Genomic DNA, 72,089 nt, shown 5'->3' with positions numbered 1-72,089 from the left:
TGACACAGTGAAGACCCCCAGTGTACATCTATGATCATCCATCCACTTGGCAAGATTCCTGTTGAAGAGTGTCAGTGAGGGGCTCTGCCTAACATGGAGTGGGATTCTGTTCCAGGGTGTAGGGAGCCTCAGGGTTATGTATCTGTCCCTCCAGCACATCCTATTTCATTATGTGTTGAGGTTGACATCTCTCACTCTCACAGCTCCAATGGCTTTGGGTTTTCTGGGGTGGAGCATGTCCATTACTCCTGTGTTGGACATGGCCTTGTACAACAGGCATACAACACCTCTGTGTAGGCAGTATGTGACTGCATTCAGCTGGGGTGTCTACAGCCAGGCAGCATATGACATATATTTGAGACCCTTTATCCTCTTGGTGAGGTACCTTTGAGGTCTTTCTAACTGCTGCAGGTGTCAGGTAAGGTACATCCCAAATGAGGCATTGTACTAGATTATGGGTCTGATAAGAGAACAGTATAGGGGCACAATGACCTCTGTTGACGTAGATGTGAATCCTTTCATGATACGGTGTCCAATATAGACAGTCTTCCTAGCCACATTGGCAATGTGAGTGTCACATAACAGGTTACTGTCCACATGTGTCCCTAGGTCCCTGATTACTCCTTCCATACATAATGGTTTACCACCTATGTGGTAATTTGTGAGTACATTGTTTGGTATTTGGTGGGACATTCATACTGTCCAGTGTCTTCAGGATGGCTGGGTGGGGTTCCTGTGTGTGAGAGTGTGGTCTGTAGCATGCTACAGACTGTACAGCAGTTTTGCCTATGGTTAGTTGCACATGGGTGGTCTCCGATGCTTCGTGCATTGTCAGTTACCTGGGCATATGGGTGTCTGTGCTGAATATGGATACTCCCCCTCCTTTCATGTTTTGGTCCAGGTTTTGGGGCCATAACGCATGATATGAGGTATAACCTGGTAGTGCTGGTGTGCTGTCAGGAGGCTTGCTGCAGGTTTCTGTCACTGCATGGACATCAATGTTCTCCATACTGGGAGGGCCTCGAGCATGCATATTGAGGTTTACACATCTGGCATTGGTCAGCATTACCCTTATGTTTCTTTCCACTTATGTTTTCTAGGGTGGTGGGTTAGTCTTTTCAGCCTTGCCTATGAAAGGCTCTTTGGAGGTGGCAAAAGCCTTATCCAATATCCAGATGCACAGGGGTAACAGGTGCAAGCCATCCCTGGAACAGCAGCATGGCTTGTCAAGCATGACATCCCAAGCAGACAGACATTGGATGCCCTTGGAATGACACCAGTAATTGTGCTACTTGTTAAAGCTGATCATTCTGTGTTTGTACTGTGGCATCATTCTTGGTGAGGGTAGGATGCTGCAAATGGTCAGTGTCATACCGGCCTGGACTACATGTTCGGAGAGCTCATCTATGTCTCTTTTCATGTAGTCCAGGGAGGTACATCTCAGGTCATTCAAGCCAGCATGGACAATGACTGCATCATATTTCTACTTGCTTTGGGGTGACCTGCGTACTTGTGTTATGTGGCGTATTGTAGCAGCCTACAGGCAGTTTACTGTACCCTTTCACTTGTTCAGTCTGGTGAGCGGGACAGCAGTGTGTCTGTCTATGGAGTCACCTATTACAACTGTATCAGGCATGTTGTTTCTCCTTCTGGCCTGTGACTGTTTGGCACACCAGCTTTGTGTACTATGTGTTGCATGCGCTATGTTTGGAGGTTGTGGTTGCTTGGGTGTCTGCTTTGGAGGCCTCTGTTGGTGTGGTGTGTTTGTAATTAGGGCCTCCAGGAATGTTTTTCTGTGTTTATGTCTTTGGTTTGCAGTTGTGATAGGTCTATGTGGGACTGCGTTTGTAGTGTGTGTGGTTACCTTCTCCTCCTGACTAGTTTTGACAGTACTGAGTTGAGGGAGCTCAGCCTCCGGTTTGGATAAATGGTTGCATCTCTCACATATATTTGTATTTCTTGGGGGGTGTTCAGGGTTGTCTGTGTACTTGGGGCAGGTGTAACATTGCCTCAAGATTCACAGATTCAACTTGTTGTAGCTGGCCTTAGTGGATTGTATGTGTGGACATATTTTATTGCCATACTACTGATCAGTGATTACTTCCCTTTTTATGTTTGCTCTATCATGTAGTAGCTTCCTCATTCTCTTGCATGGTTTGGTAATGGCTGGAGTCCACCATGCCAGATGCCTGCATGTATGGCATTGTGTCTTGGTTTTATTTGGGATTGCATAATCCAAGCATTCCTGGCAGTGTTCATGGAATGCCTGTATAACAGGTTCTGAGGTGTGGCCCATATTTTGCACCTGCACAGGGCCTTTAATGGATTCCACATCAGTTTGGAGGAGTGCAACTTTTGCTTTACACATGTTTTTCACTGTGGTTTTCTGGCCAGGGACTGTGGTCAGGATGTGTATATCCAGTGTGATTACTCTATGGTCTGGTCTTACCAGTGAGGGATACACTTCTCCTCTTGCCATCCAGTACCCATGTTGCTGATTATCACATCCAGTATGCTTACCCCTCTTGTGGGAGTGGTACATTGTTCCTGGGCATTTTGGTTTATGGATTCTAGGAACTTTTGTCCTACAGTGTTGGAGCTAGTATAATGCTCCCAGTCTATGTCTGGGTATTTTCAGTCACATAATATGATGTGGTTTGGAGAGCTTGATATATTCATGTATTCCAACACAGGCCAGGTGCAGTTCCTGGTGTTGGGACAGTAGTCTGTAGCAGGCTATAAACTGGGAGGCAGTTTTAACCACTGTTACTTGACCATGGCTAGTCCATGCTGCTTCTTGTTGTGGTACCAACATGGGGGTGTGGTTATCCTTGACAATTATTGCTAGTCACCCTCCCTTTGTAGCTTGTTCCATGTTTTGAGGCTGTACAGCACAGTATGAGGTGTAACCTGATAGTGTTAGGGTGCTGTTGTGAGCCTTGACCCAGTTTTCTGTTACAGGACAGATATCAACATTCTCCATACTGGGGGAGTTTAGACTGCATGCATCTTGCTGTTTAGACTTCTAGCATTGGGTAGCATTACATCTAGGTTCTTATCCCTTGTGATACCTATGGAGGTGGGTTTGTGTTTTGAGCCTTACCTATTCAGGGCACGGTGTGGGTAACAACAGCCTTTGCCAGTATCCATAAGGCCTGGACTGATAGGTGCATGCCACCGCTAGCAGGTGGAGCATCATGTCATGCTCAGCATTTCATCCCAGGCTGGCACACATTGGATCTCCTTTGACTAACTGCAATACTTCAGCCATTTACTGCAATTGATCATCTCATCGTCATATTGTGGCATCATGCTTGGTGAGGGTAGGATATTAGTCAGGGTCATCAAGTGTGCATATACTACATGTTGTTACATTGCTTAACACATGGCATTCATGCCTCAGGTGGTGCTGCAGGGCTGCCTCTGTCGGATGCACATACTACACTCCCTGTACATGTTTGAGAGCAGGTTATGTCATTTTAGGCATCCCTGTTATTATATGAATGAGTCAGGGAGGGGTATCATTCCCAGGGTTCCCACTGAGCCAGTGTATGTGCTATGCATTGCCTCTTTGCCAAGGCCAGGGCATACTGGGCACACCTCCTTCTGCCTACTGGGGCAGGCTCAGGTTGTTCCTCCTCCAAGTCACGCTCTGCCTGTAATGGCCTTGGCAATGGTGGGGGGCTGTTTGGCCTGGCCCTATGCTGGTCCTGCTGCAGCTGTTTTCGCAAGATCATATTATGTAGCATAGCACATACCATGACAATTTGGGTACATGTAGTTGGTGAGTACTGCAAGGCTCCACCAGATGTGTCCAGACACCGGAACCATGACTTGAGCAGCCCAAACACACGCTCTATTACATTACGTGTTTGTGCGTGTGCCTCATTATGGCATTGCTGTTCAGGTGTGTGTGCGTTTCTGATGGATGTCATCAGCCATGGCTCCAGTGCATAACCTGCATCTCCCACAAGGTGTCCATGTGGGATGTCCCCATTGGCAAATGTCTGGTACAGCTGCGTCAAATGCCAGATATGGGAATCATGGTAGCTCCCAGGGCAGCCGGAACACACATTCATTATTATGCCCTGGGCATCACACATGACCTGGCAGTTGATGGAGGGGAAGCCCTTGCGGTTAATGTAGGCCCTACCCCGCTCACCGGCTGGTGCTTTGATGCATATGTGCGTGCAGTCTATTGCACCCACTACCTCAGGGTATTCTGCTATTTGCTGGAAGAGACGCATATTGCTGGCCAATACCTCTCGGGCATTGGGGAAATATACATGATCACCGACATGTGTTGACATGGCATCCAGCAACTTGTGCAGTACCCTGGAGGCTGATGCCTGTGATATCCCCATCATATCACCAGTTGGTCTCTGGAAGGTACCTGTTGCTAGTATTCTTAGGCCAACACATACCTTGGTTTCCACTGGGATGGGTTCCCCTCTGCTGGTTCTGTGTGTGAGGCGTGGCCTGCACAGCTCGACAATTTGCTGCAGAAGGTCTCTGTCCACTCTATAGCGCTCTACTATCTCCAGCTCATGTAACCCATGGTAGGTGACCCTGGGCCTGTACACTCTTCTCCGTCTCCTCACTGTGGGTTGTCTGGCACCATTTGCATTGTCACCACCCTCAGCAAGTAGCCTATGTCTCCTTATGACAGCTATGGCAGCCCCTAGCATTTCTGCTGTGAGTTCAGCTTTTTCAGTTTTCACTTCTAATAGCTTACTCCTGTCTTGCAGTGTCTCTTGACAGAAACATCCTGCACTGCTGTTTGCAGAGTTTTAAGTGCTTGGCTGAGCTACTATTCTGCCTGTGTAATTGCCTGCTTCAAATTGTTTTCACCTGCTAGCTCCAGCAGTATTCCTTGCTAGCTTCCTACTAATTCTGTTGCTTCCTTTTTCCTTTCTGTTTCCTCAGGGGGGAGCAATGCGCATACCAGCAGAAACACGCTCACTGTGGCTTACACGCGTGCACACAGGCTTACACGGTTCAGAATCTGCTTATTCAGGTTAAAATGCACGCACACCAGCGCAAACAGTCTTACAAGTCTGCCAACAGGCTCCCACATGCTCAGTCTGCCTTACACGCACGCACACTGCCCTACTCACACTTCATGGCATGCACACATGCGCATGCACGCCCAGCAAGAAACTTTGGTGTAAGCAACAGTGTACATCATCCATTTCTTGACTTTCCCATGCTTATCTTGCGGCACTCCTCTTTCCCTGATCTGTGTGTAAGTAACAGTGTACACCTTCCATTTCTTGACTTTCCCATGCTTATCTAGCGGCACTCCTCTTTCCCTGATCTGTGTATAAGTAACAGTGTACACCTTCCATTTCTTGACTTTCCCATGCTTATCTTGTGGCACTCCTCTTTCCCTGATCTGTGTATAAGTAACAGTGTACACCTTCCATTTCTTGACTTTCCCATGCTTATCTTGCAGGACTCCTCTTTCCCTGATCTGTGTATAAGTAACAGTGTACACCTTCCATTTCTTGACTTTCCCATGCTTATCTTGCGGCACTCCTCTTTCCCTGATCTGTGTATAAGTAACAGTGTACACCTTCCATTTCTTGACTTTCCCATGCTTATCTTGCGGCACTCCTCTTTCCCTGATCTGTGTATAAGTAACAGTGTACACCTTCCATTTCTTGACTTTCCCATGCTTATCTTGCGGCACTCCTCTTTCCCTGATCTGTGTATAAGTAACAGTGTACACCTTCCATTTCTTGACTTTCCCATGCTTATCTTGTGGCACTCCTCTTTCCCTGATCTGTGTATAAGTAACAGTGTACACCTTCCATTTCTTGACTTTCCCATGCTTATCTTGCGGCACTCCTCTTTCCCTGATCTGTGTATAAGTAACAGTGTACACCTTCCATTTCTTGACTTTCCCATGCTTATCTTGTGGCACTCCTCTTTCCCTGATCTGTGTATAAGTAACAGTGTACACCTTCCATTTCTTGACTTTCCCATGCTTATCTTAAAGCACTCCTCTTTCCCTGATCTGTGTATAAGTAACAGTGTACACCTTCCATTTCTTGACTTTCCCATGCTTATCTTGTGGCACTCCTCTTTCCCTGATCTGTGTATAAGTAACAGTGTACACCTTCCATTTCTTGACTTTCCCATGCTTATCTTGTGGCACTCCTCTTTCCCTGATCTGTGTATAAGTAACAGTGTACACCTTCCATTTCTTGACTTTCCCATGCTTATCTTGTGGCACTCCTCTTTCCCTGATCTGTGTATAAGTAACAGTGTACACCTTCCATTTCTTGACTTTCCCATGCTTATCTTGCGGCACTCCTCTTTCCCTGATCTGTGTATAAGTAACAGTGTACACCTTCCATTTCTTGACTTTCCCATGCTTATCTTGTGGCACTCCTCTTTCCCTGATCTGTGTATAAGTAACAGTGTACACCTTCCATTTCTTGACTTTCCCATGCTTATCTTGTGGCACTCCTCTTTCCCTGATCTGTGTATAAGTAACAGTGTACACCTTCCATTTCTTGACTTTCCCATGCTTATCTTGTGGCACTCCTCTTTCCCTGATCTGTGTATAAGTAACAGTGTACACCTTCCATTTCTTGACTTTCCCATGCTTATCTTGTGGCACTCCTCTTTCCCTGATCTGTGTATAAGTAACAGTGTACACCTTCCATTTCTTGACTTTCCCATGCTTATCTTGTGGCACTCCTCTTTCCCTGATCTGTGTATAAGTAACAGTGTACACCTTCCATTTCTTGACTTTCCCATGCTTATCTTGTGGCACTCCTCTTTCCCTGATCTGTGTATAAGTAACAGTGTACACCTTCCATTTCTTGACTTTCCCATGCTTATCTTGTGGCACTCCTCTTTCCCTGATCTGTGTATAAGTAACAGTGTACACCTTCCATTTCTTGACTTTCCCATGCTTATCTTGTGGCACTCCTCTTTCCCTGATCTGTGTATAAGTAACAGTGTACACCTTCCATTTCTTGACTTTCCCATGCTTATCTTGCGGCACTCCTCTTTCCCTGATCTGTGTATAAGTAACAGTGTACACCTTCCATTTCTTGACTTTCCCATGCTTATCTTGTGGCACTCCTCTTTCCCTGATCTGTGTATAAGTAACAGTGTACACCTTCCATTTCTTGACTTTCCCATGCTTATCTTGCGGCACTCCTCTTTCCCTGATCTGTGTATAAGTAACAGTGTACACCTTCCATTTCTTGACTTTCCCATGCTTATCTTGTGGCACTCCTCTTTCCCTGATCTGTGTATAAGTAACAGTGTACACCTTCCATTTCTTGACTTTCCCATGCTTATCTTGTGGCACTCCTCTTTCCCTGATCTGTGTATAAGTAACAGTGTACACCTTCCATTTCTTGACTTTCCCATGCTTATCTTGTGTGGCACTCCTCTTTCCCTGATCTGTGTATAAGTAACAGTGTACACCTTCCATTTCTTGACTTTCCCATGCTTATCTTGCGGCACTCCTCTTTCCCTGATCTGTGTATAAGTAACTGTGTACACCTTCCATTTCGTGACTTTCCCATGCTTATCTTGTGGCACTCCTCTTTCCATGATATGCGTCTGACATCTGTCATGTAACACTGACCTCCAATGAACTGCATTTCTTTCTACCATTCCCCCCTGTGATGTCACCTATCTCCTACTCTAGTCCTCCCCCTTATGTATCCCTTACACTACTCAGAATGTGCTCATTTGCTATGTGACAGTGGAATTCAGTATCCTAACACTCATTTACATCAGATTGCCTACTAATGCTTAGTTACATGTCTTAGACTCAGCTTCCCCCCTTAGCAACCACTAAACGGTGGCCATGTTGTTTTTGGTCTGCTGGTCCCTGTATTGTAAATCCATGTATTGCATAAAACCCACATTTGTGGGTTTATAACCTTCATTTTTATGTTTTATACAGTGCAGCCCATTTCAGCGGGGCTGCGCTGCGTTTAAACATCAGCGATTGCGGAAAAAAAAATATTATTTCTTATATTTGCATCGGGGTACCTTGACAATGGCCACATATTTGGCCATTGGCATGCTGCCTGACACATATGCACCCTTTATTTGGAGCTGGCATGGCTCCATTGTGTTTTTTTGCAGAAACATACTCAGTTGTCAACTGAGTACATTTCTGCAGCTAAAACGGCTCTTACACGGGCTGCTTTGGGCTTCCTGGATCGCTAATCTACCTCATTTGCATGCCTTTCGGCTGCAAGTGAGGTGATTAGCATATCCACTCCCACTCCGTGTAAGAGAAGTTTTAGCTGGTCTCTTACACAGGATTTAGGGCTGTTCCTGGATCGCGAAGGCTGCATGGAGTCTTACACTACTCTTAGACTCCGTGCATGCCTTCATGAATCCTGCCCCTTATCTATGATGAAGAATACAAATTTATGGAATGTACTATAACTGGCCGCATATTTACTCAAAGCATTTGCTAAATTCTTCTTCTTAATGTCATAAATACATTCTTTTATTCTATCTTTTAACTTCTTGGATATTTTCCCCACTTAAAAAGCCGTGTAGGAGGTACACTTTTCCAGATATACAACCCCATTCATTTCACAATTAAATTTCTCAGGACATGCTATAATTTGTTTCATAATGGGAGGCACTTACATACAGTCAATCATTTACAAATGTACAGTATTTACATCTACCTCACTTACTGATTCTTTGACCTTTTGATGACACCTGTTCCATCTGTGGGACTCTTTTTGGGCAGTTTTTAATATTTCTACCCTAACTAAATACTATTGTTGGACCTTCTCTGATCTTGTCCTTTAGAGCCCATGTAAATACAACATTCCAGGTCTTCCTCAACACTTCCATAAACTTATAAGGATTAATATCAAATAGCAAAACTAGTATCCATGAAGAACAATAACACACTGGTGAAGCAAGGCAAACGGGTTCAACAGAAGCACACCAGACGTAGAGATTCCTTAACGCAAATTTATTTTAGTACAGGTTAAGACAGCGTTTTCGCTACTCAAAAATGGTAGCTTCTTCAGAGTGAATGAGTAAAAAAATAAAACACACTTTATAAAAAGCAGCGGAGTGTTTGTTGATTACATCACTTCCTAGCTGCATTCAGTTTAATTTTAAAGCGCTAGTGTCACCACAAAGCTCAGACATGCGCTCTACTAATTTAAAAACAACATCTCAAGTTGAAAGCACACTAAAAAATTGCAAGTACTTGTAAATACTTGGCTCGAAAAAGTCAGTGTATTGCGCCAAGTATTTAACCAAGTTGGTAAGTGCCATTACAATAGAAATATGTTAGATTCAACTGATGCAGGACACATATTGTATAAAAATTAGTTGAATGAATCAAACTACAAGTATGTATTTTGCTCAAGCGAACTAAACAACTTGAGCTAAGTAAACCCATACAAATGAGTTTACATATTAATGAAGTACATGTAGGAGGCATAGACCCTAATAGGTATAGAACATAGATTTCCTCCAATAAAGGTGGAATATATCATTTAAAAAAATGTGAATAGTCAAAGTACACAATTCTTGGGAAACAAATTAAAATGCAATATTGTAGACAATACATTGTACAAGCAAATAATGATCTCTACAGTATAGGTGTACTAAAGGAGTAGGACAAATAAGCCAGCATAAGAATAGGATGACATAAAATACCTAATAATCCACCGGTACATTACCTTAAATAGGATCTATATTTAAGGTGGGCTGCTATGTTGCAGCTATCATTAAGTCCGGGTGCGTTAAACGCATCCAGCTTGAGCTGCCATAACAATTCACGATTTTCTAAAACAATAGAAGTAGGCCCCCCTCTGATGGAATCAACGATGTGGTCAATACCCATAAATGAAAATGAGTGACCTGGGCAACTTACTAAATGTTTAGCTAGAGCGTTCTCACAATTCAGTTTTTTAATAGCGTAATTATGCTGGTAGATACGGTCTTTAAATCTTCTATCAGTCTTGCCGACATAATATGCTGCACAGCAAGAGCAGAACGCTACATAGACTATAGATTTGGTGTTGCAAGTAATCCTATGGAAAATATCAAATTTCTTCCCCTTGATAGAAAAGGAACTGCCAGTCCTTATACAATGGCATTGATTGCAAACGCCACATGTGAAAGACCCTTTTGCTCTACTCTGCATGTCCTGACTAGGGGCTGCGCTGCGTTTAAACATCAGCGATTGCAGAAAAAAAAAATTATTTCTTATATTTGCATCGGGGTACCTTGACAATGGCCACATATTTGGCCATTGGCATGCTGACTGACACATATGCACCCTTTATTTGGAGCTGGCATGGCTCCATTGTGTTTTTTTGCAGAAACATACTCAGTTGTCAACTGAGTACATTTCTGCAGCTAAAACGGCTCTTACACGGGCTGCTTTGGGCTTCCTGGATCGCTAATCTACCTCATTTGCATGCCTTTCGGCTGCAAGTGAGGTGATTAGCATATCCACTCCCACTCCGTGTAAGAGACGTTTTAGCTGGTCTCTTACACGGGATTTAGGGCTGTTCCTAGATCGCGAAGGCTGCATGGAGTCTTACACTACTCTTAGACTCCGTGCAAGCCTTCATGAATCCTGCCCCTTATCTATGATGAAGAATACAAATTTATGGAATGTACTATAACTGGCCGCATATTTACTCAAAGCATTTGCTAAATTCTTCTTCTTAATGTCATAAATACATTCTTTTATTCTATCTTTTAACTTCTTGGATATTTTCCCCACTTAAAAAGCCGTGTAGGAGGTACACTTTTCCAGATATACAACCCCATTCATTTCACAATTAAATTTCTCAGGACATGCTATAATTTGTTTCATAATGGGAGGCACTTACATACAGTCAATCATTTACAAATGTACAGTATTTACATCTACCTCACTTACTGATTCTTTGACCTTTTGATGACACCTGTTCCATCTGTGGGACTCTTTTTGGGCAGTTTTTAATATTTCTACCCTAACTAAATACTATTGTTGGACCTTCTCTGATCTTGTCCTTTAGATCCCATGTAAATACAACATTCCAGGTCTTCCTCAACACTTCCATAAACTTATAAGGATTAATATCAAATAGCAAAACTAGGGATGCTTTTATATCCCAGCTTGTGTAGCCATGGAGTCATGTCTGTTCATTCCCTAACGTCTTTGCAATGGCGCAGATCCACATCCCATCCCATCAGTTACCTCTCTCTTGGCAGTTTCCAAGATGTCTTATGGATATTATCATTTTCTCTCTCTGAATATGGTTGGCACAAAATCCATTTGTTTAGTGAATCAGTTATCTTCACTAATAAGTCGTGATATCTATACTAATTGCTCTTAACAATAGCTAATTTCTGAGGTGTGGCGGGACAACTGTTATAATGTATGTGTTTGAAAATGTGTCCTTTATGTATAAATTAGATCTAAACTGACCTTTACACGCATCCTTTCCTAAAGTTATATCCAAATAATTAATTTCATTAAAAAAATTGTTAAGTAAATTTTAAAAAATCAGTAGTATTTTTTAAGTAATTAATAAAGGTATTCAATTTGGCCACATTTCCTTTCCAGGAGATTAAAATATCATCCAAGAACCTGAAATAAGCACGTACACAGAAAATATTTAAAAATCAGTAGTATTTTTAAGTAATTAGTAAAAGTATTCAATCTGGCCACGGTGGTGCAGTGGTTAGCATTGTCGCTTCACAGCAAGAGGTTCTCCCGTTCGATTCTCAGCTGGAGCGCCTTCTGTGTGGAGTCTGCATGTCCTCCCCACAGTTGAGTGATGCTAAAGACATGAAGGTAGGTGTGAGTGTGAATGGGCGTGCCTTCTTTGAAGGTTGGGCGTCGGGCTGGCAACTCAACACCGTAAAAATCCACTGCCAATCATAAGTGGAGCAGAGTTCCGCTGTGGCGACTCCTAACCGGGGAAAGCTGAAAGACAGCATTCACTTTGGCCATATTTTCTTTCCACAATATTAAAATATCATCCATGAACCTAAAATAAGCATGTACACAGAAAATATTCAGAGGAAAACCATATGTCCTTTCCCAAGCAGCTAGAACCACATTACTGTACAAGAGGGTTGCATGCCACCCCATAGCCATACCAGCTATTTGGTGAAAGTATCTCCTTCAAAGTAAGTAAATGTGGTTTTAAGTACCAGTTCTAATATACATCCCAAAACATTACTTGATTATAAAAATCATCACACATGTGATCATCTTGTAAAACCCCTCAAATCCCACCCGATGTGATATAACAGGAAGTAAATTAACTACTTCCATTGTTACAAAAATTAAATCCTCACAGAATTCCACTGATTTTAAACACTTTAAAATATTCCAAGAATCATGCAAGCTTTATGTTTAACCAGATAAAATTTATTTAGTTCTCTTTTTAATATGCATTGCTAACGCATGTCCTAGTTTCCCATGAAAATGATAAAGGGGTGAAAGCTATTTCTTATATTGCAAGTTTATATTACAATAAAACCATGGAAGACTACACATCTGATGGGTTCTGTGGCTTTGGTTTTGTTTTATTTTATTTATTTTTTAGTTTAAGTGTTGGAAATGTGCTTGATTTTTGCTACAGTTTACACCCTCCCAGCACACAGTGTTACTGTACTCATGTTTTATTTAAAACAATTCTTTTGAAACTATAATAAACAGTTGCTACAGTTTATACCTTGTCTGCAAGGACAGCTACAGTGCTCAAGTTTTAGTTAAAAACTACATGTAACAAACAGTTGCTGTTCTTTAGACAACACACAGAGCTCTATTCCAGTCAGGTTTGACTGCAAATGCAATACTGGCTTTCAAAAGTCAATATCGTATTAAAGAAAGAATGCAATCAGCTGATTGCATGCCCCCAGCACTTTGCAACACTCTTTCACCCTGGCCTAGTTGTATTATAATTAAGGACATTATTTATTTATTTTTAGTGAGCTGGGATATGGGATCTGAATTGCTTAGACATAGTAAGACCCTGTTAAGTTTAATTCTGATGGCTACCAAAAAAGCAATGACTAGAAAATGGAAATCAAACTCTAAACCAAATAAACTCGAATTAGCGATAAAAGAACGGAAAGTGGAATCTTTAGAAAAGGGTAGGAGCAAACTACCTAAAAAAGTGGAAATTTTGGAAGCAGTACATGCAGAATACTGTTTTGGAGAAACACTGAAGTTTAAGGAAAAGCAGGAACGGAGCAATTTATGTAATATTAAATTGATAACAATTGTATAGAAGAATCTATGTGATAATTAAAGTTTGTAACTGTGAACATGTTAATATGGTTTGTTTTCTTTTATCTAAATAGATATTCACCTGTGTCTTAAGTGATAATTCAATAAAGGTGTTTAAAAATGCATTCAGGCATTTGGTTTTGCAAAGCTATCTGGAAGTCCTAAAAGGAAACATTGCAACTAGCTTAAAGCATGTATCTTGAGCAGGTAACTTTAAATAGTTACCACACCATGCATTTATTGCACCTTTAAGTAAAATTACAATGATTGTTCTTAAACCAAACTACCTACAGACTAATTCCTTCGTCTGTCCCACAGTGTGCATCCTGCCACCCTCCCCAGGCACTTCACCTCCATCACCTGTTGCTTCCTCATCTGCTCTGCCATTACTGCTCAGGTTTCTGTACCATCCACTAGTGCTGCTCGCAGCTTGGTTTTGTGCACCTTTCTTTTCAGATTCTTTGGCATTCTTACCCCTGGCACTTTGCCAGTTGGCTGCAGCCCCTCTGATGCTAGCTGTTAACTCCTCAGTTTGACTTCCCTTCTCCTCAGTCCCCCCTTTTCAGATACTTGAAGTTGTTAATCTGTTCCACTATTAATCCTTTCTATCTCAGTTTTCAGCTTCTCTTGGTCCCTTTACCGCCATCTCAGATGTCTCGTCTGTATGAGTTCCATCCCATGTGCCTCTGCATTCCATTTCCCTGTCATTGATGACATTCTTTCTCAGAGTATCACCCCCCCGTGCCTCTCCCTTAACTTCTAAGGCCTCATCTCCTTTCTACCTTAACTGCAGAGTAATTCAAATTTCTGATCTTTCTAACTCCTCTCTATTTCAGTCTCCTCTCTTAGCCTCTCCTAATGTTTCCTGAGTCCTCTTTCTGCCTAACAAGGTTAGGTTGCTGTTGACTTCTTTATAACATAAATTGTCTTAATCCATGACATTCATAATTTGTGTAAAATGTTACCATTTTTTACTTATATATTTCTCCATTGTATTATATGTTTGTTAGTTGCTATGTATAATGTCTAAATATGCTGTCCTTTAATTTTTGTCCACTTGATTGCTAACCTTTGTAATGGAGCTTTTCTCCACTGGTCTCTACTGAAAAAGGGCATGCTGCCCAGTTAGACTAACCCGGTTACCAAATGTCAAATAAATAAATAAATCACATTGTCTGCATACAGCAGCTTTGCACATCTGTCCCCTCTGGCCATACTTCTCAACTCTCCAGATTTTCGCAGAATGCTCATATTTTTTACTCAAATTTCTGGTCTGTTCATCATAAAACCTGTAATTTTCTTCCAAATCATTGAGAACTGAAGTCATTAAATAATGACAAATATTTGCGTTTCAGAAGTAATATCCATCTGAAAATGCAAGCTAATACAAAAACTGTTATTGTATTAAATGTTTAAGTTTATAAAAACAATAATTAAAATCTGTCCCTGTTTTTGGGCCTTGGTCCCCACATTATTTTGGCAATGTCCAGATTTCTTGTGCTAGGAGGTTGTGAGGTATGCCCCTGAGCTGTTTGCTAATGTAGTCCATCACCAGTACGAACTGCAATGGGTTAAGACCTGAGCCCTGATGTACCCATTCCACTGGGAACTCCTCTGTGAGTCCAAACACTGTTTCTACCTGAGACATTGGGTCCTTGTATATAGCCTGCACTAACTGTACCAATGTTTCTGCGAATTCAGACCATCACAGCACTACCCAAATCTGCTTTTTTGAGACTTTGTCATATGCTTTCTCCAAGTCTTGGAATGCCCTGTTAGACTCTTTCTTCATCTTCAGCTTCTACAAAAATATCTGTGTCACTGCAAACTTCGGATCAGTTGTGCTGCACCCTTATATGGGTTCAAACTGCTCATAGTTCATAGGTACTGGGCTAGCAGCCCTTGCAGGCCATTTTAAGCCTAGCTAATTTCCCAAAGGTGTGAATCAAACCCTATACCCTGTGTTTGTAAGGTATACACTTTAACTATTATGCTAACTCCCAACCGCATCTCCCATTTTACTTTCGACTGTTCTGCGTTTTCAGTTATCAATCTCCTACTCCAACACTTTCATGCAGTTTGACAAGAGTGTGATACCTCTATACTGACCAGGGTTGTGAATGTCCCCTTTACACATATACACTTGCACAATAATGCTTATTCTCCAGTCATGTGAGATAATCCTTTCTCCCCATACTGCTATGAGTATCTACTGGCCATTTCTCCCCTAAATGACCCAACACCTTGATCTTATGTACTGTGACCTCATCTGAGCCTCATGCTTTCGCCTGACTTAATTTTCCTTAGGGCTGCTGGAAACACGCCAGCAAAGGTCCAAATGTTTTAATAATCCAAATGGCAAAAACCAGCAGAGCAGAAAGGCACAAATAAAGCGCTTAACAAATAAATTCATGCTTTCTTTAGCAACAATGACTGTATCAGATAAATGATTAAAACAATTAATTAATCCCTATCAGTCAGAGAGTTTATTTAACCCCCTTTTACACACACAAATTAGAAATTCAATACATGTTGAAAGAAATTAAACAATTACAATTATATGAAGAAAGGGTTTTTGAGTTTAAGGAATCTAAACAGGAAATGAAAATGGATATGACAACAAGAACAAACAATATTTGAGAATAATGTCAAAGGAGGCTAAATTTAACTTCTTTGTTATTGAACAGGTGAAAAGGGACTTTTAATTAATTGTTTTAATCATTATCTGATGAAGTCATTGTTGCTAAAGCGAAAATAAAATTTATTTTATTAGTGCTTTATTTGTGCCTTTCTCTGCTGTTTTTTTTTTTTTTTTTGGATTTAATTAAACATTTTTGCTTTGTTTTGTTCCTTAGGGCTGCTCTTACTTTTTCTAGGGTGGCCACTTCTTGTTCTTTTTTTGTTATAGGTTGTTTCTGGTGCAGGACAGCTTTTGTGGGGTTTCTTTCATTTAGAAGCTGCTGGAAGTACTCCTTCCATCTTTCTTTGATGTCCTGTAGACTGGTGAACACGTTTTTGCTGTTATCCGTTAGGACATTGTCTGATTACTATCTTCTTCATCTTTCTGTCCTTGCTTTACAACCTATTTATTTATTTATTTATTTATTTATTTATTTATTTATTTATAGGTATTTGTATACCTGAAACATCTGATAAGGCCACAAGTGCAATTTCTTAGCAGAGACCTGGCGAGAAAAACTCCTAAGACATAGAAATGTAATGCAAAAGAAGCAATAATTAAGAAATAATTTCAAAGGAGAAATAATTAACAAACAATAAAAAAACAAACAGTAGTTACTAAGCGAATACAATGTTGACATTTAGGAAATCATGGTTACAACATGAGTTGTTACAGAAAAATGTAACACAACACCATAAAAGAATAGCAGTCATTTTTATATTTATACTTCTAGGGAGGATATATAGTGACATTCTAGGAAAGGAAGTAGAAAGGGGATGAAAATAAGGAAGACAGGTAATGACGTGTGAAAGGGGAAGAGCGAATAAGGAAAGAAAAGAGACAAGGAACAGAGAAGTACGAAGTGAATGTAGAAGAGGGGGACAGAGACTGCAATGAGTCAAGTGGCGATAGGAGAAGGGGAAGAGATGATGTAAGCAAGAGAGGGCATTATGGCCAGAAGGGTGATAGCAGAAAAAGTGTAGGAATATATAGAGAAAACATGGATATAGAATTGTTAGTGGAATTAATTCTGAGGTGGGTGAAATTAGACTGTTAGTAGGGACAGGCTTAGGGTTAAGGGATTCAACCTGCTTTACAGCATACAAAAATCCATGATTTGGAAATGAATCCATTGAGTGTGTATTTGAAGGATGGCAGGTTACTTTTGTGTGTAATAGATAGTGGCAGGTTGTTCCAGATTTTGGCATGGGAGTATAGACTTTGTCCATAAATGTTATTGGGTTTATAGAGTTATAGATACAGAGGAATTGTTTGTCATCTGACTTGGATGTCTATGGGGTAAGAATGACTGGAGGGTAGAGTTAAGGGCTGGGCAGGTTGTAGGTTTATGTATAATATTGTGTTCTATTACAAGTTGGAGGTAGTTTAAATGCTGTGATAGTTCAAGCCATGAGAGCAACTGGGGAGCAGTACAGTGATATGAGTAATAAGAAGTTGTGGTAGTGAACATAAATGATTTTATTGTAGCATTTTTCTATTTTTGTTTTTCATGAAGTTCTTAGGATCATAGAAGGTTACTAGGCTAATGGCCCTGGGGCCATTACAAGCCTAGCCAAGAGTTTATCCCCAAAAAAGAAACCTCAGTCAGCACCTGTTCCCCCTGTCAATGAGGGACAAAGGTGGAACCTCCAAGACAAATGTTTGCTTTCCCATCCACTCATCAAGTATGTGCTTGAAGAGGGTCAGCGAGATACTCTGTTAGACATTTATGGCAAGTCTGTTCCAGAGACGGGGCAGCCTCTGGGAGACAAACCTCTCTCTCCAGCAGATTTGCAGATTAATAAACATATGAGCACTGTGACACCCCTGCACTGGCCCAGTAATCAAAGAGTCTCAATCCTCACCACTAAAACCAGTGCGGGACATGCACATTGGGAGGATGACAAGTACACACACAGTAAAGTACAATTTCCCTTAACAGCACACAGAGATTACAGTCAGTCTGGGGCTGGTTTCTCCTTCTCTCTCCAGATCCCCAGTATGACCCCCCACTGGCACAGCTATAGGGCTAAGATCTCAGCTGAGTGGTCAAGACAAAACCTCCAGCACCCTCTCTGTCCAACCAGTGCTTCGTGTCCCTGCCCAAGTAGCTGACACACACACACTTTGAGATTTGATTTATATCTAAACACACAGACACTCCTGGGAAGGCTGGCACAGATTTACTATCTATGCCCCTTCTGCCCAGACTAAAAGGTAGTTTATCACTGCCACCAACCAGCTGTTTATCAGCTACTCTAAGGCCCTCACCAGTGGGTGCCCAATCTTATGTACTGTGTAATGTCACTATTGTCCAGATGGTAAGCGTGACCAGGAATAAGGCTATTTAGGAGGGGCCTATACAGTGTCACCAAATATATATGCAAGTATTCTAAGAACTTAAATATCTCTAAACAAACCAGCCACAATTAAAATGTGTAAATATATGTAATAATAAATAATAACTGCACAAAATAATAAATGCACAAGACAATACTCAATAACTCAACACAGTGACAGCAGAGTTCAGAATCCCTGGAAATATTTTAAACCAATATTGCAGAAAACATCTAAACAAATCTTACTAAGTTCTTACCTATCTCTAAGAGAAATCACTGTAATCTAAGTCTTACTTACAGAGTCAGGCAGATACAAGTGCTGAATGGATGTTTCTAGGTCCAAAGACAACATACAAAATGCACAGACTCAGTTCTTAAATTACTATCAAACATTTCTGCTGGGTTATCTCAGATTACATCATTCCTGTCTCTTCTGCCTTTAGTTCCCAGGCTAACAGAAACTTTAAAAGGAACACCTCTGTGTCAGAAATACTTATCCCTAAGAAGTTGCTTGGAACTGGAAGTTGTAAAACCAGTTAAATACTTTTACCTTTGAAACCTGTAATTATTTCTGCTTCCAGACAATAGAAAGAATTTCTAGCTGTAGACATTCTGTCTCTTTGCTGTGGAAAACACAGTAGTAAAACTCTTTACTTGTCAACTTATTTTCTTAGAGTTTTGCAAGTTAACTCTGTATGTTCCGTCTGCCATGAAAACATACATTTGCATAGGCATATAGTCCATATACATTTCTGCTCTTCTCCAGCACGGTGCACTGTGGTTACATTTTTGAAGCTCAGCACATAACATACAGTTTAATAACATTTGTAAGACAAGCCTATGGAGCATATTAATATTTACAATGACATAGAATTATTTACAAAATTTTAGCTAGCTGGGCTGGCAGCCTTCACAAGCACCATAAAACAGAGTAGGTAAAAGGTAAGTAATTGCAAGGGTAGATTTAGTGGAGTTACTCATAAATTGTTTGTATCTATAGAGGATTCCAAGTTTCTGATGCATCTTTGTAATAGGATTTTGGATATAGATATCTAATTTAAGATTATTATCTATAGTCATGCCTAATAGTTTTGTGTGAGTGACTGTTTTGATTTCTGTGTTGTTCAGGGAAAGGATCTTAAAATGTTTTTTGTTGGGGTAATTTTTTTTGGAATAAACTGAAGAAGCTTAGTTTTTTGGGGGTTAGATGGAAGTTGGGCTTTACTAAGCCAAGTCTCGATGGAAGTAAAAGCTTCTTGTGTTATTAACTGTAGATACTGAAGATTATTTGAGGTACAAATGATGGCAGAATCACTAGCATATTGAATGAGGGAACCTTGGCAGGAAGTGTGAGGCCATTTTAAAATATATTAGACAGTACAGGACCAAGTATGTTGACTTGTGAGACCCCCAGTGGTATTAGAGAGGTATGGAGAGAAGGAGTTTTTCCATTTTACAACCTTCTGCCTGTTTGATAAGTAGCTTGAAAACCACTGAAGTGAAGGAGGTGATAGGCTGATAGAGTTTCTTTGTGCCATCTGCTGAGTCACTTTCCTGAAGCTGGTATCATGCCTCTGATGCCTTGTTATTTGCTATTACAACTGCTCTTTTAGTCTCATTCTTAGCTATCCAGTATTCCTTCTTAACAGGGTCTGTCTTTTCTATCTCCCACTTTTTCCTGTGCTCTTTTCTTTTGATGACTTCCTGGACTTCTCCATATCACCACCAGCTTTCTTAATGTACCTTATTTCCATACCTGTCTTGACCACATACCTGTTCTATAGTCCTCACACATGCTGTTTTCAACTCTCTGTATTTCCTCTTCTTCCTAGATTGCTAGAACCCTGAATATTTCCTTGAACTCTTGTCATTTCTGTCCAGTCAACTTTCTGGTCCAGTCAACTAAGAGGTCTTTAGCCTAGTCACTCTTTCTTCTTGAGCCTTCTCTGATCAATGTTTGCTGCTGATTGTGGCAGCAAGTGGTTTACGGTGTGGGCTGACTGTTTTTACTGGGGATGACTTTGCAATCACTGGTTCTACACCAATGACTCATACCTACTAGGAGGAAGTCTCCCTGGGTTGCATTTCTGCCACTTTTGTATGTGATCTTTTGTCTCTCCTTCTTTCTGAACCATGTGTGCTATTATCAAGCTATTTGTCAGACAAAAGTTTAAAATGGCCTCTTCTTCTTTATTCCTTTCGCCTCACCCATGTGGATCCAGGTAGTCCTCATATCCTGTTCTGTCTGTCCTGATATGTGCATTCAAGTCCCCCATTATCAACACCAGATCATGTTGTCCTGCTTTATCTACTAGTAGCTGCAACTGCTAGCTGAATATACTCACTTCCTGTAAAGGCCCTGCTGTGCAGCACAGGCTGAGATTATGAATATTGCCCTATCCTTACACTGGAGTCTGATTGCCATGAATCTGTTACTAATTCTGATGACAGTGTCTCCCTTACCACAATTCCCAAATTATTTCTTGGACCATGTCTTACCATAATTCCTATCTACACCCTATGTTATAGAGCCTGGATCCCAAGCCAAGTGCCTTTGCTGCATTGAGGATGTCCATCCATCCACCTCCCAGCTATCGCTGAACCTATATCGACTGAAGCAATCCTTAGTTCATGTTTTGGCAGGTTGATTGTTTTTTATGTCCAGTTTTCACTTAACAAAGCTATTCTAGGAAAGCTAAACTGGGCAACTGGAGACCTGCCAGCAAGTAGCTTATTGACTCAGGGCTGCTGAACTTTATGGCAGGCACTCACTGTTTAATAGGGGAACACAGACTCCTTATACCATGGGTCACTGGCATAAGTCAGAGTAAGCCAGGTTGTCATTCGCCCGGTCAGGATATAACAGATGAACATTCATGGGTTCTGTTCAAGTAGCTTTATTATGTACAAACATATCAGGAATGAGGCAATAACTTTAACTTAGATAAACCTGTAAACAAACTGACTCTCTCTTTCATACATGCTCAATCTCTGGCTGGACTCTCAAAATGGCACTGAAGCTATAGCACGTGTTTGCTATTTATATGCACATGCTGACCTTGGAAATGCTTCTTAAAGGTACAACACAAATACATATTCTACATGGGTCCTCAACCTACTTATCACTAAATACCGAAGCCCATTTTTGTCAACATTAATCAATGTGACCAAATCATCTGGAACCAATTTTTACATCGCTAAATGGTTACCCCTGTCATGTTTTCCTAACTGGAGGATACTGTTGTCTGGTTATGTGACTTGCTGGGAAACACACTAGACAAGTGAAGACTGAATGACTCAAGCCTAGCACTAAAAGATGAAGCACCTAGCATTAATGTTCTGCACTGAATCTTGAGTTTGCAATAAAGCATTATATTTATCACTGTATGACACAGATGGCATAATGGTTAAGACTGTCACCTCCCATGCACAAGGTACAAGGTTCGAGACTACATCTGGCTAATGCCTGCATAGAATTTGCATGTTCTCCCTTTGTCTCTGTGGGGTTCTGCCACCTTCCAAAAACATGCTGGATGTTTTCATCATCAAACTCACCCAGGAATGGAGCTGTGAGCAACAACAGAGCATACTTCTGAAGAAGTTGGGAGGGTGGCCCAATGGTTAAGGTGTTTGCCTTACAGACACAAGGTGCAGGGTTTGAGTCTCACAAGGGATAATTGGCTAGGCTTAAAATGGCTCGCAAGGGCAGTTAGCCTAGTACTAATCTATGAACCTATGCACCACAGTAGATGGTCCATGCACCTCTTCCCCCTATACAGCACCATCAAAAGTATGCTGAGTTGTTGCTCACAGCTCCATTCCTGGGTGAGTTTGATGATAAAAACACCCAGCATGTTTTTGGAAGGTGGGGGAACCACACAGAGACAAAGGGAGAACATGCAAATTCTATGCAGGCATTAGCCAGATGTAGTCTTGAACCTTGTACCTTGTGCATGGGAGGTGACAATCTTAAGCATTATGCCATCTGTGTCATAGAGTGATAAATATAATGCTTTATTGCAAACTCAAGATTTAGTGCAGAACATTAATGCTAGGTGCTTCATCTTTTAGTGCTAGGCTTGATTTGTTCAGTCTTCACTTGTCTAGTGTGTTGCCTAGCAAGTCACTTAACCAGACAGTACACTTAAGTGACCCCCAAAAAGAAGTACTTATGTATTTATCTATAGTTGTTACCAGGGGAAGAGCATTGATTCACATGGACCTTTTTATTAACCAGAGTAGAAGATTGATCCACATGGACATTTTCTGTCTGGTTAAGGGACTTGGCTCAGGTCAGACAGTAGGCAAATGGAGGCTGAGAGAATGAAACCTTGGTCATCTAGAAGCAGTTAAAAGTTCATAGCCATAATCCTGTATGTTAACTCTCCCACACCTGTTCTTAGTCACTTTACCTGGTTAACAAATACATAAGTAAATAAATAAATGAATATATAATCTGGCACAGAAATAAAACAAAATAAAACAATAACTAAGTGTGTTGACTATGAGAGAGGACAAGCATTACTGCCAGCAGCTTGGCAGCCCACACATCTCAGACAGATTTGCTGATGCGAAGGCTGCGTTAGATTCATTTTGCACCATTTCTTTCTTTTCTATGACCTTTGGGGAGGTCATAATTGGCAAGTTTTATGTTTTGGATGTATTGGCCACAAGTGAAACTGTAAGGTTAAGCGATGCATACATGAACTTCTGCAGATATCTGCAGGTTAATCACTGTTTTTAACACCCCCTGAGATTATCTACAAATCTAGATATCTCTGTCCACCATTAAATTCTAGGTGTTACCTTCCTTGTAGACCTGTGGTGTGAGGTATGATTTTTATCTCATTTTACATTTTACTACAGTTTCATTTGTAGTGCAAGGGTTATTCCTAGTTTTAAAAGTAACATGTTTATTAGAATGCAATTTCTGTAAAACTGGAGCAAAAAGAATACATATATTTACCTCTAAATATCCTTCAGTTCAGAATGTTTAATGAAGTTTTGATATAAGCCACACAAAATATTTGTTATTGCCTCAATGATGATGTAAACGGATAAATTCCTGACAGTGCAAGCGATCCAAGTCTGCTTAGTGGGTTAGTCATCTGGTGCATGTAGGGAGTGTGAGAATCTCTATATTGGAGGGGGAGGGAATGATGACATTTTACTACTTGAGCGCTGGCATCAGGCTGGGGGGAAGGGCAGGAAGGCAAACGCAAATGTGGCTGCCTATGAGGCCAGGGTAGGGCATGCATTCAGGCTCTTCTGTACTCCACACAGAGAACCAATACTCAAGTTACACCTCCAGGCCAAGCTTAAGTAAATAACCCAAAAGACCAAGCCCTCAGACCTGAAAGAACAAATGAGTCAACAGAACACTAAGAGGGAGACTTCACCATCAGTGGTGCTCAACAAGGTAGGTAGGTTGAGTATCACTGTTAAAGTGACACCCTGAGCCCATGTGCAAAATTGGAAGAGGGTTTGTGAATGGCTGGACACACATATATATATATATATATATATATATATATATATATATATATATATATATATATATATATATATATCCCTATCATATGATAGAAACCTCATTTGACTGAGACCATAAGACTGAAATTTCAAAATACAGAAAAGTCACTTGACTGAAGCCCATAAGACTGAAACCCATAATACTGAATTTCAACATACTAAATTGTAAACTGGGCCATATAAAACCAGACTGGGGGGGCTGTACCCAACTATATATATATATATATATATATATATATATATATATATATATATATATATATATATATATATACACTCTCCAGGATTGCACTACAATGGGGAAAAGGGCATATACTTTTTATTTACCTTACAGTATTCTACACGCTGCCACTACTATGTCCTTTTCCCCACTGTAGTGCAATCCTGGAGTTAGTATATACAATTGGGGTGTGTGGGGGGCATAGCCCCCAACCTAGACTAGTTTTATATGGTCTAGTTTAAAATTTATTATGTTGAAATTAAGTATTATGGGTTTCAGTCTTATGGGTTTCAGTCAAATGAGGTTTCTATCATATGATAGGGATCCATATATGTGTATATATATATATATATATATATATATATATATATATATATATATATATAAAATTTATTTATTTATTTTACAGGCAGTTCAGAATGTCAACAGTTCATTTTGTAGGCACAGGGCACAGTTAAGTGGGTTAGAGCTGCGTGTGGAAGTGTGCTTGTGTGAGTGTGCCTTAGGGTTTGAGTAAAGGTTATGTAAGGGGTTAACTTTAGTGTTGCATGTGTCTGCCTGTTTGTCTGTCTGTATCAGAGCTTATCATATGTTGTAGTAGTAGTAGTAGTGGTTGAATAGGGAGAAATAAGGAGAAAGTAACAGTCAGCTGCCTGTCAGGCACCAGGATCCGCCACATAACATACGCACTAAGGTCCCTCAACAACAGGTACAAATACGACTCTGTCATTGTACATGTGGGTGTGAATGACCTGAGACACACCTCCCTGGACTACATGAAAAGGGACATGGAGGAGCTCTCTGATTACGTAGCCCAGGTGGGTATGACCCTAGCCCTGAGCAGCATCCTACCATCACCCAGAATTATATCACCGTACAAGGAGAAAATTATTGATTTCAAAAATTGGCTAAGTTTCTGGTGTCATTCTAAGGAGATCCAGTATCTGTCTGCCTATGATGACATGATTGACAGACCTTGATGCTTTGCCAGAGATGGCCTATATCTGTCACCTCTGGGCATCCAGATACTGGCCAAGGCTCTTGCCATCCCTATAGTGCCTTTTTTAGACAGTGTTCCAAAGAACAAATTACCACCATAACAGCTACAAACAAATGCAATGTCAGGGTTATGCTGCTCAATGCTAGAAGTCTAAATCTCAAAATGCACTCACTCAAAGTACTCCTTAAAATGGAGAACATCGACATTTGTGCTGTAACAGAGACCTGGTTCAAGGCAGCAGAAAGCACCCCTGCACTACCAGGCTACAACTCATTCCACACCTTTTGGCCCAGAACTTGGACCAAAGCTCCAAAGGTGGTGGTGTTTCCATATTCATAAAGGATGTGCACACCTCCAGACTGGTAACCCAACATAATGCATCTGAGATACTTTAGGTGCAGCTAACATTGGAAAAGACAGTTATTCAAGTCGTAGCCTGCTATAGGTCCCCAACCATGTCCCAAGATTCACACTCCACATTCCAAAGCACTCTGGAGAATATTAGGATTCAACCTAACACTCTCATACTGGGCGACTTCAACTACCCCTCTATTAATTGGGAAAACTACTCATGTACCAATACACTTGCCCAACGCTTTCTGGAATTCATTAATTCCAATGCCCTGGACCAGCTCATTCTTACCCCCACTAGAGGTAGTAACATCCATGACCTTGTCATTACTAACGTGGACGACCATTGCTCTACACCAATAGTCAACTCCTCCCTGGTTAGATCCGATCACAAGCTAATCACCTTGGAAATCCACATCCCTCCCATTCCCCCAACAAAGGTAACCACCATACCAAAAAAGAGGCATCTGGAGAACAGCAAACCAATCAACACTTTAATGATAAAACCATAAAATGAATGCAAATGAATTGTTAACCTAGGTTTCGTCCACACCTTCAGGACTCCATCAGAACAATAAAACCTGCACAAACACACCTATTTAAATACCCACCCAATATGCTCGTTCACTCGCTCCCTAAAATGTCTGGAAGTTTTTCCCACATAAAATGCAGGACATGCTTCACACTTAAGGGTGAATAATTATTTCATTCCCATTTTGGGGCATTACAACTGCCACACTCAGAATGTGGTGTATTTGGCTAAGCGTAAAGCATGTCTTGCATTTTATGTGGGAAAAACTTCCAGACATTTTAGGGAGTGAGTGAACGAGCATATGTTGGACATTAAACATCTTAGGCCCACTAATGCCCTTGCTAGGCATATTGGTGAATCTTCAGGGCATAATTTCAAATTTTGTGTAATTCAACATATTAAGCATGACATTCAGGGTAAGTTGTGAGATGTCCATTTAGATATATGTGAGTTAAAATGGCAGCTAAGGTTGGATGCCCAAAACTTTCCTGGCATATATGATAGTATTAGTATTGTCCCTGTTTTAAAGCTAAAACACATATTAGGTAGGAGGTAGTGTAAGTCACTACTTAATTTATTTTTATTAAAAAATTGTTAAAGCATTTGTGGAGTTGACCGACAGCTATATCAAATGGTGTTTTATGAAATAAGTTTGTAATTGGTTGTGTTTCGTCAAATAGTATACTGGTTAAGTGATTAATTATTTAATTGGGTGGGTATTTAAATAGGTGTGTTTGTGAGTGTGCACCACATGCTCCAGAGACCTCAACCTCATCACCACAATCAACAGAACATGCTGGAAGGATAGGTTCATAACCCAGAGACTGCCCATGCTATGGAATAGACTTCCCATACATGTCAAGCAGAGCACCTCACTGGCCCTCTTCAAGAGAAATCTTGATAAGTGGATGGGAAATAGAAAATTCACGCCGGGGATCACTCCAGTAGCTCTACTCGACAGAGGTACTAGGAACTAAGGTTGGGTGGCACAACGCCAGGGTAATCCTATGGGTTAGGCTTGTAAAGGCTCCAGGGCCATTAACCTAGTACACACCTATGAATCTATGAACCTATGGTGTTAGGGAAGGAGTTTTTCTAAGGTTAAGTGCAGGTTTAGGGTTGGAACAGAGAAAGGGTTAGGGTTAGCAGGTATGTGCCATCCCTAACTTTAAACTTGCACCTTATCTTAGAATAATCTTGGGCAGGATTTAATAAGCCCCCCACAGCTCACGTGCCAATATGTATTCAATAAGCTTCTCTACAGGATGGGTAGAGCTGCTCAAACTTGGTAAACATTGTGGTGCACTAATTACTGCAAAAGCAGCTAAATTATATGCTAATCAAGTCCAAGATGGCAGAGCTAGTCAATGAGCTATAAATCAGTCGTGTACTCTTAGTGTAGCCTTCTGCCTCGTATTACAAACCTTATTGGAATACAACCACAGAAACTACACTAGTAGGAAAAATGTTAGGGGCTGCTTCTGCTTTTCTGTATATGTATGTGCGACTGCTGACAGACCTTAGGCAAGGAGGAGAACGGTATTTAGACCCTGTTTAACTTTTCATGGTCTGCATGAGGTGGAAATAGTAGATTGCTACAGGGTGGCTAGACACACACTCCAGGAACTCTGCAATCTCTGCTATCCTCACCGGAAAGCAAGGTCAAGCTGAGGAGAACCAATACCTGTGGAGACCAGCGTTAGCTACAGGAACCTTACAGTGACACACGGGGAGCATGCTGGAGGTGTCCCAGGCATCAGCATCCAGGATCCTACACTATATCTGGAATGTTTTGCTACAGGATGCCAACGTCTCTATTTTCCTCCTACCACTGAGAACAGAGTTACTAATATGCAGGAGTTTTACCCCATGACGCATTTTTCTGAAGTCTTGGGTGCCATAGACTGGACACATATTGAGATCAAAGCAACACCTGGGGAACAGAGAATGGTCTACATCAACAGAAAGGGGTTCCAGTCCATTAACTGCCAGGTCATGTGTAATACTAGTGGAATCATCCTGAAGGTGTGTGCTGGCAACCCCAGCAGTTACTATGACTCCCATATCTAGCAAACCTCACAGCTCTACAAGAGATTTTCCAGAGATGATATTACACAAGGCCATTTACCGGGTGATCCAGGGGATGCACTCAAACCATGCCTGATGATGCCTATCAGAAATGCATTCACAGCCATAGAGGAATACTATAATGAGGCACATGCTCAAACAAGAAATATAGAGTGTGTGTTTGGGCTGCTGAAGTCACAGTTCTGGTGCCTAGATATATGGGGGGGTTGCAGTATGATCCCAGTTCTTGTGCCAAAACTATAACAGTCTGTGCTATCCTATACAATGTCATCCTGCAAAAACAGCTGCAGCAGGAACACCAAGGGCTAGGAGCAAACTTTTGACCACCACTGGCAAGATCACAACATCCACACATAGGTGAGGTGTCAGAGAGTGAACCCCTAGGTGCTGAGAGTGTAGGTAGACATAGGTGTGCATAATATATGCTCTCACCTGGCCAAGAGGCAACAGATAGCACATATACTGACCACCTAAGGGGATAAAACCTTCATCCTGCACACATACATAGAGTAATGCCAGACGATGATCGCGACCTTTATTTCCCCATGTATGGCTGTGTACTGAAAGCCCTGAATGACAACAGTTGTAACTGCAGGACTAACAAGGCAAGTGTTGAACCTGTAAAAGAAAAATAAATGTATAAGAACATGAATGAATGGCAGATAACTGCTTGTAAATGTAGCTAAGCAGAATGTGTGTAAGTTGTCCAGCAATGCCATCAATATCTGACATGAGTGACATCTGCAATACATACTAATGCAGTTTACCAAACAACCTGACCCATGCAACTGGAATACCCACTATAGAAAAAGCTTTCAAAAAATTGTACTTACCCTTACACACCCACAAGTGAAGCATTAAATGTGATTGACAACGGCCTCCTCCATTCAAGTTCCCTAGCTACATGGTTACCTTTCAGTGTAGATTTAGCCCTCTGGGCACTCTGAAGATGCAAATGAGCTGTGAACTCATTGGTATTGTTGAATACCGAAATGCTGACCTTGTGTAGCAGAACTAAACATAGGAGGAATTTAATAAAGCCTACACTGTCTTATTTACCAAGTAGGCATCATGACACACTGCTTACTCAAAAGTAAGCAGATTTGTGATTCAGTAAATAGAGCTGGACAGTGAACACACATGTGCCAACATGGAAGTGGCTGTGGTATGCAAATCACCTCATAAGCAGGTACATTTTATGCAAATGAGGGAGGTAGAGTGATCCAGCAAGCAGATAGGCAGCCCTGAAGACCCCATGTAGGTGTCCGTAGTGTACACAAAAAAATTCCACATACAGGATGTTATACAGAGAACAAGGGCTGTAAAAACATATGTAGATGAACAGAAATGGCATAGCATACACAGATATGAGGATAACTATCCACCATATGTCCAAAACCGCATGGGAAATAATTTAAAATAATTTTATTTTTCTAATGATGTGGGTATGTTTGCGTGGCCTGCCACAGTGTGCAAACATGCTTTTATGAATAAAAAAATAAAAAAGAGTGTAAAAAGCAAATTTATTAGTATGTGACAGCAGTGTAGTATAGGACCCTGCACGGAGTATCTACAACGGTAGAATGGTGCTGTTGCTAATGAGGTAGGGCCTGGAACTGTGTAGTTTGCAGGTTGTGTGCACAGATCCCTCTGCAAATGAGATGGGGTTACTGAATAGCACAACTGGGTATCCGTGTCTGCAGATCCCATTCGTGTAAGCACAGAACCATGTTGGTGTCCATCGGAGAGGTAGCTGACATAAAAAGAAGTGTGTCTGAAGACTTTTAAGCTCATTGGAGCTCATCAGCATCTGTTTACATGGCACGCCACTGAGCTGAGCAGGGGTGTGTGTACGGTTTCTGCTAAACTTTGTGTGTGTGTGTGTGTGTGTGTGTGTGTTTCCATGCTAAGCATAACCTTTCATGGGGGTGTGTTCAGTGACTGCTGAGCATTGTTTACATTTGTGGCTCGTGTTTGCGCAGCACACAACAGTGCTGAGCGAAGAAGGCTGTCAAAAAAAATTGGCTGAGAAATCCAATAATATATTAATTACTGGTGACCCTGTTTCACTTAAACTAGGGCCATTAACAGTGCTTAATGATGTACTTGTAAGGTGGAATGCATCACAGGTAGCCAATCACACAGGAGGCACCTACAGCAGAGCACTATAAAGCTTGCATACACCCTACAATCTGATTTCACCCCCATGCTCTGCACCACTGGAGTACAGACTTTGGATTTTTAACTGAAGGAATGCTAGGGGCTGCTGCAGGTCTGCTACATCTGTATGTGCTAGATGCCAAAGTGAATGCTGCTGATGCTGACCATAGGCCTAGACTGAGAAGGAGAAGAGTGTTCCGGCACAGGGTAATCTTCCAGGAGCTAAATGAGCTGGAGATTGTAGAGCACTACAGGGTGGACAGGGACATACTACAAGAAATCACTGAGCTCTGCTACCCTGAACTCAGACCCAGAACCAACAGAGGGGAACCCATCCCAGTGGAAACAAAGGGATGTGTAGCTCTTAGGGTACTAGCTACAAGCACTTTCCAAAGACCAACTGGGGACATGATGGGGGTCTTGCAGGCATCAGTATCCAGAGTACTCCACCAGTTCCTGGATGCCATGCTACCACATGCCAGTGAGCACATTTATTTTCCCCTCGCACCTGAGGTTAGGGCCAGCAGTATGCAATATGCAACACTTCTACCACTTAGCCCACTACCCTGAGGTACTGGGTGCCATAGATTGCACTCATGTACACAAGTCACCTGTCAGTGAGGAGGGTAGAATCTATGTCAACCGCAAGGGGTATCACTCCATCAGCTGCCAGGTCATGTGCAATGCCCAGGGCATTATCATGAATGTGTGTGCTGGCAGCCCTGGCAGTTATTATGGCTCCCATATCTGGCATGTATGACAGATGTCCAAGAAAACAGCTGTGAGGCAGTTAACTAGTTCTCAGTCACAAAATCAAATCCAAAAAGAAAAAGAAAACTGGAAACACTCTAAAATAAATGTTTCATCCAAGTTCAAGTTTGCAGGTAAACCCTTTCACCTTCAAGGCTTCTTCAGGCGAAATAAATACTATTGATTAAACAACATAACTTAAATACATTTTAAAAAGTCACATGCCTCTAATTACACCTTTAGGCTTTAAAGTAAAACTGTCATTAAGACCAGGTGGTACCAACGCTCTCATTCTTAAAATCCATCTCATCTCTTCACTTTCAGTTAAAAGTTTTATATTCCCACCCCGCAATGCTCTATAAATTACTTTTAAAATCATAAACTTAAAGCTATGTTGATCACCTTTCTCTGTAATGTGTTTACTAAGAGCATTTGTAACTACTGTCTAATATCACTGAGATGACAGGCTATACGCTCTTTAAATTTCCTGTTTGTCATACCCACATAAAAAGCATCACGGATGTCACACACAGCTAAGTATATTAAATTGCTTGTGTTGCAATTCCCATATGCATGTAAAACAAACTCTCTGCCTGTCATAGGATGTGTAATTGATTTATCTGTGAACATATGCTTGCAGTAGACACAATTCCCACATTTAAATGTACCTTGGTTCACATTTCCTACCTTAAAAAATTCTTTGGGTTGCTCCTTATAACATAACATCTGTTTTAAAGTGTTCTTCCTTTTGTATCCGAAAGCTGGTGGATCCCCTACTATTTCCTGGGACGTCCCTTAAAATTGACCAATGTTGCCTAATAATATTTTTTACTGCTTCAGTGTTCCTGCTCTAGGTAAGCATACACCTCATTTTATTTACTTGGGGTCCTGCTCTAACTCTATCCTGACTCACACTACCAAAATAGGGCTGAAGCCCCCTGCTTAGTCTTTGCTGTTGTATGCTCCTATTAGCAGCACTAACTTCAGACTCTGGGTAACTCCTATTTAAAAAGTCAGAGATGACAACATCCAATTGTTCATAGTTTCATACTAACCTAACTGCCCTTGTGAGCCATTTTAAGCCTGGTCAATTATCCCTTGTGAGACTCAAACCCTGCACCTTGTGCTTGCAAGGCAAACATCTTAACCATTAGGCCACCCTCCCAACCCCTGGGCATCCTATCATGTGCAGTATTTAGTCTAACTACTTGTTGCATCTGATTTTTTATTATATTTCCAAACATAAATGGAGGGTGCATGCTATTACGATGCAAGTAACTATTACACTTAACCTCCTTTCTGTATAGTTCTGCATATACTGTACCCTGCTCATCCTTCTTTAATTTTACATCAAGGAACGTAATCTGTTCCCTAGATATATCATGTTTGAATCTTTGAAAAGTAGTAGTTCCATTAAATATAATATAAACTGTTCTTATTCATCTCGATTACCTTCCCACACAACAAAAAGATCATCGACAAATCTTTTATAAAAATGAATACACTTCTTAAAAGGATTGGTCAAAGACAACACACATGTCTCTTCCCATGTGTACCTGACAATATTCGCGTAGGTATTCACAACTGCTGTTCCCATTGCTACTCCTCTTTCTTGATAACACAGACGAGTGTCAAAAATAAAATTATTTGATGTTAAAACCATTTTTAATAGGTCACACAACAGTCTGATCTTCTCAGTATCATAGTCTGAAAACCTCTCCAAAAATATTCTGACACATTCAACACCATGTATGTGAGGTATTGATGTAAACAATGAATCAACGTCCATTGTCACCACATGGGAACTAATAGGAAGTTGTCCACTTGACCATTCTTATAACTGCTTTAAAAAGGCGTTAATGTCTTTTAAAATAGTTTCTCTTTTCTTTAATACAGGTCTTAAATTTTTCTCTAGAAACTTAGGCAGGCGTTCTGTAACCCACCCATGAGCAGACACAATCGGCCTCATGGGTGGGTTAGTCTGATCCTTGTGCAGCTTAGGTATCCCATACATAACAGGCATTTTTGGATTTTCTACAAACAAATAATCAAACATTCTATCATCAAGCTTGCCACTATCATGGAAAACATTCAATGTTTCCTTTAATTTGAGACATAAGCAATTACTTTCACTCCTTGTAATGTTACTATAGTCGTCCCCTTGTAACAATGCATCCTTTAATTTGAGACATAAGCGATTACTTTCACTCCTTGTAATGTTACTATAGTCATCCCCTTGTAACAATGCGTCCTTTAATTTGAGACATAAGCGATTACTTTCACTCCTTGGAATGTTACTATAGTCATCCCCTTGTAACAATGCGTCCTTTAATTTGAGACATAAGCGATTACTTTCACTCCTTGTAATGTTACTATAGTCATCCCCTTGTAACAATGCGTCCTTTAATTGGAGACATAAGGGGTTACTTTCACTCCTTGTAATGTTACTATAGTCATCCCCTTGTAACAATGCGTCCTTTAATTTGAGACATAAGCGATTACTTTCACTCCTTGTAATGTTACTATAGTCGTCCCCTTGTAACAATGCTTGAGACATAACCGATTACTTTCACTCCTTGTAATGTTACTATAGTCATCCCCTTGTAAAAATGCGTCCTTTAATTTGAGACATAAGTGGTTACTTTCACTCCTTGTAATGTTACTATAGTCATCCCCTTGTAACAATGCGTCCTTTAATTTGAGACATAAGTGATTACTTTCACTCCTTGGAATGTTACTATAGTCATCCCCTTGTAACAATGCGTCCTTTAATTTGAGACATAAGCGATTACTTTCACTCCTTGTAATGTTACTATAGTCATCCCCTTGTAACAATGCGTCCTTTAATTGGAGACATAAGCGGTTACTTTCACTCCTTGTAATGTTACTATAGTCATCCCCTTGTAACAATGCGTCCTTTAATTTGAGACATAAGCGATTACTTTCACTCCTTGTAATGTTACTATAGTCGTCCCCTTGTAACAATGCTTGAGACATAACCGATTACTTTCACTCCTTGTAATGTTACTATAGTCATCCCCTTGTAACAATGCGTCCTTTAATTTGAGACATAAGTGGTTACTTTCACTCCTTGTAATGTTACTATAGTCGTCCCCTTGTAACAATGCGTCCTTTAATTTGAGACATAAGCGATCACTTTCACTCCTTGTAATGTTACTATAGTCATCCCCTTGTAACAATGCGTCCTTTAATTTGAGACATAAGCGATTACTTTCACTCCTTGTAATGTTACTATAGTCATCCCCTTGTAACAATGCGTCCTTTAATTTGAGACATAAGCGATTACTTTCACTCCTTGTAATGTTACTATAGTCGTCCCCTTGTAACAATGCGTCCTTTAATTTGAGACATAAGCGATTACTTTCACTCTTTGTAATGTTACTATAGTCGTCCCCTTGTAACAATGCGTCCTTTAATTTGAGACATAAGCGATTACTTTCACTCCTTGTAATGTTACTATAGTCGTCCCCTTGTAACAATGCATCCTTTAATTTGAGACATAAGCGATTACTTTCACTCCTTGTAATGTTACTATAGTCGTCCCCTTGTAACAATGCGTCCTTTAATTTGAGACATAAGTGATTACTTTCACTCCTTGTAATGTTACTATAGTCATCCCCTTGTAACAATGCTTGAGACATAAGCGATTACTTTCACTCCTTGTAATGTTACTATAGTCATCCTTGTAACAATGCGTCCTTTAATTTGAGACATAAGAGGTTACTTTCACTCCTTGTAATGTTACTATAGTCGTCCCCTTATAACAATGCATCCTTTAATTTGAGACATAAGTGATTACTTTCACTCCTTGTAATGTTACTATAGTCGTCCCCTTGTAACAATGCTTCCTTTAATTTGAGACATAAGCGATTACTTTCACTCCTTGTAATGTTACTATAGTCGTCCCCTTGTAACAATGCGTCCTTTAATTTGAGACATAAGCGATTACTTTCACTCCTTGTAATGTTACTATAGTTGTCCCCTTGTAACAATGCGTCCTTTAATTTGAGACATAAGCGATTACTTTCACTCCTTGTAATGTTACTATATTTGTCCCCTTGTAACAATGCGTCCTTTAATTTGAGACATAAGCGATTACTTTCACTCCTTGTAATGTTAGTATAGTCATCCCCTTGTAACATAAGCTTCATTTTTTCCATATATAAATCTTTACTCGTTACAGCAATGCCTCCCCCTTTATCTGCATTTTTTATTACAAGGTCTGAATTATTTATCAAAGAGTGAATAGCAGCATTCTCTTCCTTAGTTAAATTGTAAAATGTGGGTAGATTATTCTTCATATATAAATTATGGGTCTACTTCTAATGACCGAAACGTCGATTCGCCGACAGTGAAATCACCGACGCCAGTAACCCGACAACGCAGTTGACCGACACGCTCGAATCCCGACAGACGGAAGACCGACAAGGGGAATGTGTAAGCACGACCTGGTAAGTATGCGATAGTGAGGGATTTAGGAGTAGGGAGCGGACAGGTAAGTGTGCAATACTCAGGGATGTAGGGTTAGGGTGTGTGATAGGTGAGTGTCTGATGTCGGAGCTTGGGTTGGGTGTGTAAGTGAGTTAGGGTTAGGGTGCAGGTAGGGTGTGCGGTGTCGAACTTGGGGGGGGGTGTGTAAGTGAGTTAGGGTTAGGGTGCAGGTAGGGAGAGTGTGCGGTAGTGTCGGAGCTTGGGGTTCGGGGTGTGTAAGTGAGTTAGGGTTAGGGTGCAGGTAGGGAGAGTGTGCGGTAGTGTCGGACCTTAGGGTTAGGGTTTGGGTTAGGGCTAGTGGATATGTGTTGTAGTGTACTGTGTTGTTTACGTGTAGTGTGTCGGTGTTATGGTGTTCGGTGTTTCGCGTTGTCGGGTTTGTGTGTTGTCGGGTTTCTGGCGTCGGTGATTTCACTGTCGGTGAATCGGCGTTTCGGTCATTAGAAGTAGACCCATAAATTATATATGTCTTGTTCTACCATCTTTTCAAAAACTTGCAAGTGGACATTATTAAATGGCACAAAGGTACTTCTTCATCTTAAACCATTAGCTATGTAATAACCAGCATCAACATTAGGAAAACATGTTTTCAAACATAAATTACATATAAAATATTTAACCTCAGTCATTGTTTCTGAAATGTCTGATACTGCAGATGGTACAAATGACAAGCCTTTGTTAAGCACAGATAGCTCTGCTTGCTGTCTCTGTCTGCACATGTCCATTACAAATCCATTACACATCCCATGACAGGTAGAGCGTTTGTTTTACATGCATATGGGAACTGCAACACAAGCAATGTAATATACTTAGCTAAGTGTGAAATCTGTGATGCTTTTTATGTGGGTATGACAAACAGGAAATGTAAAGAGCATGTAGCCTGTCATCTCAGTGATATTAGACAGAGTAGTTACAAATGCTCTTAGTAAACACACTATAGAGAAAGGTGATCAACATAGCTCTAAGTTTATGATTTTAAAAGTAATTTATAGAGCATTGCGGGGTGGGAATATAAAACTTTTAACTGAAAGTGAAGAGATGAGATGTATTTTAAGAATGAGAGCGTTTGTACCACCTGGTCTTAATGACAGTTTTACTTTAAAGCCTTATTTAAATATGCTGCATCAGAAGGTGTAATTAGTCATGTGACTTTTTAAACTGTATTTAAGTTATGTTGTTTAATCGATAGTATTTATTTCGCCTGAAGAAGCTTTGAAGGTGACAGGGTTTACCTGCGAACTTGAACTTGGATTAAACATTTGTTGTTTTAGAGTGTTTCCAGTTTTCTTTTTCTTTTTGTATGCATTACAGATGTACCAGATGTTTGCTAGGGGGGACATCCCGCATGGCTATTTACTGGTGGGCGCTGGCTACACACTGGAACCATGGATGATGACACCCATCAGAAATGCACACACACCCACAGAAGAATGACATAATGAGACACACGCACAAACTAGGAACATTATAGAGAGTGTGTTTGGGCTGCTGAAGTCACGGTTCTGGTGATGCCCCGCTGTACTCTCCAGCCACATGTGCACAGATGTCCACAGTATGTGCCATGTTACACAATATGATCCTGTGGAAACAGCTGCAGCAGGATCAGCAAAGGGAAGGGATATACAGCCCCCCACCAGTGCCTAGGTCCCCACAGCCACACTCACAGGACTCGGAGGAAGAATCCTCGGAGGATGTTCCTGTAGGCAGACGTAGGCCTTGGCCAAGAGACAATGCATAGCACATGCACTGATAACCTATGGCCCTAGGGACTGACACCTTACTCCGACTCCCATACATATACTAAAAATTATGCCAGCCAGCCCACACAACCTGTGCCTAACTATGTATTAGCTGTGTACTGCATGCATCAGACAGAGTCAGCCCTGAACTACAGGTCTGTCAACTGCTGCATTCGCAAGGTAAGTCACTCACCTATATACCACATGTAAGGGGTACTAGAGAATATGGTAGCATATGTATGGACCTGCTGCATTTATGCAAGGGAATATAGGGAGCTACTGGGTTACTTGGAGAGCTCTAACAGCCACTTGGGTCAACAGGTACTCTGTCCAATAGTCTGTGCTCCATAATGGGGTAACTAAGTAGGTACTTTACTTGTAGTTTTTTACTTTACTAAACCTCTTATTGTACTCAAATGCTTTTACTTCCTGCTGTAGGTTTAATGTACATGTTTTTTAGATTTTACTTGTATATGTTGATATATTATTGTTCATTTTTTTGTTTATTCTTACTATAGTAGTAGTGTAGAGGAGCTTTTCTCCCCGGGCCTCCAATGAAAATGGACATGTATCCAGTTGGACTAGCCCGGTAAACAAATGTAAAATAAAATAAATAAATAAATAAATAATATTTACTAGACCATATGGCTGGAAAATCCACTACATTATTCAAAGGAGATGGCAAACGGTGGGGTCACAGGACAGTTGCACAACTGTCTATGCTAACAGATCATGGGTGGTCATCCCCCACCCCCAACACATCAGTGTTCCCATACAACTGCTGTAACAGTAAGCCAGCAATGATATATCAGCAGATGAGCCAATTCCAGGGCTGTGACATAGAATCTGGTCACACGTTGCATGTCTCACATAACACAGGGGTGACAATGTATGTCTGTATGCTGTTGATTGTGTGAGGAATGGCACCTCTCTGATGGCTGGTGTGGCTCACTGGGCTAGGGATGTTAGCATGGGTGATGGTGTTGATGGTTTGAATCTGGCAGCATCTGCATCTTTTGCATGTCAGGTACTCATATGGTGGTATTCCCACAGACTGCCATACCCCTCAATCTGTTATTGTAAAAAAGCTGGACAAAGTTAGAGAGAATGGGGGACAAAGGGCTAAAACTACAGACAGACAGACATTACACATGCTCTGATTAACCTACAAGGTGACTAGTATAACAGCAGGTTGCAACACAACAGAACAACTGCTGGATGTAAAGGCTGTCACTCAAATGTGTCAGTAGTTGCTAGAATTCAGTGAGTGCATTATACAATATTTTACCAGAACATCACAAATGTATGAGGAACAGACGAGACATATGGGCGAAATGCTGGACATTCTGCAAAAACATGTACAGAGAGAGGTATGCAGACTGTAACCCTGTGTGCGGTGTTACATTATGGACCCCAGTCACATATTAAGTACAGCACACAGCTGGAGAATGCCGTAGACAATTTCAGGGAAGTGCTGTACTGTGGAAACAGGTGCAGCAGCCGATGTCTGCAGCACACAAAATCCCAGACCGGAGTACAGTTGGCTCAGGCCTTGAGTTACCTTGTAAGTACCGACAGTCTCACTGGGCATGCTCCTACACTTAGCTAACTTAAGCGCAAGTCTGTTGCCTCTTCATCACAAAGACCTGCTATGTGGAAATATGTCTGTACATACAGACAGCTACATATAGATATCTGTCTGTCCCTATCCCCCTCACACATGATTAGTGTTTCTATCAGTATTTACCACATGTACATATGATACTGAAATATATATAGCTATATAAATTACAATGATACATAGACTCTCCACATATAGCTAGATAACACATATACATAATGTACACACACAGCAGCATTTAAAGAGACATTCCTGCTATACACACACACACACACACACACACACACACTATATATATATATATATATATATATATATATATATATATATATATATATATATATATATATATATATATATATATATATGAGGATGTAAGACTGTCCCCACATACCCTCGGAATGCTGAGGTTATCTGCACTCACACATCACAATAGTTGTCCAAAGAACCAGACCAAGGCCATAACAGTACATAAACCACTCACACACAGACCCCTGTGCCTGCTTAATGTCACCTTGTAGACAGACACAGGTGAGCAGGTGGTATAATGTACAATGGTTTCAACCCATGCCTTGGACAGGGCATATTGTCCCTGGCCACATGTCTGCCTATCAAACTGCAAACAGCCACATATGGCCATACTGGTAAGTGTACATGCATAGCAAGTATATTACCAAGTATCCCACTCCTAGGACACTAGATACAATAACAATAACAGGACCAAGCAGTATCACTCTGCACGTCACACATGCTGTCTAACATAAAGCCACTTTGCGTACTCCATAAGTACTATGCCTGCAATCACATATACAGCAGACGTAACCTGTGGTGTGTGAGATAAGTGCGGTGAGCTGTAGTGTGTAATACTAGATATGTAGGGTTTCTAATTGCACAGCAGCCAAGTGTGTGTGTGTCCAAAACACAATTACCGTACCAATGCCAAAGTCCTCCTAGCAAACACGAGAATCAGCAAACAGAAGAAAGGCAGGACACTGCTGTATAAACTCCGTTTAATAAAACACAATAAAATCCAGAGGTTAGCGCTTTCGGGATAACACCCTTCTTCAGACAGTTTAAAAAATTTCTAACCACTATCTCCATGCAATGGTTATGCATTTTATGGCCCTGTGACTAGCTGCTGGCCTCTACATTGCACTCCTCTACAAGGCCTGCTGATGTCATCCACCTTAAGAGCTAAGGCAAACAGTCTAATATCAGATAAACTCTGTGGCACATGCGATAAGTACTGCAAGTTATATTGTCTAACAGTAGATAGGTAGGAGTTCTAAACTCACAGCAGCCAACTCTGTGCATGTGTGTGTGTGTGTGTGTGTGTGTGTGTGTGTGTGTGTGTGTGTGTGTGTGTGTGTGTGTGTGTGTCTTTGTGTGTGTAAATATATTCCCTTGCAGCACTACAGATGTGCCCATATGGGCTATCTCTGTGCAATGGTCATGCATTTTATGGCCTTGTGACTAGCTGCTGGCCTTAAATTGCCCTCCTCTATATAATCATAACTGATGTCTGCCACCTGTCTGATCTGGACACAGGATATTTGTAGAAGTGTCAACTCCATCACCACACCTTCTAGATTTGTAAGCTCAGAAAACCCAGGTGACATGTATCAAGGGTAGAAGAACTTATCAGAAAATGTGCATGCATGATTACACTGACTGCCCCCATTGTCCCTGATAGACTGTTCTACACATAATGCACCTAGGGAGCCATGCACGTATACTATCATACCTTGCTGGCGTGATTTTTCTGCTGTGTTGCCATGTCATCCTGTGCTGCTGTATTGATGCTGTGTGTCCATAGTTTATCCACTCAGACTCCTGGAACAGAAATGTGTAGGCATGACACATACCAGCATACAGTACCTGTTGTGGCCCACAAGTGCCATGGCAAAACAATACTCCACTACACAAGTACATCTCAAGTAATATATCACCCTGTGCATTATTCACATAGTTGCATTTCCCTGCATCAATGGCATGGTTGGCAGGGATGTGACACAGGTATCATCACATGCACAGGGTGTGGCGTGGGGGTGCCAGAGGCCTAGGCTGTGCCAAACAGTTGACAGCATGTGTGTGAATCAGAAAGGGCTGCGAGTTAGATGGGCCATGGAGAAGTGCCGTGTGTGTCTGTTGGTCACCTGCATTTGACAGTGGTGTTTGCATGTGCACATGTACACAATCAAGCCAAGTGTTAGCCCTATATGTGTGTATGTTGGACAGCTGTGGACCATACATGGTAGAGTGGACAGTTCACCATCTCCAGCCACGAACCCAGGAACTGGCTCTACCAGGAGTAGCAGTGCCACCACCATGCCCAAGGTGAGATGCGGTGCTAGTACTTGATGGTGACCACTGTCTGCTGGGGCTGTGTCCCCCACAGCACTGCCCAGGACCACATGCCCATGGCCTGCCATGTCATGGTGTGGACAGCACACTTCCCTCTGCAGCACTGGAGGTACTGCCACTACGGGATCATGACTGTGCATGGCCACATGGACTCTCAGCAGATGGTGTTGCTGACCTACATCCACATGTTCAATGCCCAACTCTAACCATATGTTCCAGCAGAGACAATGTGCGGACGAAGACAGACACTGTCTCAGCCCACTGTCTGGTCACTGAATCAGTGAACCTATCCAGGGTATTCCCAATGTGGTGGAGGCAGTCACGGATGTCAGACTGTGCTGCATCCATAACCCTAAGCATCCATCTGGTGTTACATTCAGAATGTGCCTGTGTCTCCATGATGGTCTGAAACATGCACAGAGTGACCCGTGATGTGACAGCTGCAATAGGTGGTGGGTGGACAGAAGTCCTCCTATGAGCACCCCTGTCAATCTGCCTGTGTGGGACCTCACCAGCTCTATGGCTATGATCAGTGTCTACACTCACTGACACCATAGATGTCACACTGTCTTGTTCAATGTTGCCACCCTCTAACTGTCCAATATCTGTGACCTCTGGGGACTGGGTATATGTGGGCATACTGACTATGTGCTGTGACAATGTGGGCAGATGAAGGATGTCAACCTCTGGGACAGATTCAGCCCCTGACAACCCCACCTCTGCCTCACTATGGACAGCATCACCATCAGAGTCTAATGAGACACTGACATCAGGTTGTGAGTGGGACAGACTCCAACCACCCTGTTCACCTGTGAGAAGTAATACAAAAGCAGTACATTATTACCTGCATATTATGTATGGTAAGCCACACAGTCTCATACAGATGAGGATAAACAGCTGTATCACCAGTCCCACATCTCCTCATCTCTGCTGCTTTGCACAACAGACAAGCTCACACCAACATACACAGATAACTCAAGCCCTTTACAACATGCACTTCAGCCACACCCAGGTAAAGTTACCAGTACAATATACCTGTAAGGTATGCAGTATGACACTATACATGACAGAACTACACATAAAACCCAGTACACCTATTGTGCGAATGATATGCCAGTACTAGTGTCACTGCCTCAGGTATGTAACATTTCCCTTTTGTGTTTGAACAGGCATCTTGGAGTAACTGCTTCATGTATACCAGGCTGTGTAGCTGCTCATAACTATAAGTACAAACATGTCAATGTTCGTTCATATACACACCTGTGATTACCCAGTCTATAGGTTCATAGGTTGGTACTAGGCTATTGGCCCTAGGGCCTATACAAGCCTAGACGTAACAATTCCCTGGCTATTTCTTCCCACACTATTTACTTCCCTGGACCCCTGTCTAGCAGTGAATTTCCTTTCTCCCATCCAATCATCAAGGTTCCTTTTGAAGAGGGCCAAAGAGGAGCTCTGCTTGACATGTATGGGCAGTCTATTCCAGAGTCTGGGGAGTCTCTGGGTCAGGAACCTATCCCTCCAGCATGTTTTGTTTATTGTGATGACAAGATTTAGATCCCTGGAGCATGTGGCTCTGAGGGATTGGGATTTCTTTAAGTGTAGCATGTCCAACAGCTCTGGGTTTGACATGGCCTTGTATGTTAAACAGAGATCGCCTCAGAGTAGACAATATGCGACAGAGTATAGCTGGAGTTTTTTAAGGCGGTCAGCATAGGGCATCTGCTTTAGGCCTGTGATTCTTTTAGTGAGGTATTTCTGTGGCCTTTCCAGTTGTTGCAGATGTCTTGAGAGGTACATACCAAATGGAGCATTGTATCCTATAATGGGTCTAATGAGGGATGAGTACAGTGGGAAAATGACCTCCTTTTTTCTGGATGAAAAGCTCTTAGTGATGAGGTGTGCCACATAGAAGGATTTCCTGACTGTTGTGGCGATGTGGTTATTGAAGGTGAGACCACTGTCCACCTGTGTCCCTAAGTCTCTTATCCTACTTTCAGTGTTTAGTGTACTGCCACCTATGTGATAATTCACGGGTACATGTTTTTTCCCAAAGGGGATAACTATACATTTCTTGGCATTGAGCTTGAGCCCATGGCTCTGGCACCAAGCATCTGTTTCTGTAAGGCCCTTTTGTAGAGTATCCACATCATTTGGAGATTCAATAATGGCTCCCAGTTTGCAGTCATCTACGAACTTTGTAGCCAGAGTCCCTTAGTGTTGGCCTGTACTTCAGAGAAGTAGATGCCAAACAAGAGAGGTCTCAGGACTGAACCCTGAGATACTCCACTTGTCACTTGTCTGGAGCTGGATTTGGAGTCATCTACATTTACAGTGTAGGTTCTGTCAGTAAGCCATTTGGCAACCCATCAAGTGATGTAGGGATTAATGCCAAGCTTAGTAAGTTTATCTATGATTCCAGAGTGGGGAATGGTGTCAAAGGCCTTGGCGAGGCCCAGATAGGCTGTGTGGACTGCCTTACCCTCATCCACGGCTCTGGAGATTGATTCAAAGAAGTCAATCAGGTTCAGGAGACAAGCTCTGCCCTTCACAAACCCAAACTGGGTGGGGTCCAGTGTTTTAAGGTTGCTAATGTCTTTGTTTATAAGTTCCATTATAATACATTCCATGGTCTTGCAGATCAGGCTCATCAGACTGATGGGGAGGTAGTTCCCAGGATCCAAGGTGGATCCCCCCCTTGTGGAGTGGGATAACTGTAGCTGTGTGTCACTCAGTGGGCATGAAGCCTGAGGAGAGGGTATGATTAAACATGACACTTAGGTGAGGTGCCAGTTCATTTTGTAGTTCATATAGTACACCGCCCGGGATGTCATCTGGTCCCATGGATGCTGTATTCTTAGCTTTGGAGAGTGTGTTTTTTACCTGTGTGGCCATTATTACCGGAGTTTGGCAATCTTCCAGTATTGAGATGGGCCATTTAGGGGGTGAGAGGGGGTGAAGTTGACACTGAATCGATCTGCCAGGATATTGGCAATATCCTTGGGATCAGTATATTTAATGCCATTCTGTTGTAGCTCAGAGCAGATCTGAGCATTGCCATTTAGATTCTTGACATAGTTATAGAATGCCTTGTGGTTGTCTTTGGAATCTTTGGCAATTTTATTTTCGTAACTAGGCTTGGAGGATTTTATGAGGGATCTCAGCTTCTTACTGAGGCTGGTAAGGGAGTTTTTTGCATCCTGGGATTTTCCTCTTTTCTGCAACAGTTTTTTCCTTTTGTTGCAAAGTTTGTTTATGGCAGGGGACCACCAGATTGGCTTCTTTTTTTTAGAGGAGAGCATCTTGGTTCTATTTGGGATGGCACAATTCATGCATGAGTGGATGTGCTCATACAGTGCCTTAGTGTAGGACTCAGCAGTCAAACTTTCAGTTCCCGTCTGCATGGGTGTCATGAAGTTTGTAACGTCTGACTTGAGTAGCATGAAGTTAGCCTTGGAGAAGTTTTTTATGGAGGTTTCCTTACTGGGGGTGGGGTGGGGTGGGATGTGGATGTTAAGGGTGATTAGTTTATGGTCTGACCTGACCAACGAGGGGGTGACCATAGGTGTGGAGCATCGATTTCCCATGCTGGTAATGACCAGGTCGAGGATATTAGAGCCCCTGGTGGGACTATGGATTAGCTGATCCAGGGCATTGGAATTTATGAATTCCAAGAACCGTTGGGCAAAGGTGTTGGTACATGAGTAGTTTTCCCAGTTAATGGCAAGGTAGTTGAAATCACCCAGTATTAGGGTGTTTGGTTGTATATTAATATTTTCCAGTATGTTTAGAAAGGTGTAGTAAGAGTCTTGGGGCATGGTGGGGGATTTGTAGCAAGCTACAATTTGGATTGCAGTCTTACCTAGTGTTAGTTGCACCTGGAGAATTTCAGACGCATTGTGTTGGGCAACTAACCTGGTGGTGTGAATATCCTTGGTGAATATGGACACTCCTCCACTGTTAGTGTTTCGATCCTGGTTTGGTGGCCAAAAAGTGTGGTACGAGTTGTAGCCTGGTATTGCAGGGGTGCTCTCTGGAGCCTTGAACCAGGTCTCAGTTACTGTATAGATATCGATGTTCTCCATTTTTAGGAGTGCCTCAAGAGAGTGCATTTTGAGGTTTAGACTTCTAGCATTGAGTAGCATTACCTTCAGATTTTGCATGCTTGTACCTGTTACAGTGGTGGTTTTGTCCTTTGAACTTTGCCTAAAACAGGCACTATAGGGGTGGCAAGAGCCTTAGCCAGTAGCCTGAATCCCAGAGGTGACAGGTGCAGACCATTTCTGGCAAAGCATTGTGGTCTGTCGATCATGTCGTCCCAGGCAGACAGATACTGGATCCCCTTTGAATGACACCAGAAGCTTAGCCAATTGTTGAAGTCAATCATTTTGTCCTTATATTGTGGTATCATTCAGGACGAAGGCAGGATGCTACTTAGGGCTAGGGTCATACCTGCCTGGGCTACATGATCTGAGAGCTCTTCCATGTCTCTTTTCATGTAGTCCAGGGAGGTAAGTCTCAAGTCATTCACTCCAACATGGACAATCACAGAGTCATATTTATACTTGTTGTGGAGTGACTTGAGTGCATGTGTTATGTGGCGGATCCTGGCACCCGACAGGCAGCTCACTGTAATTTTCTCCTTGTTCAGCCTGGTGAGTGGGACATCAGTGTGCCTGACTATAGAGTCACCTATGACTAAAGTGTTAAGTACGTTGTCTTGCCTTAGGGGCTGTTGTTGCTGGGTGGCACACTGGTGTTGTGATCTATGTGACACTTTGGTTGTGATTGGTGTTTGTTTGCGTTTCAGCTTCAGAGGTCCTTGTTGCTTGGGCAGGTTACAATTAAGGGCCTCCACATATGTGGATTTAGTGTTGCTATGTGTGGGTGTTGGTGGTGTGAGTTTAGAAGGGCTATGTGTTGCTTGAGGTGTAGTGCGGGTGTTAACCTTCTCCTCTTGACTGTCTAGCACAATCTTGGGTGGAGAGAGCATTGCTTCCAGTTTGGCTATGTAAGTGTATCTCTCACAGGTTGTAGTGTTGGGTGGTAGGAGGAGAGGGTTATCTGTGTACATGAGGCAATTGCTGCATTGCCCCAGTATGCCCAGATTCACCAGGTGGACAGGAGAAATCAACGGAAGCTGACCCTTGGACATGCCTGGTTTGGTGCTTTTTTTTTTTTTTTTTAAGTACAGGAGCTGTTTTCCCTTACCTTAGCAAGGTACTTTGCAGTTATAGGCTGTTTAGTGCCTATGATTAATTCCTCCTTATTAATAAGGAGAGTTGAGTGCTTGTATCAGTTTAAGGCTTCCTAGTGCTTTCCAGCAGGTATTAGAGCAAGTGCTAGTCACAGGGATGCTTAAAGGTAAGATGAAAAAAATGGTTTATCTTAAACACTACAGTGTGCACTAGAGAAGTTAGACTTGAAAGTAGGTAACTTAAGTTTTACCTGTCTAAAAGTTAAGTTTTAGTGGAGAGTCACTATTTTTAAAACAGCAAGATAGATTGAAAGGGGGTGATCACTTTTGTATTCTGGTACTATGGAATACAGTAGAATGGCCAATAAATGTAAATAGTTGAAGGGGAGTGATTTCACAAAATGATACTTTTGTGCTTACACAAGCCAGTGAAAGCAGAGAGGAAGTGAGATATATGGTCAAATTAACATAAGAGGCAGGCAGCTAGAAAGACAGTGGTATTTAAGAACTGTAGTTAACTGTTTCATACTGGAACATACAAATATTCGTCTCTGGCTAAACACAACATTTGTACTTAGGGTAGTATAGCAGCCCTGAACTTTCATAGGGTATATATGATCCATAATAAGCAGTATCAGACTTACCAGGTACAGGACCATGGACTTGGGCCACACCTGATGCATCTATGAAAAGGTGAAGGTGAGGTATTGTCAGCACCACCAAATGTTGCAGCACTACAAGGTAATATGTGCATGTATCCACATGTACAGTAGCTACTGTGATACTGGCTGTATTGCTGACATTCTGAGTATGTGTGCACAACTGTGCATAAGCTCTAATCCCCCCCACCAATGCGATAGACCCAACACCCATGTACAGGTATGTACAGCCTGCCAGAGACTGATACAGTATTACACTGGTGAACACTGTAAACTTACCTGGATGCTCATCTGTTGTGGACACTGTGGCACCCACCTCCATGAAGTATTGTGTGATGGAAGCCTGGGAGCTGTCATGTGCTCCTAGGAATGCCAGGAATTCCTCTGTGGCTGACAGTGGTTGTTCCATCGCTGGCCCTTCACTCATGGAGGCACGATCCCTGGCAACATCAGCTGCCCTTCTTCGTGCAGCACTCATAATGGCATGCACTATCCACTGCTCCCTCACACATCATACCCCACAGTCTGGCAACACACTATGTGTGTGGATACCACCAAGATAGTAGCAATACTGGGGTATGTCCCTGTGTGCTGTGACAGATTCTGCTGTATGTTCCTACACCCAGCACTGCAGTCTACGGTGGTGTGTTCCCTATGGGCAACCTCTCATTAATATGCCATATGGCCATTGCCAGACAAATAGTGTTCTATTACAACTATATGGGGACAGTCCAGCAACACCAGTGTGCCACAATGACAGAAAACAATGCAAACCTGCTGTAGTATATGGTCCTTGTAACCATCATACCTCTCAACTATACAAGTGTTTGCAGAATGTCAACATGTGTGCCTCATAGTTTTGCTCATTTTTACACAAAAGTGCGAATTTCTGACAAATGATTGGCCATTCATTAATGGTTGCTGTTAGAAAATAAAGAGAGACATCTGAGTTTCAGTCATCATACCCTTCAGAACACAGTTATGCTACTGTAATATCTGTTATTCTGCTCACTTTCATGTTTTGTACGAGCAATATTTAAACAGTGTCACTAAGTGTGGGCCTTTTTCCCCCCATTAAGTATGGCTTTGGCCTGATTTCTTGCTGTAAGAGGTTGACATATATGTTAGGCATAGCTCTCAACCAAACAGGGACAAATGTAAACAGAATCAGGGGCTTAGCCACAGTACACCAGGGACATTCAGGGACACTGTTAAAATGTTAGAACTATTTATGTAAGACATTGACAGAATGGGAGGAAGTGTCTTACAGTACATAGTTTGACATTACAGGAGAGTGCACCCTTACGTATTATCACTATGTATTATGTGTAATCCTCTAGTCTTCTTACAACAGCTAACCATTGTAGGAGGGACTAACAATGACAAGCCTAAGATGTGAGTGAAATCAGGGACAGATAAGAGGCATGCATGTAGGTGTACACAGCAGAGTATCAATGAAATGTCATCACCATAGATCTAACACAGGTTTACTGCTGTAATCCCTTTCAATGACATGTCATCACCATAGATCTAACACAGGCTTACTGATCTAATCCTATCAATGACATGTCATCACCATAGATCTAACACAGGTTTACTGCTGTAATCCCTATCAATGACATGTCATCACCATAGATCTGAGACAGGTTTACTGCTGTAATCCCTATCAGTGACATGTCATCACCATAGATCCAATACAGGCTTACTGCTGTAATCCCTATCAGTGACATGTCATCACCATATATCTAATACAGGCTTACTGCTGTAATCCCTATCAATGACACGTCATCACCATAGATCTAAGACAGGCTTATTACTCTAATCCCTATCAATGGCATGTCATCACCATAGATCTAACACAGGCTTACTACTGTAATCCCTATCAATGACATGTCATCACCATAGATCTAATACAGGTTTACTGCTGTAATCCCTATCAATGACATGTCATCACCATAGATCTAAGACAGGCTTACTACTGTAATCCTTATCAATGGCATGTCATCACCATAGACCTATGACAGGCTTACTACTGTAATCCCTGTCAATGGCATGTCATCTCCATAGATCTAACACAGGCTTACTGTTGTAATGCCTATCAATGACATGTCATCACCATTGATCTGAGACAGGTTAACTGCTGTAATCCCTATCAATGATATGCCATCACCATAGATCTGGGACAGGTTTACCGCTGTAATCCCTATCAATGACATGTCATCACCATAGATCTATGACAGGTTTACTGCTGTAATCCCTATCAATGGCATGTCATCACCATAGATCTGAGACAGACTTACTGCTGTAATCCCTGTCATGATATGTCATCACCATATATCTATGACAGGCTTATTGCTGTAATCCCTATCAATTACATGTCATCACCATAGATCTGAGACAGGCTTACTGCTGTAATCCCTATCAATGGCATGTCATCACCATAGATCTGAGACAGGTTTACTGTTGTAATCCCTATCAATGACATGTCATCACCATAGATCTATGCCAGGCTTACTGTTGTAATCCCTATCAATGACGTGTCATCACCATAGACCTATGACAGGCTTACTGCTGTAATCCCAGTCAATGACATGTCATTACCATAGATCTATAACAGGATTACTGCTGTAATCCCTATCAATGACATGTCATCACCATATATCTATGACAGGCTTACTGCTGTAATCCCTATCAATGGCATGTCATCACCAAAAATCTATGACAGGCTTACTGCTGTAATCACTATCAATGACATGTCATCACCATAGATCAATGACAGGCTTACTGCTGTAATCCCTATAAATGACATGTCATCACCATAGATCTAAGACAGGCTTACTGCTGTAATCACTAGCAATGACATGTCATTACCATAGATCTGAGACAGGCTTACTGCTGTAATCCCTATCAATGACATGTCATCACCATAGATCTAACACAGGCTTACTGCTGTAATCCCTATCAATGACATGTCATCAGCAAAGATCTGAGACAGGCTTATTACTGTAATCCCTATCGATGTCATGTCATTACCATAGATCTAAGACAGGTTTACTGCTCTAATCCCTGTCAATGACATGTCATCATCATAGCTCTAACAAAGGCTTACTGCTGTAATCCCTATCAATGATATGTCATCACCATAGATCTAAGACAGGTTTACTGCTGTAATCCCTGTCAATGACACGTCATCACCATAGATCTAATATAGGCTTACTGCTGTAATCCCTGTAAATGACATGTCATCACCATAGATCTAAGACAGGTTTACTGCTGTAATCCCTGTCAATGACATGTCATCATCATAGATCTAACAAAGGCTTACTGCTGTAATCCCTATCAATGATATGTCATCACCATAGATCTAAGACAGGCTTACTGCTGTAATCCCTATCAAAGACACGTCATCACCATAGATCTAATACAGGCTTGCTGGTGTAATCCCTGTCAATGACATGTCATCACCATAGATCTAAAACAGGTTTACTGCTGTAATCCCTATCAATGACATGTCATCACCATAGATCTAACAAAGGCTTACTACTGTAATCCCACTCAATGACATGTCATCACCATAGATCTAAAACAGTCTTACTGATGTAATCCCTATCAATGACATGTCATCACCATATATCTAAGACAGGCTGACTACTGTAATCCCTATCAATGACATGTCATCACCATAGATCTAACAAAGGCTTACTTCTGTAATCCCTATCAATGACATGTCATCACCATATATCTAACACAGGCTTACTGCTGTAATCCCTATCAATGACATGTCATCACTAAAGATCTGAGACAGGTTTACTACTGTAATCCCTATCAGTGACATCCCATCACCATAGATCTAGCACAGGCTTACTCCTGTAATCCCTATCAATGACATATCATCACCATAGATCTGAGACAGGCTTACTGCTGTAATCCCTATCAGTGACATGTCATCACCAAAGATCTGAGACAGGCTTACTACTGTAATCCCTATCGATGACATGTCATCACCGTAGATCTAACAAAGGTTTACTACTGTAATCCCAATCAATGACATGTCATCACCATAGTTCTAATACAGGCTTACTGCTGTAATCCCTGTCATTGACATGTTATCACCATAGATTTAAGACAGGTTTACTGCTGTAATCCATATCAATGACATGTTATCACCATAGATCTAACAAAGGCTTACTACTGTAATCCCTATCAAGACATGTCATCACCATAGATCTAAGACAGGCTTACTGTTGTAATCCCTATCAATGACATGTCATCACCATAGATCTAAGACAGACTTACTACTGCAATCCCTATCAATGACATGTAATCACTATAGATCTAAGACAGGTTTACTGCTGTAATCACTATCAATGACATGTCATCACCATAGATCTAACAAAAGCTTACTGCTGTAATCCCTATCAATGACATGTCATCACCATTAATCTAACACAGGTTTACTGCTGTAATCCCTATCAATGACATGTCATCACCATAGATCTAACAAAGGCTTACTTCTGTAATCCCTATCAATGACATGTCATCACCAAATATATGAGACAGCTTTACTACTGTAATCCCTATCGATGACATGTCATTACCATAGATCTAAGACAGGTTTACTGCTGTAATCCCTGTCAATGAGATGTCTTCACCATAGATCTAAGACAGGTCTACTGCTGTAATCCTATCATTGACATGTCATCACCATAGATCTAACAAAGGCTTACTGCTGTAATCCCTAACAATGATATGTCATCACCATAGATCTAAGACAGGCTTATTGCTGTAATCCCTGTCAATGACATATCATTACCATAGATCTAAGACATGCTTACTGCTGTAATCCCTATCAATGACATGTCATCAACATAGATCTAAGACAGGTTTACTGCTGTAATCCCTGTGAATGACATGTCATTACCATAGATCTAAGACAGGTTTACTGCTGTAATCCCTGTCAATGACATGTCATTACCATAGATCTAAGACAGGCTTACTACTGTAATCCCTATCAATGACATGTCATCACCATAGATCTAAAACAGGTTTACTGCTGTAATCCTTGTTAATGACATGCCATCACCAAAGATCTAACAAAGGCTTACTACTGTAATCCCTATCAATGACATGTCATTACCATAGATCTAAGACAGGTTTACTGCTGTAATCCCTATCAATGACATGTCATCACCATAGATATAAGACAGGCTTACTGCTGTAATCCCTATCAATGACATGTCATCACCATAGATCTAATACAGGTTTACTGCTGTAATCCCTATCAATGACATGTCATCACCGTAGGTCTAACACAGGCTTACTGCTGTAATCTCTATCAATGACATGTCATCACCATAGATCTATGACAGGCTTACTGCTGTAATCCCTATCAATGACATGTCATCACCATAGATCTATGACAGTTTTACTGCTGTAATCCCTATTAATGACATGTCATCCCCATAGATCTAAGACAGGCTTACTGCTGTAATCACTATCAATGACATGTCATTACCATAGATCTGAGACAGGATTACTGCTGTAATCCCTATCAATGACATGTCATCACCATAGATCTATGACAGGCTTACTTCTGTAATCCCTATCAATGACATGTCATCACCATAGATCTATGACAGTCTTACTGCTGTAATCCCTATTAATGACATGTCATCACCATAGATCTAAGACAGGCTTACTGCTGTAATCACCATCAATGCCATGTCATCACCATATATCTGAGACAGCCTTACTGCTGTAATCCTTATCAATGACATGTCATCACCAAAGCTCTGAGACAGGCTTACTACTGTAATCCTTATCGATGACATGTCATCACCATAGATCTAACAAAGGTTTACTACTGTAATCCCAATCAATGACATGTCATCATCATAGTTCTAATACAGGCTTACTGCTGTAATCCCTGTCATTGACATGTTATCACCATAGATATAAGACAGGCTTACTGCTGTAATCCCTATCAATGACATGTCATCACCATAGATCTAATACAGGTTTACTGCTGTAATCCCTATCAATGACATGTCATCACCGTAGGTCTAACACAGGCTTACTGCTGTAATCTCTATCAATGACATGTCATCACCATAGATCTATGACAGGCTTACTGCTGTAATCCCTATCAATGACATGTCATCACCATAGATCTATGACAGTTTTACTGCTGTAATCCCTATTAATGACATGTCATCCCCATAGATCTAAGACAGGCTTACTGCTGTAATCACTATCAATTACATGTCATTACCATAGATCTGAGACAGGATTACTGCTGTAATCCCTATCAATGACATGTCATCACCATAGATCTATGACAGGCTTACTTCTGTAATCCCTATCAATGACATGTCATCACCATAGATCTATGACAGTCTTACTGCTGTAATCCCTATTAATGACATGTCATCACCATAGATCTAAGACAGGCTTACTGCTGTAATCACCATCAATGACATGTCATCACCATATATCTGAGACAGGCTTACTGCTGTAATCCTTATCAATGACATGTCATCACCAAAGCTCTGAGACAGGCTTACTACTGTAATCCTTATCGATGACATGTCATCACCATAGATCTAACAAAGGTTTACTACTGTAATCCCAATCAATGACATGTCATCATCATAGTTCTAATACAGGCTTACTGCTGTAATCCCTGTCATTGACATGTTATCACCATAGATCTAAGACAGGTTTACTGGTGTAATCCCTATCAATGACATGTTATCACCATAGATCTAACAAAGGCTTACTACTGTAATCCCTATCAATGACATGTCATCACCATAGATCTAAGACAGGCTTACTGCTGTAATTGCTATCAATGACATGTCATCACCATAGATCTAGACAGACTTACTACTGCAATCCCCATCAATGACATGTAATCACTATAGATCTAAGACAGGTTTACTGTTGTAATCACTATCAATGACATGTCATCACCATAGATCTAACAAAAGCTTAATGCTGTAATCCCTATCAATGACATGTCATAGATAGGTTAGGTTCATAGATTAGTACTAAGCTGACTGCCCTTGCGAGCCATTTTAAGCCCAGCCAATTATCCCTTGTGAGTCTCGAACCCTGCACCTTGTGTTTGTAAGGAAAACACTTTAACCATTAGGCCACCCTCCCAACCACCAGGTTTACTGCTGTAATCCCTATCAATGACATGTCATCACCATAGATCTAACAAAGGCTTACTTCTGTAATCCTTATCAATGACATGTCATCACCATAGATCTGAGACAGGCTCACTGCTGTAATCCCTATCAAGGACATGTCATCACCAAAGATATGAGCCAGGCTTACTACTGTAATCCCTATCGATGACATGTCATTACCATAGATCTAAGGCAGGTTTACTGCTGTAATCCCTGTCAATGAGATGTCATGACCATAGATCTAAGACAGGTTTACTGCTGTAATCCCTATTGTTGACATCTCATCACCATAGATTTAACAAAGGTTTACTGCTGTAATCCCTAACAATGATATGTCATCACCATAGATCTAAGACAGGCTTATTGCTGTAATCCCTGTCAATGACATGTCATCACCATAGATCTAAGACAGGTTTACTGATGGAATCCCTGTGAATGACATGTCATTACCATAGATCTAAGAGAGGCTTACTGCTGTAATCCCTGTCAATGACATGTCATTACCATAGATCTAAGACATGCTTACTACTGTAATCCCTATCAATGACATGTCATCATCATAGATCTAAGACAGGTTTACTGCTGTAATCCCTATCAATGACATGTCATCACAATAGATCTAACAAAGGCTTACTACTGTAATCCCTATCAATGACATGTCATCACCATTGAACTAAGACAGGCTTACTGCTGTAATCCCTATCAATGACATGTCATCACCATAGATCTATGACAGGCTTACTGCTGTAATCCCTATCAATGACATGTAATCACCATAGATCTATGACAGTCTTACTGCTGTAATCCCTATTAATGATTTGTCATCACCATAGATCTAAGACAGGCTTACTGCTGTAATCACTGTCAATGACATGTCATTACCATACATCTGAGACAGGTTTATTGCTGTAATCCCTATCAATGTCATGTCATCACCATAGATCTAACACAGGCTTACTGCTGTATTCCCTATCAACGACATGTCATCACCATAGATCTAACAAAGGCTTACTTCTGTAATCCTTATCAATGACATGCCATCACCATAGATCTAAGACAGGTTTACTGCTGTAATCCCTATCAGTGACATGTCATCACTATAGATCTAAGAAAGGCTTACTGCTATAATCCCTATCAATGATATGTCATCACCATAGATCTAAGACAGGCTTACTGCTGTAATCCCTGTCAATGAGATGTCATCACCATAGATCTAATACAGGCTTACTGCTGTAATCCCTGTCAATGACAAGTCATCACCATAGATCTAAGACAGGTTTACTGCTGTAATCCCTGTCAATGACATGTCATCACCATAGATCTAACAAAGGTTTACTACTGTAATCCCTATCAATGACATGTCATCACCGTAGATCTAAAACAGGCTTACTGCTGTAATCCCTATCAATGACATGTCATCACCATATATCTAAGACAGGCTTACTGCTGTAATCCCTATCAATGACATGTCATCACCATAGATCTAAGACAGGTTTACTGCTGTAATCCCTGTCAATGACATGTCATCACCATAGATCTAAGACAGGCTTACTGCTGTTATCCATATCAATGACATGCCATTACCACAGGTCTAAAACAGGCTTACTGCTGTAATTCCTATCAATGACATGTCATTACCATAGCTCTAAGACAGACTTACTGCTGTAATCCCTATCAATGACATGACATCAACATAGATCTGAGACAGGCTTACTGCTGTAATCCCTATCAATGACATGACATCATCATATATCTATGACAGGCTTAATGCACTAATCGCTATCAATGACATGACATCACCAAAAATCTATGACAGGCTTACTGCTGTAATCACTATCAATGACATGTCATCACCATAGATCAATGACAGGCTTACTGCTGTAATCCCTATCAATGGCATGTCATCACCAAAAATCTATGACAGGCTTACTGCTGTAATCACTATCAATGACATGTCATCACCATAGATCTAACACAGGCTTACTGCTGTAATCCCTATCAATGACATGTCATCAGCAAAGATCTGAGACAGGCTTATTACTGTAATCCCTATCGATGTCATGTCATTACCATAGATCTAAGACAGGTTTACTGCTGTAATACCTGTCAATGACACATCATCACCATAGATCTAAGACAGGCTTACTGCTGTAAACCCTGTCAATGACATGTCATCACCATAGATCTGAGAGAGGTTTACTGCTGTAATCCCTATCAATAACATGTCATCACCATAGATCTAACACAGGCTTACTACTGCAATCCCTATCAATGACATGCCATTACCACAGGTCTAAGACAGGCTTACTGCTGTAATTCCTATCAATGACATGTCATTACCATAGATCTCACACAGATTTACTGCTGTAATCCCTATCAATGACATGTCATCACCATAGATCTAAGACAGGCTTACTGCTGTAATCCCTATCAAAGACACGTCATCACCATAGATCTAATACAGGCTTGCTGGTGTAATCCCTGTCAATGACATGTCATCACCATAGATCTAAAACAGGTTTACTGCTGTAATCCCTATCAATGACACGTCATCACCATAGATCTAACAAAGGCTTACTACTGTAATCCCTATCAATGACATGTCATCACCATAGATCTAAAACAGTCTTACTGCTGTAATCCCTATCAATGACATGTCATCACCATATATCTAAGACAGGCTGACTACTGTAATCCCTATCAATGTCATGTCATCACCATAGATCTAAGACAGGTTTACTGCTGTAATCCATATCAATGACATGTCATCACCATAGATCTAACACAGGCTTACTGCTGTAATCCCTATCAATGACATGTCATCAGCAAAGATCTGAGACAGGCTTATTACTGTAATCCCTATCGATGTCATGTCATTACCATAGATCTAAGACAGGTTTACTGCTCTAATCCCTGTCAATGACATGTCATCATCATAGCTCTAACAAAGGCTTACTGCTGTAATCCCTATCAATGATATGTCATCACCATAGATCTAAGACAGGTATACTGCTGTAATACCTGTCAATGACACATCATCACCATAGATCTAATACAGGCTTACTGCTGTAATCCCTGTCAATGACATGTCATCACCATAGATCTGAGACAGGTTTACTGCTGTAATCCCTATCAATGACATGTCATTACCATAGATCTAACACAGGCTTACTGCTGTTATCCCTATCAATGACATGCCATTACCACAGGTCGAAGACAGGCTTACTGCTGTAATTCATATCAATGACATGTCATTACCATAGATCTCACACAGATTTACTGCTGTAATCCCTATCAATGACATGTCATCACCATAGATCTAAGACAGGCTTACTGCTGTAATCCCTATCAAAGACACGTCATCACCATAGATCTAATACAGGCTTGCTGGTGTAATCCCTGTCAATGACATGTCATCACCATAGATCTAAAACAGGTTTACTGCTGTAATCCCTATCAATGACACGTCATCACCATAGATCTAACAAAGGCTTACTACTGTAATCCCTATCAATGACATGTCATCACCATAGATCTAAAACAGTCTTACTGCTGTAATCCCTATCAATGACATGTCATCACCATATATCTAAGACAGGCTGACTACTGTAATCCCTATCAATGTCATGTCATCACCATAGATCTAAGACAGGTTTACTGCTGTAATCCATATCAATGACATGTCATCACCATAGATCTAACAAAGGCTTACTTCTGTAATCCCTATCAATGACATGTCATCACCATATATCTAACACAGGCTTACTGCTGTAATCCCTATCAATGACATGTCATCACTAAAGATCTGAGACAGGTTTACTACTGTAATCCCTATCAGTGACATGCCATCACCATAGATCTAACACAGGCTTACTCCTGTAATCCCTATCAATGACATGTCATCACCATAGATCTAACAAAGGCTTACTTCTGTAACCTTATCAATGACATATCATCACCATAGATCTGAGACAGGCTTACTGCTGTAATCCCTATCAGTGACATGTCATCACCAAAGATCTGAGACAGGCTTACTACTGTAATCCCTATCGATGACATGTCATCACCGTAGATCTAACAAAGGTTTACTACTGTAATCCCAATCAATGACATGTCATCACCATAGTTCTAATACAGGCTTACTGCTGTAATCCCTGTCACTGACATGTTATCACCATAGATTTAAGACAGGTTTACTGCTGTAATCCATATCAATGACATGCTATCACCATAGATCTAACAAAGGCTTACTACTGTAATCCCTATCAAGACATGTCATCACCATAGATCTAAGACAGGCTTACTGTTGTAATCCCTATCAATGACATGTCATCACCATAGATCTAAGACAGACTTACTACTGCAATCCCTATCAGTGACATGCAATCACTATAGATCTAAGACAGGTTTACTGCTGTAATCCCTATCAATGACATGTCATCACCATAGATCTAACAAAGGCTTACTACTGTAATACCCATAAATGACATGTCATCACCATCAATCTAAGACAGACTTACTGCTGTAATCCCTATCAATGACATGTCATCACCATAGATCTAAGTCAGGTTTACTGCTGTAATCCTTATCAATGACATGTCACCACCATAGATCTAAGACAGGTTTACTGCAGTAATCCTTATCAATGACATGTCATTATCATAGATCTGAGACAGGTTTACTGCTGTAATCCCTATCAATGACATGTCATTACCATGGATCTGAGACAGTCTTATTGCTGTAATCCCAGTCAGTGACATGTCATTACCATAGATCATAGACAGACTTACTGCTGTAATCCCTATCAATGACATGTCATTGCCATAGATCTGAGACAGGTTTACTGCTGTAATCCCTATGAATGACATGTCATCACCATAGATCTGAGACAGGTTTACTTCTGTAATCCCTGTCAATGAAATGTCATTGTCATAGATTTGAGATAGGCTTACTGCTGTAATCCCTATCAATGACATGTCATCACCATAGATCTGAGACAGGTTCACTGCTGTAATCCCTATCAATGGCATGTCCTCACCATAGATCTGAGACAGGTTTACTGCTGTAATCCCTATCAATGAAATGTCATCACAATAGATATAAGACAGGCTTACTGCTGTAATCCCTTTAAATGACATGTCTTCACCATAGATCTAAGACAGGCTTATTGTTGTAATCCCTATCAATGACTTGTCATTACCATAGATCTGAGACAGGCTTACTGCTGTAATCCCTTTAAATGGCATGTCATCACCATAGATCTATGACAGGTTTACTGCTGTAATCCCTATCAATGACATGTCATTACCATAGATTCATAGGTTCATAGGTTGGTACTAGGCTATCGGCCCTACGGCCTATTCAAGTCTAGCCATAGCAATTCCCTGGCTATTTCTTCCCACACTATTTACTTCCCTGGACCCCTGTCTAGCAGGGAGACTGATGTGATCCCTGGGGTGAATTTCCTTTCTCCATACTAGCAACACACAGAACAAAGACAAAAAATTATTATGAACCAGCAGTTGAACTCCAGGAAGCAGAAAAACAATGGAAAACCAGAAATTTGACCTAGGTTTCGTCTTTAATCCGACTTCATCAGAACACAAATTAATAATGGTAAAGAAAGTTCCTTATATGCACATTAAAAATGACATCATCACCAATCAACTAAGGAGTTGCTTAATACAATCAATTGACACAATTAAATTCATTAAAAGGCCAGCATACACCAGAAGAGAAACATAACCAAACACTGAACCTAATTAAATAAAATGAAATACACAATTTTACCTTGTGTAAACTAAATTAAATACGTTGCATACATACAATTCCGCATTGCTTTACACAAGACAATAAACAGAAAACAAAGTATCTCAATAATATAATTTAAAAATGGGAACTAAATTACCCCAATATATTTTTTAATTTTAAAATAGGCATTATTGAAATACAATCATTAATTCCAGGAAATTCTTGTGCATTGAATAACAACTGCCATCTCATCTCAGCTATATCTAAATGCACATCCAATTTCCTTCCTAATTTATCCACTAAAATTTGTTGTAAGATGCTAAACTTGAATTGATGCCCACTATTACTATCAATGTGTCTATACAGGGCATTGGTCTTTTTCTTTAACCTTATATCCGACTGATGTTCTATAATACGGTCCCTTAATGCCCTGCAGGTCTTTCCTATATAAAAAGCGGGACATTGTGTGCAGGTGGCCACGTAAACAACGTTTGTTGTATGACAATCAAAATGAGCTTCAATTCTAACATTTATTCCAGCTACTTTAAAAAGAGCACCCATAACGTTGATCAAGTGACACACACTGCATCTACCACACCTGTAATTCCCTTTGTTCCTACCAGTTATTATTTGTGTGGTGGGGCTTTTCTCCAATAATTGTTTAAAGGAAACACCTTTCCTGTACACACATTTTGGTGCTCCCCCTAACTTCCCACTAACTTTTTGATCTATTCTTAAAATTTTCCAATTGTTGACGATAATGTCAACTACATAAGGGGCATCAAATGAAAAAGTAGTTATAAAATATAGTGCCTGTTCACTACCACTCTGTTTGTCATTCCCATCATTCCTAAGACTGATTTCACGCATGGTTACAGTGTTGCCCCCAACATTCTTATGTCCAAAACCCTGTTTTCTGCTTAAAAGAGCCCAATAGACATCATTAGTCCTTTTTAGTTTGACTTCATTTGCTACACAATCGCACAATGCTGGTGGATGCCCTCTCCTAATAAACATTGACTTAATCAATTCAAGCTCCTTGTTAAAGTCATCCTCCAGACTTGTCATTCTCGCTGCCCTGACCATCTGCCCTTTAACTATTGCCTTTTTCTGATGGTCAGGGTGACTACTTATGTAACTCAAATATGAGTTGGAGAACGTGCTTTTTCTATGTATAGTCGATACCAAAGTTAAATCAACTGGATTCAGAACCAAGTGCACATCTAAGTAATCAATTTCTACCTTACTCATATTGTAGGTGAATTTGAGAAAGTCCACAGATTCGTTAATGAATTCAATCAATTCTCTAAACTTATCACTACCTCCTTCCCAGATGATAAACAAGTCATCCAGGAAACGGGTGTAAAAGGTTATATAAGTCATAAATTTACTAGTGAAAAGAAATTCCTGCTCCCAAAATGCCATTACATAATTGGCGTATGCTGGGGCACACGCCGCCCCCATCGCTACACCAGTTATCTGCCTGTAATAGGCCCCATCAAAATAAATAAAATTGTTTGTTAACACTATTTCCATTAGACCCACCATCAAATTAATTCTGTCTTGGTCAAATAAACCAGTTTTTAATAATTGCTTCTCCAACCATTCTAACCCTCTTATTGTGGGGATCACTGAGAACAAATTTACAACGTCTACGGTTGCCATAATAGTGTCATCTGTAACTTTGACAGTGTTTAATCTCTCCAAAAAGGACCAGGAATCTTTTGAGATATAATTGAATACCTTTATACATTTTTGTAACTCAAAATCCAAGAATTTACTTATGAAACAGGTCTTACTACGTTTTCCATCAACTATTGGCCTGAAAGCCAGGTTATTCAAACCCTTATGGATCTTGGGTGCTCCAAATATCCCACTCACCACTGGGTGATCATTAACCAAATACCTGAACTCATCCTCATTAATGTGCCCCTGCCAAAGAAGGTCCTCAATGTTCAAATTAACTTTCCTGAAGGCCATGTTTACCTCGTTAAGACTCACTTCTTCGTATGTATCCATAGCTAATAGCAACTTGATGCTATTTACATAATCCACCCTATCAATCAGCACCAATCCATTACCTTTATCGGGCTTCATTATTCTTGTTGAGGAGTCATTTGTTAAACTATCCAACAGTTCATGCTCTTTAGTGGTCAAGTTGTCATTAAAGTTGAATACTTTTCTTAGTTGTGAGTTTGCTGCCGATCTAAAGTATTCCCTAATGTCCCACTCACATATTCTTTCATATGTATTAGTTACACTATTAGCCGGGGGCATATACTTGCTTGTTTTTTTCAGGGATAATCCTTCTGGATTTCCCGCACCTCCATCAAACAACATTCTCAAATTCATTTTTCTTACTAACATTTTTAAATCGACCAAGGTATTAGTTAAACCCCCCCCCCGAGCTAATGGGACAAAAGTTAAACCCTTTGCCAGTAAATCCGCATGCTGTTTTCCAATGACCTTAGTAGAGTAATTATATATTTTAAAATCATCATGAGTGTTAACTATGATGACAGGGCTGCTAGGTCCATATTGTACTATTAATGCGGGGTTTTCTCCCAAAACTTGAATCAAGTCTTCAATTGCACAATCTGAATTATAACTATGTACACTATTTTGTGATATTATGTCATTATCTTGCCTGTTTATACCTTCACCAATAAATGCATGTTCACTAACTTCCCCAAAAAAAGTTGGGAAAGTGTGTAAACTTATATTACTCAAAGAAGCATTCTCGACTTCTATGTTAAATGATATATCATCTATTACATGAGTTGTATCAGAATTGGTGACATTGCTTCCAAAACAGTACTGTGTTTCATCACAAATTTGTTCAAAATCACTCTGACCAACTTTTAATATACTTGAGCTCGAATTCGCTAAGCTTTGCTTGTCAAAACTAAATACGCTATCAAGATTTTCCACTATTAATCCACTTCCAATACCACTGGAAGTATCCCAATGGGATTGAAAACAATAAACAAATGTTGGAAGAGGTACATGACTTATACAACAAAATGGGGCTTGAACTTTTAACTATTATTATAAAATACAATGATCAAAAGATAGCCTCTTTGTTGTCTGATTTAGAAACAATGAATGAGACTATTACAGCAGATTTGAACTTTGAACATTATTTGACCAACTACAATAACTTGTTGGTAGAAATAAACAATCAATGTGAGACTATTTTTAGAAGGAAAGCTAAAAAAATAGAAAGGGATAGCAATGAGTACAGGCGTAATATAGTATACCCTATGTCTGAAGGCAATTGCTATGGCAGGGTCCCTTTAAGTAAAAACCACTTCAACAGAGATCAGGAGGTGGAGCCTGTAGATGAAAATATAAATGACGAGCAAGAAAGGGATGAATTCCCTTTAGAAGTGGAACCAAGGAGGTCGGAGAGGATAAGAGGGCGGAACCAACAACACGAGCAGAGCAGATTCATCGACTACAACAGGCAAGGGGCAAAACCAAAGTATCCAGCCAACACAAGCAGCAGGAGCAATCGAGTCCGTTAAAAAGCGCAAGTATTGAGTGCGCACCTAAAATTGCAGGTGAGCTCACACAACTAGAACAATTTAAACAGCTTCCTTTTACTGTAAACAAAGCCGGTTATTTAGGCTATCACAAGGTGGGTGTATCTACTGAACCTATCAAGTTAAAAACAAGTAGACATTCAACTGAGGTGAATGCAGTAAGCCCATTGACTAATTTTATTAACTTTGAAAGTAACGATACAAGTGAAATGTCGTCAGGTGGTTATGTTTGGATATCAAGTGTTAGCAGAAGCAATGAATCGGGTGCGCGTAGTAAAAACAAACAGTGATTGTTTGCTGGTGACACGTAGTCACCTAGCAATGTTGGCATTAATGAAGACATTGATTTTAATGAATACATTGCAGCGCAAACTGTAAACTGTTCACTAGCGGCCCGTGAGTCTGGAGATGTGCGTGGGCCTACAAACGCCTCTAATTTAAATGTTAACTGCGCAAGGGGGGTTGCCGCCTCTGAGTGTTATTCAATACCAACGGAAAAAATATGTGAACACTTGGTCCATCGTAAATCTGATTTTACTCTCGGACAGTCAATTTGTGAGCAAAATCATTCTTTTGTTAATGAAGAGTCCATTAATCAAGCTAAAAAAGTTTGTATTTGTAAATATTGTACACAATGTATGCAAAACAGGATTGTAAATACTAATAATGTAAGGGCAAATGTGGATGATTTTGCTGATTTGTTTGGCATTAACTTCAACTTATTTGTTGATGGAATGGAAGCAGATACGATCGGGCAAGTATGTTTAGATAACAGGTCAACAAATGCTATTGGTAACAGTGGTATTGGAAGTGGATTAATAGTGGAAAATCTTGATAGCGTATTTAGTTTTGACAAGCAAAGCTTAGCGGATTCGAGCTCAAGTATATTAAAAGTTGGTCAGAGTGATTTTGAACAAATTTGTGATGAAACACAGTACTGTTTTGGAAGCAATGTCACCAATTCTGATACAACTCATGTAATAGATGATATATCATTTAACATAGAAGTCGAGAATGCTTCTTTGAGTAATATAAGTTTACACACTTTCCCAACTTTTTTTGGGGAAGTTAGTGAACATGCATTTATTGGTGAAGGTATAAACAGGCAAGATAATGACATAATATCACAAAATAGTGTACATAGTTATAGTTCAGATTGTGCAATTGAAGACTTGATTCAAGTTTTGGGAGAAAACCCTGCATTAATAGTACAATATGGACCTAGCAGCCCTGTCATCATAGTTAACACTCATGATGATTTTAAAATATATAATTACTCTACTAAGGTCATTGGAAAACAGCATGCGGATTTACTGGCAAAGGGTTTAACTTTTGTCCCATTAGCTCGGGGGGGTTTAACTAATACCTTGGTCGATTTAAAAATGTTAGTAAGAAAAATGAATTTGAGATTGTTGTTTGATGGAGGTGCGGGAAATCCAGAAGGATTATCCCTGAAAAAACCAAGCAAGTATATGCCCCCGGCTAATAGTGTAACTAATACATATGAAAGAATATGTGAGTGGGACATTAGGGAATACTTTAGATCGGCAGCAAACTCACAATTAAGAAAAGTATTCAACTTTAATGACAACTTGACCACTAAAGAGCATGAACTGTTGGATAGTTTAACAAATGACTCCTCAATAAGAATAATGAAGCCCGATAAAGGTAATGGATTGGTGCTGATTGATAGGGTGGATTATGTAAATAGCATCAAGTTGCTATTAGCTATGGATACATACGAAGAAGTGAGTCTTAACGAGGTAAACATGGCCTTCAGGAAAGTTAATTTGAACATTGAGGACCTTCTTTGGCAGAGGCACATTAATGAGGATGAGTTCAGGTATTTGGTTAATGATCACCCAGTGGTGAGTGGGATATTTGGAGTACCCAAGATCCATAAGGGTTTGAATAGCCTGGCTTTCAGGCCAATAGTTGACGGAAAACGTAGTAAGACCTGTTTCATAAGTAAATTCTTGGATTTCGAGTTACAAAAAGGTTTAAAGGTATTCAATTATATCTCAAAAGATTCCTGGTCCTTTTTGGAGAGATTAAACACTGTCAAAGTTACAGATGACACTATTATGGCAACCGTAGACGTTGTAAATTTGTTCTCAGTGATCCCCACAATAAGAGGGTTAGAATGGTTGGAGAAGCAATTATTAAAAACTGGTTTATTTGACCAAGACAGAATTAATTTGATGGTGGGTCTAATGGAAATAGTGTTAACAAACAATTTTATTTATTTTGATGGGGCCTATTACAGGCAGATAACTGGTGTAGCGATGGGGGCGCGTGTGCCCAGCATACGCCAATTATGTAATGGCATTTTGGGAGCAGGAATTTCTTTTCACTAGTAAATTTATGACTTATATAACCTTTTACACCCGTTTCCTGGATGACTTGTTTATCATCTGGGAAGGAGGTAGTGATAAGTTTAGAGAATTGATTGAATTCATTAACGAATATGTGGACTTTCTCAAATTCACCTACAATATGAGTAAGGTAGAAATTGATTACTTAGATGTGCACTTGGTTCTGAATCCAGTTGATTTAACTTTGGTATCGACTATACATAGAAAAAGCACGTTCTCCAACTCATATTTGAGTTACACAAGTAGTCACCCTGACCATCAGAAAAAGGCAATAGTTAAAGGGCAGATGGTCAGGGCAGCGAGAATGACAAGTCTGGAGGATGAATTTAACAAGGAGCTTGAATTGATTAAGTCAATGTTTATTAGGAGAGGGTATCCACCAGCATTGTGCGATTGTGTAGCAAATGAAGTCAAACTAAAAAGGGCTAATGGTGTCTATTGGGCTCTTTTAAGCGGAAAACAGGGTTTTGGACATAAGAATGTTGGGGGCAACACTGTAACCATGCGTGAAATCAGTCTTAGGAATGATGGGAATGACAAACAGAGTGGTAGTGAACAGGCACTATATTTTATAACTACTTTTTCATTTGATGCCCCTTATGTAGTTGACATTATCATCAACAATTGGAAAATTTTAAGAATAGATCAAAAAGTTAGTGGGAAGTTAGGGGGGGCACCAAAATGTGTGTACAGGAAAGGTGTTTCCTTTAAACAATTATTGGAGAAAAGCGACACCACACAAATAATAACTGGTAGGAACAAAGGGAATTACAGGTGTGGTAGATGCAGTGTGTGTCACTTCATCAACGTTACGGGTGCTCTTTTTAAAGTAGCTGGAATAAATGTTAGAATTGAAGCTCATTTTGATTGTCATACAACAAACGTTGTTTACGTGGCCACCTGCACACAATGTCCCGCTTTTTATATAGGAAAGACCTGCAGGGCATTAAGGGACCGTATTATAGAACATCAGTCGGATATAAGGTTAAAGAAAAAGACCAATGCCCTGTATAGACACATTGATAGTAATAGTGGGCATCAATATAAGTTTAGCATCTTACAACAAATTTTAGTGGATAAATTAGGAAGGAAATTGGATGTGCATTTAGATATAGCTGAGATGAGATGGCAGTTGTTATTCAATGCACAAGAATTTCCTGGAATTAATGATTGTATTTCAATAATGCCTATTTTAAAATTAAAAAATATATTGGGGTAATTTAGTTCCCATTTTTAAATTATATTATTGAGATACTTTGTTTTCTGTTTATTGTCTTGTGTAAAGCAATGTGGAATTGTATGTATGCAACGTATTTAATTTAGTTTACACAAGGTAAAATTGTGTATTTCATTTTATTTAATTAGGTTCAGTGTTTGGTTATGTTTCTCTTCTGGTGTATGCTGGCCTTTTAATTAATTTAATTGTGTCAATTGAATGTATTAAGCAACTCCTTAGTTGATTGGTGATGATGTCATTTTTAATGTGCATATAAGGAACTTTCTTTACCATTATTAATTTGTGTTCTGATGAAGTCGGATTAAAGACGAAACCTAGGTCAAATTTCGTGGTTTTCCATTGTTTTTCTGCTTCCTGGAGTTCAACTGCTGGTTCATAATAATTTTTTGTCTTTGTTCTGTGCGTTGCTAGTATGGAGAGTGGTGGTGTTGGACCAGACATTTTGAGCTTATTGGAAGCTATTAACCAGAAATTGCTTGAACATTCTAAGCAGATTCAAACTTTAGTCAAAGGTCAGCAAAAGGAGAAGAATGTTAACAATGTGTGTTCTAACACAAAAAGAAAAAGGGAATTTGTAACGGTGGTTGGAGAGGGTCGTAGCTCTTCTGAGGTGAATACTGGAGTGAGGTCTACGAATCCTTCAGCTTTGAGAAAACCAGAAGGTAACAGTCCTGAATCTGAATTTGATGCCAACAGGTGGAAATCTAACACATTTAATTTTCAAAGAAATGTGAGAATGGCTAGTGTTGAAAGAAATGCTGAGAGAAATGATTGCAAGACCATGGCACAGCAGTTAAGTGACTTTGAAAAAAAGTTATTCATTTTCAAGAAGTTGCAAATAGAAAATGAATACCTGCAGAAAAACATTGAATGTGGCTTTGTACCAAAAGGTTTGCGAGCATGGAAGTATCCCAATGGGATTGAAAACAATAAACAAATGTTGGAAGAGGTACATGACTTATACAACAAAATGGGGCTTGAACTTTTAACTATTATTATAAAATACAATGATCAAAAGATAGCCTATTTGTTGTCTGATTTAGAAACAATGAATGAGACTATTACAGCAGATTTGAACTTTGAACATTATTTGACCAACTACAATAACTTGTTGGTAGAAATAAACAATCAATGTGAGACTATTTTTAGAAGGAAAGCTAAAAAAATAGAAAGGGATAGCAATGAGTACAGGCGTAATATAGTATACCCTATGTCTGAAGGCAATTGCTATGGCAGGGTCCCTTTAAGTAAAACCACTTCAACAGAGATCAGGAGGTGGAGCCTGTAGATGAAAATATAAATGACGAAAGCAAGAAAGGGATGAATTCCCTTTAGAAGTGGAACCAAGGAGGTCGGAGAGGATAAGAGGGCGGAACCAACAACACGAGCAGAGCAGATTCATCGACTACAACAGGCAAGGGGCAAAACCAAAGTATCCAGCCAACACAAGCAGCAGGAGCAATCGAGTCCATTAAAAAGCGCAAGTATTGAGTGCGCACCTAAAATTGCAGGTGAGCTCACACAACTAGAACAATTTAAACAGCTTCCTTTTACTGTAAACAAAGCCGGTTATTTAGGCTATCACAAGGTGGGTGTATCTACTGAACCTATCAAGTTAAAAACAAGTAGACATTCAACTGAGGTGAATGCAGTAAGCCCATTGACTAATTTTATTAACTTTGAAAGTAACGATACAAGTGAAATGTTGTCAGGTGGTTATGTTTGGATATCAAGTGTTAGCAGAAGCAATGAATCGGGTGCGCGTAGTAAAAACAAACGGCGATTGTTTGGTGGTGACACGCAGTCACCTAGCAGTGTTGGCATTAATGAAGACATTGATTTTAATGAATACATTGCAACGCAAACTGTAAACTGTTCACTAGCGGCCCGTGAGTCTGGAGATGTGCGTGGGCCTACAAACGCCTCTAATTTAAATGTTAACTGTGCAAGGGGTGTTGCCGCCTCTGAGTGTTATTCAATACCAACGGAAAAAATATGTGAACACTTGGTCCATCGTAAATCTGATTTTACTCTCGGACAGTCAATTTGTGAGCAAAATCATTCTTTTGTTAATGAAGAGTCCATTAATCAAGCTAAAAAAGTTTGTATTTGTAAATATTGTATACAATGTACGCAAAACAGGATTGTAAATACTAATAATGTAAGGGCAAATGTGGATGATTTTGCTGATTTGTTTGGCATTAACTTCAACTTATTTGTTGATGGAATGGAAGCAGATACGATCGGGCAAGTATGTTTAGATAACAGGTCAACAAATGCTATCGGTAACAGTGGTATTGGAAGTGGATTAATAGTGGAAAATCCTGATAGCGTATTTAGTTTTGACAAGCAAAGCTTAGCGGATTCGAGCTCAAGTATATTAAAAGTTGGTCAGAGTGATTTTGAACAAATTTGTGATGAAACACAGTACTGTTTTGGAAGCAATGTCACCAATTCTGATACAACTCATGTAATAGATGATATATCATTTAACATAGAAGTCGAGAATGCTTCTTTGAGTAATATAAGTTTACACACTTTCCCAACTTTTTTTGGGGAAGTTAGTGAACATGCATTTATTGGTGAAGGTATAAACAGGCAAGATAATGACATAATATCACAAAATAGTGTACATAGTTATAGTTCAGATTGTGCAATTGAAGACTTGATTCAAGTTTTGGGAGAAAACCCCGCATTAATAGTACAATATGGACCTAGCAGCCCTGTCATCATAGTTAACACTCATGATGATTTTAAAATATATAATTACTCTACTAAGGTCATTGGAAAACAGCATGCGGATTTACTGGCAAAGGGTTTAACTTTTGTCCCATTAGCTCGGGGGGGGGTTAACTAATACCTTGGTCGATTTAAAAATGTTAGTAAGAAAAATGAATTTGAGATTGTTGTTTGATGGAGGTGCGGGAAATCCAGAAGGATTATCCCTGAAAAAACAAGCAAGTATATGCTGACTAATAGTGTAACTAATACATATGAAAGAATATGTGAGTGGGACATTAGGGAATACTTTAGATCGGCAGCAAACTCACAATTAAGAAAAGTATTCAACTTTAATGACAACTTGACCACTAAAGAGCATGAACTGTTGGATAGTTTAACAAATGACTCCTCAACAAGAATAATGAAGCCCGATAAAGGTAATGGATTGGTGCTGATTGATAGGGTGGATTATGTAAATAGCATCAAGTTGCTATTAGCTATGGATACATATGAAGAAGTGAGTCTTAACGAGGTAAACATGGCCTTCAGGAAAGTTAATTTGAACATTGAGGACCTTCTTTGGCAGGGGCACATTAATGAGGATGAGTTCAGGTATTTGGTTAATGATCACCCAGTGGTGAGTGGGATATTTGGAGCGCCCAAGATCCATAAGGGTTTGAATAACCTGGCTTTCAGGCCAATAGTTGTGACGTAGTAAGACCTGTTTCATAAGTAAATTCTTGGATTTTGAGTTACAAAAAGGTTTAAAGGTATTCAATTATATCTCAAAAGATTCCTGGTACTTTTTGGAGAGATTAAACACTGTCAAAGTTACAGATGACACTATTATGGCAACCGTAGACGTTGTAAATTTGTTCTCAGTGATCCCCACAATAAGAGGGTTAGAATGGTTGGAGAAGCAATTATTAAAAACTGGTTTATTTGACCAAGACAGAATTAATTTGATGGTGGGTCTAATGGAAATAGTGTTAACAAACAATTTAAGGTATTCAATTATATCTCAAAAGATTCCTGGTCCTTTTTGGAGAGATTAAACACTGTCAAAGTTACAGATGACACTATTATGGCAACCGTAGACGTTGTAAATTTGTTCTCAGTGATCCCCACAATAAGAGGGTTAGAATGGTTGAAGAAGCAATTATTAAAAACTGGTTTATTTGACCAAGACAGAATTAATTTGATGGTGGGTCTAATGGAAATAGTGTTAACAAACAATTTTATTTATTTTGATGGGGCCTATTACAGGCAGATAACTGGTGTAGCGATGGGGGCGGCGTGTGCCCCAGCATACGCCAATTATGTAATGGCATTTTGGGAGCAGGAATTTCTTTTCACTAGTAAATTTATGACTTATATAACCTTTTACACCCGTTTCCTGGATGACTTGTTTATCATCTGGGAAGGAGGTAGTGATACGTTTAGAGAACTGATTGAATTCATTAACGAATCTGTGGACTTTCTCAAATTCACCTACAATATGAGTAAGGTAGAAATTGATTACTTAGATGTGCACTTGGTTCTGAATCCAGTTAATTTAACTTTGGTATCGACTATACATAGAAAAAGCACGTTCTCCAACTCATATTTGAGTTACACAAGTAGTCACCCTGACCATCAGAAAAAGGCAATAGTTAAAGGGCAGATGGTCAGGGCAGCGAGAATGACAAGTCTGGAGGATGACTTTAACAAGGAACTTGAATTGATTAAGTCAATGTTTATTAGGAGAGGGTATCCACCAGCATTGTGCGATTGTGTAGCAAATGAAGTCAAACTAAAAAGGGCTAATGGTGTCTATTGGGCTCTTTTAAGCGGAAAACAGGGTTTTGGACATAAGAATGTTGGGGGCAACACTGTAACCATGCGTGAAATCAGTCTTAGGAATGATGGGAATGACAAACAGAGTGGTAGTGAACAGGCACTATATTTTATAACTACTTTTTCATTTGATGCCCCTTATGTAGTTGACATTATCGTCAACAATTGGAAAATTTTAAAAATAGATCAAAAAGTTAGTGGGAAGTTAGGGGGAGCACCAAAATGTGTGTACTGGAAAGGTGTTTCCTTTAAACAATTATTGGAGAAAAGCGACACCACACAAATAATAACTGGTAGGAACAAAGGGAATTACAGGTGTGGTAGATGCAGTGTGTGTCACTTGATCAATGTTACGGGTGCTCTTTTTAAAGTAGCTGGAATAAATGTTAGAATTGAAGCTCATTTTGATTGTCATACAACAAATGTTGT

This window comes from Protopterus annectens, chromosome 7.part1 (genome assembly GCF_019279795.1).
Source record: "Protopterus annectens isolate FY-2018-M chromosome 7.part1, PAN1.0, whole genome shotgun sequence".
In the NCBI taxonomy this organism is placed as follows: domain Eukaryota; kingdom Metazoa; phylum Chordata; order Ceratodontiformes; family Protopteridae; genus Protopterus; species Protopterus annectens.
Note: the sequence above shows the minus strand (reverse complement) of the source record.